The sequence below is a fragment of the Carcharodon carcharias genome, chromosome 19 (genome assembly GCF_017639515.1).
Source record: "Carcharodon carcharias isolate sCarCar2 chromosome 19, sCarCar2.pri, whole genome shotgun sequence".
Lineage (NCBI taxonomy): Eukaryota > Metazoa > Chordata > Chondrichthyes > Lamniformes > Lamnidae > Carcharodon > Carcharodon carcharias.
In genome coordinates, this window is record NC_054485.1 from 71,694,006 (window position 1) to 71,762,319 (window position 68,314).

The following is a 68,314-nucleotide window of genomic DNA, read 5'->3' on the forward strand; positions in this document are numbered from 1 at the left end:
GTGGGGGAGAGGGACCTAGTCTCGCAGGGGTGTGGGGGAGAGGTACTTAGACTCGGGGGGTGGGGTTTTGGTAAGGGGGGAGAGGGACTGAGTCTCGGAGGGGTGGAGTGGTGGGGCGAGGGGGAGAGGGACTTAGTCTCGGGTGGGGGAGGGGGACTTAGTCTTGGGGGGGTTCGGTTGGGGGGAGGGGGTGGAGAGGGACTTTGTCTCGGGGGGTGTGGGGTGGGGGGGAGGGTGGGGCGAGGGACTTAGTCTCGGTGGGGTGGGGTAGGGGGTAAGTGGGGTAGAGGGACAGTCTCGGGGGGTGGGGTGGGGGGAGAGGGGAGAAGGATTTAGTCTCGGGGGTGTGGGGGAGAGGGACTTAGTCTCAGGCGGGTTGGGGTGAGGGTGAGGGGGGAGAGGGACTTAGTCTCGGGGGGGGTAGCATGGAGGGAAGGTGGGGTGAGGGACTTAGACTCGGGGGGTTGGGGGGGAGGGGGTGAGAGGGACTTAGTCTTCGGGAGGAGGGGGTGTGGGGGGTAGAGGGACATTCTCGGTGGGGTGGGATGGGGGGGAGGAGGGGTAGAGGGACTTAGTCTCGAGGGGGGTGGGGGGGATGGGAGAGGGACTTAGTCTCGGGAGGGTGGGGTTTTGGGGAGTGGGGGAGAGGGACTTAGTCTCGGGGGGTGGGGTTTTGGGGAGGGGGAGAGGGACTTAGTCTCGGAAGGGTGTGGGTGGGAGGGACTTAGTCTCGGAGGGATTGGGTTGGGGGGAGGGGGCTGGAGATGGACTTTTTCTCGGGGGGTTGGGTTTTGGGGAGGGGGAGAGGGACTTTGTCTCGGGGGGTGGGGTTTTGGGAAGGGGGGGAGAGGGACTTTGTCTCGGGGGGTTGGGTTTTGGGAAGGGGGAGAGAGACTTTGTCTCGGGGGGTTGGGTTTTGGGAAGGGGGGAGAGGGACTATGTCTCGGGGTGTTGGGTTTTGGGAAGGGGGGGAGAGGGACTTTGTCTCGGGGGTTGGGTTTTGGGAAGGGGGAGAGAGACTTTGTCTCGGGGGGTTGGGTTTTGGGAAGGGGGGAGAGGGACTGAGTGTCGGAGGGGTGGGGTGGTGGGGCGGGGGGGGGAGAGGGACTTAGTCTCGGGTGGGGTGGGGTGGGGGGGAGGGTGGAGGAGGGGGACTTAGTCTCGGGAGGGTTCAGTTGGGGTGAGGGGGGGAGAGGGACTTAGTCTCGGTGGGGTGGTGTGCGGGGAATGGGGGAGAGTGACTTAGTCTCGGGGGGGTGGGGTGGAGGGGGGGAGAGGGACTTAGTCTCGGCGGAGAGTGGTGAGGGGGAGGGGGGATTGGGACAGTCTCGGGGGGGTGGGGTGAGGGGGAGGTGGGGAGAGGGACTTAGTCTCGGGGGGTGTGGGGGAGAAAGACTTAGTCTCGGGGGGTTGGGTTTTGGGAAGGGGAGAGAGGGACTGAGTCTCGGATGGGTGGGGTGCTGGGGTGGGGGGGAGAGGGAGTTAGTCTCGGGTGGGCTGGGGTGGGATGGAGGGTGGGGGAGGGGGACTTAGTCTCGGGGGGGTTCGGTTGGGGGGAGGGGGGGCGAGGGACTTAGTTTCGGTGGGGTGGGTTGGGGGGAGTGCGGGAGAGGGACAGTCTCGGGGGGCGTGGGGGAGGGAGAGTGACTTAGTCTCGGGGGGGTGGTGGGGGGGAGGCGGGGTAGAGGGCCTTAGACTCACGGGGGGTTGTGGGGGTGAGGGGGGGAGAAGGACCATCTCGGAGGGGTGGGGTTGGGGGGAGGGGCGGAGAGGGACTTAGTCTCGGTGGGGTGGGGTAGGGAGTAAGTGGGGGAGAGGGACAGTCTCGGGGGGGTGGGGTGGGAGGGAGTGGGGCAGAGGGATAGTCTCGGGGGGGTGTGGTGGGGGGGCGAGGGGGGAGAGGGACTTAGTCTCGGAGGGGTGGGGTGGGGGGGAGAGGGGAGAAGGATTTAGTCTCGGGGGTGTGGGGGAGAGGGACTTAGTCTCGGGGGGGTAGCATGGGGGGGAGGTGGGGTGAGGGACTTAGACTCGGGGGGTTGGGGGGAGGGGGTGAGAGGGACTTAGTCTCCGGGAGGAGGGGGTGTGGGGGGTAGAGGGACATTCTCGGTGGGGTGGGATGGGGGGGAGGAGCGGTAGAGGGACTTAGTCTTGAGGGGGGTGGGGGGGTGGGAGAGGGACTTAGTCTCGGGAGGGTGGGGTTTTGGGGAGGGGGGGAGAGGGACTTAGTCTCGGGAGGGTGGGGTTTTGGGGAGGGGGGGAGAGGGACTTAGTCTCGGGGGGGGTGGGGTTTTGGGGAGGGGGAGAGGGACTTAGTCTCGGAAGGGTGTGGGTGAGAGGGACTTAGTCTCGGGGGGATTGGGTTGGGGGAAGGGGGCTGGAGATGGACTTTTTCTCGGGGTGTGGGGTTTTGGGGAGGGGGAGAGGGACTTTGTCTCGGGGGGTGGGGTTTTGGGGAGGGGTGGAGAGGGACTTTGTCTCGGGGGGTGGGGTTTTAGGGAGGGGGGAGAGGGACTTTGTCTCGTGGGGGTGGGGTTTTGGGGGGGGAGAGGGACTTTCTCTCGGTGGGGTGGGGTTTTGGGGAGGGGGGGGAGAGGGACTTAGTCCCGGGGGGAGGGGAGGGGGGCGGAGAGGGTCTTAGACTCGGGGGGGTGGGGTGTTGTGGGGGGGGAGGGGGGGAGAGGGAATTAGTCCCGGAGAGGTGGGGTGGGAGGGAGGTGGGGGGGGAGGTGAGGGACATAGTCTCAGGCGGGTGGGGTGGGGGGGAGATGGACTTAGTCTTGGGGGGGTGGGGTTTTGGGGAGGGGGAAAGAGGGACTTATTCTCGGGGGGGTGGGGTGGGGGGGTGGGGGGAGGGCGGAGAGGGTCTTCGTCTCAGGGAGATGGGGTAGGAGGGGTGGGTGGGTGAGAGGGACTTAGTCTCGGGGAGGTTGGGTTGGGGGGAGGGGGGTGGAGAGGGACTTTGTCTCGGTGGGAGGGGAGGGGGGTGGAGAGGGACTTAGACTCGGGCGGGTGTGTGGTGGGGGGGAGTGGGGGAGAGGGACTTAGTCTCGGGGGGGTTGTGGGTGGGAGGGGGTGAGAGGGACTTGGTCCCGGGGGGGTGGCGTGGGGGGGAGTGGGGTAGAGGGACAGTCTCAGGGGGGTGGGGTGGGGGGGAAAGGGGGGGGAGAGGGACTTAGTATCGGGGGGGTGGGTGGGGGGGGAGGTGGGGTAGAGGGACTTAGTCTCAGGGGGGTGGGGTTTTGGGAAGTGGGGAGAGGGACTTAGTCTCGGGGGGGTGGGGTTTTGGGAAGGGGGGAGAGGGACTTAGTCTCGGGGGGTGTGGTGGGGGGAGGGGGGAGAGGGACTTAGTCTCGGGGGGGCATTGTGGGGGGGATGGGGGTAGAAGGACTTAGTCTCAGGGGGGTTGTGGGGTTGAGGGGGGGAGAAGCACTTAGTCTCGGGGAACGTTGTGGGGGGGAGGCGAGGTAGAGGGCCTTAGACCCACGGGGGGTTGTGTGGGTGAGGGGGGGAGAAGGACCGTCTCGGGGGGGGTGGGGTTGGGGGGAGGGGCGGAGAGGGACTTAGTCTCGGTGGGGTGGGGTGGGCGGGAGGGGGGGAGAGGGACTTAGTCTCGGGGGTGGGGTGGGGGGGAGAGGGACTTAGTCTCGGGGGGGGTAGCATGGGGGGGAGGTGGGGTGAGGAACTTAGACTCGGGGGGTTGGGGGGAAGGGGGTGAGAGGGACTTAGTCTCGGGGAGGAGGGGGTGTGGGGGGTAGAGGGACATTCTCGGTGGGGTGGGATGGGGGGGAGGAGGGGTAGAGGGACTTAGTCTCGAGGGGGGGTGGGGGGGATGGGAGAGGGACTTAGTCTCGGGAGTGTGGGGTTTTGGGGAGGGGTGGAGAGGGACTTAGTCTCGGGGGGGTGGGGTTTTGGGGAGGGGGAGAGGGACTTAGTCTCGGAAGGGTGTGGGTGAGAGGGACTTAGTCTCGGGGGGATTGGGTTGGGGGGAGGGGGCTGGAGATGGACTTTTTCTCGGGGGGGTGGGGTTTTGGGGAGGGGGAGAGGGATTTTGTCTCGGTGGGTGGGGTTTTGGGGAGGGGTGGAGAGGGACTTTGTCTCGGGGGGTGGGGATTTAGGGAGGGGGAGAGGGACTTTGTCTCGAGGGGGTGGGGTTTTGGGGAGGTGGGGAGAGGGACTTTCTCTCGGTGGGGTGGGGTTTTGGGGAGGGGGGGGGGAGAGGGACTTAGTCCCGGGGGGAGGGGATGGGGCTGGAGAGGGACTTAGACTCGGGGGGTGGGGTGTGGTGGGGAGGGGGGGAGAGGGAATTAGTCCCGGAGAGGTGGGGTGGGAGGGAGGTGGGGGGGGTGAGGGACATAGTCTCGGGCGGGTGGGGTGGGGGGAGAGGGACTTAGTCTCGGGGGGTGGGGTTTTGGGGAGGGGGAAAGAGGGACTTAGTCTCGGGGGGGTGGGGTGGGGGGGGAGGGGGGAAGGCGGAGAGGGTCTTAGTCTCAGGGGGGTGGGGTAGGAGGGGTGGGTGGGTGAGAGGGACTTAGTCTCTGGGAGGTTGGGTTGGGGGGAGGGGGCTGGAGAGGGACTTTGTCTCGGCGGGAGGGGAGGGGGGTGGAGAGGGACTTAGACTCAGCGGGGGTGTGGTGGGGGGGAGTGGGGGAGAGGGACTTAGTCTCGGGGGGGTTGTGGGTGGGAGGGGGGAGAGGGACTTGGTCCCGGGGGGCTGGGGTGGGGGGGAGTGGGGTAGAGGGACAGTCTCGGGGGGTGGGGTGGGGGGGAGAGGGACTTAGTCTCAGGGGGGTGGGGGGGGGGGAGGTGGGGTAGAGGGACTTAGTCTCAGGGGGGTGGGGTGGGGGCGAGAGGGGGGGAGAGGGACTTAGTATCGGGGGGGTGGGTGGGGGGGAGGTGGGGTAGAGGGACTTAGTCTCAGGGCGGTGGGGTTTTGGGAAGTGGGGAGAGGGACTTAGTCTCGGGAGGTGGGGTTTTGGGAAGGGGGGAGAGGGACTTAGTCTCGGGGGGTGTGGTGGGGGGAGGGGGGAGGAGGACTTAGTCTCAGGGGGGTTGTGGGGTTGAGGGGGGGAGAAGCACTTAGTCTCGGGGAACGTTGTGGGGGGGAGGCGAGGTAGAGGGCCTTAGACTCACGGGGGGTTGTGTGGGTGAGGGGGGGAGAAGGACCGTCTCGGGGGGGGTGGGGGTGGGGGGAGGGGGTAGAGGGACTCAGTCTCGGTGGGGTGGGGTGGGCGGGAGGGGGGGAGAGGGACTTAGTCTCGGGGGTGGGGTGGGGGGGAGAGGGACAGTCTCGCGGGGGGTAGCATGGGGGGGAGGTGGGGTGAGGAACTTAGACTCGGGGGGTTGGGGGGGAGGGGCTGAGAGGGACTTAGTCTCGGGGAGGAGGGGGTGTGGGGGGTAGAGGGACATTCTCGGTGGGGTGGGATTGGGGGGAGGAGGGATAGAGGGACTTAGTCTCGAGGGGGGTAGGGGGGGGTGGGAGAGGGACTTAGTCTCGGGAGGGTGGGGTTTTGGGGAGGGGGGGAGAGGGACTTAGTCTCGGGGGGGTGGGGTTTTGGGGAGGGGGAGAGGGACTTAGTCTCGGAAGGGTGTGGGTGAGAGGGACTTAGTCTTGGGGGGATTGGGTTGGGGGGAGGGGGCTGGAGATGGACTTTTTCTCAGGGGGGTGGGGTTTTGGGGAGGGGGGGAGAGGGACTTTCTCTCGGTGGGGTGGGGTTTTGGGGAGGGGGGGGGAGAGGGACTTAGTCCCGGGGGGAGGGGAGGGGGGTGGAGAGGGACTTAGACTCGGGGGGTGGGGTGTTGTGGAGGGGAGGGGGGGAGAGGGAATTAGTCCCGGAGAGGTGGGGTGGGAGGGAGGTGGGGGGGGTGAGGGACATAGTCTCGGGCGGGTGGGGTGGGGGGAGAGGGACTTAGTCTCGGGGGGTGGTGTTTTGGGGAGGGGGAAAGAGGGACTTAGTCTCGGGGGGGTGGGGTGGGGGGGAGGGGGGAGGGCGGAGAGGGTCTTAGTCTCAGGGGGGTGGGGTAGGAGGGTTGGGTGGGTGAGAGGGACTTAGTCTCGGGGAGGTTGGGTTGGGGGGAGGGGGGTGGAGAGGGACTTTGTCTCGGCGGGAGGGGAGGGGGGTGGAGAGGGACTTAGACTCAGCGGGGGTGTGGTGGGGGGGAGTGGGGGAGAGGGACTTAGTCTCGGGGGTGTTGTGGGTGGGAGGGGGGAGAGGGACTTGGTCCCGGGGGGCTGGGGTGGGGGGGAGTGGGGTAGAGGGACAGTCTCGGGGGGTGGGGTGGGGGGGAGAGGGACTTAGTCTCAGGGGGGTGGGGGGGGGGGGAGGTGGGGTAGAGGGACTTAGTCTCAGGGGGGTGGGGTGGGGGCGAGAGGGGGGGAGAGGGACTTAGTATCGGGGGGGTGGGTGGGGGGGAGGTGGGGTAGAGGGACTTAGTCTCGGGAGGTGGGGTTTTGGGAAGGGGGGAGAGGGACTTAGTCTCGGGGGGTGGGGTTTTGGGGAGGGGGAGAGGGACTTAGTCTCGGAAGGGTGTGGGTGAGAGGGACTTAGTCTCGGGGGGATTGGGTTGGGGGGAGGGGGCTGGAGATGGACTTTTTCTCAGGGGGGTGGGGTTTTGGGGAGGTGGGGAGAGGGACTTTCTCTCGGTGGGGTGGGGTTTTGGGGAGGGGGGGGGAGAGGGACTTAGTCCCGGGGGGAGGGGAGGGGGGTGGAGAGGGACTTAGACTCGGGGGGTGGGGTGTGGTGGGGAGGGGGGGAGAGGGAATTAGTCCCGGAGAGGTGGGGTGGGAGGGAGGTGGGGGGGGTGAGGGACATAGTCTCGGGCGGGTGGGGTGGGGGGGAGAGGGACTTAGTCTCGGGGGGTGGGGTTTTGGGGAGGGGGAAAGAGGGACTTAGTCTCGGGCGGGTGGGGTGGGGGGGAGGGGGGAGGGCGGAGAGGGACTTAGTCTCGGGTGGGGTGGGGTGGGGGGGAGGGTGGGAGAGGGGGACTTAGTCTTGGGGGGGTTCGGTTGGGGGGACGGGGGTGGAGAGGGACTTTGTCTCGGGGGTGTGGGGTCGGGGGGAGGGTGGGTTGAGGGACTTAGTCTCTGTGGGGTAGTGTAGGGGGTAAGTGGGGGAGAGGGACAGTCTCAGGGAGGTGGCGTGGGGGGAAGAGGGGAGAAGGATTTAGTCTCGGGGGTGTGGGGGCGAGGGACTTAGTCTCAGGCGGGGTGGGGTGAAGGTGAGGGGGGAGAGGGACTTAGTCTCGGGGGGGTAGGGTGGGGGGGAGGTGGGGTGAGGGACTTAGACCTGGGGGGTGGGGGGGAGGGGGTGAGAGGGACTTAGTCTCGGGGAGGAGGGGGTGTGGGGGGTAGAGGTACATTCTCGGTGGGGTGGGATGGGGGGAGGGGGGGTAGGGGGACTTAGTCTCGAGGGGGGTGGGGGGTGGGAGAGGGACTTAGTCTCGGGGGGCTGGGGTGAGGGGGAGAGGGACATAGTCTCGGGGGGTGGGGTTTTGGGGAGAGGGGAGAGGGACTTAGTCTCGGGAGGGTGTGGGTGAGAGGGACTTAATCTCGGGGGGGTTGGGTTGGGGGGAGTGGGCTGGAGAGGGACTTTTTCTCAGGGTGTGGGGTTTTGGGAGGGGGGAGAGGGACTTTGTCTTGGGGGGGTGGGGTTTTGGGGAGGGGGGGAGAGGGACTTTGTCTCGGGGGCGTGGGGTTTTAGGGAGGGGGGGAGTGGGACTTTGTCTCGGGGGGGTGGGGTTTTGGGGAGGTGGGGAGAGGGACTTAGTATCGGGGGGGTGGGGTTTTGGGAAGGGGTGAGAGAGACTTAGTCTCGGGAGGTGGGGTTTTGGGAAGGGGTGAGAGAGACTTAGTCTCGGGGGGGTGGGGTTTTGGGAAGGGGGAGAGGGACTTAGTCTCGGGGGGGTGTGGTGGGCGGGAGGGGGGGAGAGGGACTTAGTCTCGGGGGGCATTGTTGGGGGGAGGGGGGTGAGAAGAACTTAGTCTCGGGTGTGGGGTTGGGGGAAGGGGGAGAGGGACTTAGTCTCGGTGGGGTGGGGTGGGGTGGAGTGGGGGAGAGGGAAAGTCTCGAGGGGGGTGGAGTGGGGCGGAGGGGGGGAGAGGGTCCTAGTCTCGGGGGGGTGGTGGTGGGGAGGCGGGGTAGAGGGACTTAGACTCGTGGGGGGTTGTGGGGTTGAGTGGGGGAGAAGCACTTAGTCTCGGGGGACGTTGTGGGGGGGAGGGGGGAGAGGGACTTAGTCTCGGGGGGCGTTGTGGGGGGGAGGGGGGAGAAGGACTTAGTCTCGGTGTGGGTGTGGTGGGGGGGAGAGGGACTTAGTCTCGGGGGAGTAGGGTATTTGTCTCGGGGGTGTGGGGTGGGGGGGAGGGTTTGGTTAGGGACTTAGTCTCGGTGGGGTGGGGTGGGGGGAGTGGGGGAGAGGGACAGTCTCGGGGGGGTGGGTTGGGGGGAAGTGGGACTTAGTCTCAGGGGGCTGGGGGGGGCGGGAGGGGGGTAGAAGGACTTAGGCTCGAGGGGGTGTGGGGGAGAGGGACTTAGTCTCAGGCGGGGTGGGGTGGGGGGGAGGGGGGGCGAGGGACTTAGTCTCGCGGGAGCTGGGGTAGGGGGGAGGGGGTGAGAAGGACTTAGTCTCAGGCGGGGTGGGGTGGGTTGAGGGGGGAGAGGGACTTAGTCTCGCGGGGGCTGGAGTGAGGGGGAGGGAGGGAGAGGGACTTTGTCTCGCGGGGGCTGGGGTGGGGGGGAGGGTGGGAGAGGGACTTTGTCTCGGTGGGGTAGGGTTTTGGGGAGGAGGGTGGAGAGGGAATTTGTCTTGGGGGTGTGGGGTGGGGGGGAGGGTGTGGTTAGGGACAGTCTCGGTGGGGTGGGGTGGGGGGAGTGGGGGAGTGGGACTTAGTCTCGGTGGGGTGGGGTGGGGGGAGTGGGGGAGTGGGACTTAGTCTCGGTGGGGTGGGTTGTGTGGGAGTGGGACTTAGTCTCGCGGGGCTTGGGTGGGGGGGAGGGGGGGAGAGGGACTTAGTCTCGCGGGGCTTGGGTGGGGGGGAGGGGGGGAGAGGGACTTTGTCTCGCGGGGGCTGGGGTGGGGGGGAGGGGGGAGAGGGACTTTGTCTCGCGGGGGCTGGGGTGGGGGCGAGGGGGGGAGAGGGACTTTGTCTCGCGGGGGCTGGGGTGGGGGGGAGGGGGGGAGAGGGACTTTGTCTCGCGGGGGCTGGGGTGGGGGCGAGGGGGGGAGAGGGACTTAGTCTCGCGGGGCTTGGGTGGGGGGGAGGGGGGAGAGGGACTTTGTCTCGCGGGGGCTGGGGTGGGGGCGAGGGGGGGAGAGGGACTTAGTCTCGCGGGGCTTGGGTGGGGGGGAGGGGGGAGAGGGACTTTGTCTCGCGGCGGCTGGGGTGGGGGGGAGGGGGGAGAGGGACTTTGTCTCGCGGGGGCTCGGGTGGGGGGGAGGGGGTGAGAGGGACTTAGTCTCGAGGGGGTGTGGGGGAGGGGGACTTAGTCTCGGGGGGGTTCGGTGGGAGGGAGGGGGTGGAGAGGGACTTAGTCTCGGTGGGGTGGGGTAGGGGGTAAGTGGGGGAGAGGGACAGTCTCGGGGGGGTGTGGTAGAGGGGAGGGGAGAGAGGGACTTAGTCTCGCGGGGGCTGGGGTGGGGGGGAGGGTGTGGTTAGGGACTTTGTCTCGGTGGGGTGGGGTAGGGGGTAAGTGGGGGAGAGGGACAGTCTCGGGGGGGTGGGGTGGGGGGAGAGGGGAGAAGAATTTAGTCTCGGGGGGGTGTGGGGGAGGGGGACTTAGTCTCGGGGGGGTTCGGTGGGAGGGAGGGGGGTGGAGAGCGACTTAGTGTCGGTGGGGTGGGGTAGGGGGTAAGTGGGGGAGAGGGACAGTCTCAGGGGACTGGGGTGGCGGGGAGGGGGGAGAGGGACTTTGTCTCGCGGGGGCTGGGGTGGGGGAGAGGGGGGTGGAGAGGGACTTTGTCTCGGTGGGGTGGGGTAGGGGGTAAGTGGGGGAGAGGGACAGTCTCGGGGGGGTGGGGTAGGGGCGAGAGGGGAGAAGGATTTAGTCTCGGGGGGCTGTGGGGAAGGGGTCTTAGTCTCGGGGAGTTCGGCGGGAGGGAGGGGTGTGTAGAGGGACTTAGTCTCGGTGGGGTTGGGTAGGGGGTAAGTGGGGGAGAGGGACAGTCTCGGGGGGGTGGGGTGGGGGGGAGAGGGGAGAAGGATTTAGTCTCGGGGGGATGTGGGGGAGAGGGACTTAGTCTCAGGCGGGATGGGGTGAGGGTGAGGGGGGAGAGGTTCTTAGTCTCGGGGGGGGTTAGGGTGTGGGGGAGGTGAGGTGAGGGACTTAGACTCGGGGGGTTGGGGGGAAGGGGGTGAGAGGGACTTAGTCTTCGGGAGGAGGGGGTGTGGGGGGTAGAGGGACATTCTCGGTGGGGTGGGATGGGGGGGAGGAGGGGTAGAGGGACTTAGTCTCGAGGGGGGTGGGGGGGATGGGAGAGGGAGTTAGTCTAGGGGAGGGTGGGGTGTGGGGATTGAGGGACATTCTCGGTGGGTTGGGATGGGGGGAGGGGGGTTAGAGGGACTTAGTCTCAGGCGGGGTGGGGTTTTGGGGAGATGGGGGAGAGGGACTTAGTCCCGGGGCGAGGGGAGGTGGGTGTAGAGGGACTTAGTCTTGGGGTGGGTGGTGCGGGGATGGGGGGGGAGAGGGACTTAGTCTCGTAGGGGGTGTGGTGGGGGGGAGGGTGGGAGAGGGACATAGTCTCGGGGGAGTTGTGGGGAGGAAGGAAGGAAAGGGACTTAGTCTCGGGGGGGTGCCGTGGGGGGGCGGGGGCGGAGAGGGACTTAGTCCCGGGCAGGTGGGGTGGGGGGCAGTTGGTGGGGGGGAGAGGGACATAGTCTCGGGGGGGTGTGGTAGGGGGGAGGGGGGAGAGGGACTTAGTCTCGGGGGGGTGGTGGCGGGGAGGGGGTGAGAGGGACTTAATCTTGGTGGGGTGGGGTGGGGGGATGGGGGGGATAGGGACTTAATCTCGGTGGGGTGGGGGGGAGTGGAGGAGAGAGACAGTCTCGGGGGGGTGAGGGGAGAGGGGGGGAGAGGGACAGTCTCGGAGGGGTGGGGTGGGGGGAAGGTGGGGAGAGGGACTTAGTCTCAGGGGGTGGGGGGGAGGGGTGTGAGAGGGACTTAGTCTCGGGGGGTTGGGTGGGGGGGAGAGGGGGGGGAGAGTGACTTAGTCTCGGGGGGTTGGGGTGGGGGGAAGGGGGGGAGAGGGACTTAGTTTCGGGAGGTGGGTTGTGGGGGGGAGAGGGACAATCTCGGGGGGGTGGTGGGGGGGAGGGGGTGTGAGCGGGACTTAGTCTCCGGGGGTTGGGTTTGGGGGAGGGGAGTGGAGAGGGACTTTGTCTCGGGGGGGTGGGGTGGGGGGAAGGTGGGGAGAGGGACTTAGTCTCCGGGGGGGTGAGGTGGGGGGGAATGGGGGAGAGCGACAGTCTCGGGCGGTGGGGTGGGGGAGGGGGGGTGGAGAGGGACTTTGCCTTGGGGGTGTGGGGTGGGGGGGAGGGTGGGGTGAGGGACTTAGTGGGGTGGGGTGGGGTGGAGTAGGGGAGAGGCACAGTCTCGGGGGGGTGGGGGGGGGTGAGAGAGGGACTTATTCCCGGGGGTTGGGGTTTTGGGGAGCGGGGGAGAGGGACTTAGTCTCGGGGGGGTGGGGTGGGGGAGGGTGGGGGAGAGGGACTTAGTCTCGGGGGGGTTGGGTTGGAGGGAGGGGGGTGGAGAGGGACTTTGTCTCGGGGAGTGTGGGGTGGGGGGGAGTGTGGGGTGAGAGGGACTTAGTCTCGGGGTGGGTGGGGTTGGGGTGGAGGGGGGGAGAGGGACTCAGCTTCGGGGGGCTGTTTTGGGGAGGGGGGGGAGAGGGACTTAGTCCCGGGGGGAGGGGAGGGGTGTGGAGAGGGACTTAGACTCGGGGGGGGTGTAGTGGGGGGGAGGGAGGGAGAGGGACTTAATCTCAGGGGGGGTTGTGGTGGGGACGGGGGGGAGAGGGACAGTCTCGGGGGGGTGGGTTGGGGGGGGGCGACGGGGGAGAGGGACTTAGTCCCGGGGGGGTGGGGTGGGTGGGAGGTGGGGGGGGAGAGGTACTTAGTCTCGGGGGGGGGGTGTGTGGTGGGGGGAGGGGTGGAGAGGGACTTGGTCTCGGGGGGGTGGTGGCGGGGAGGTGGGGGAGAGGGACTTAGTCTCCGGGGGGGTGGTGGGGGGAAGGGGGGGCGAGGGACTTAGTCTCGGGGGGTTTGTGTGGGGGAGGGGGGGAGAACGTCTTAGTCACGGAGGGGTGGAGTTGGGGGGAGGGTTGGAGAGGGACTTAGTCTCGGTGGGGTGCGGTGGGTGGGAGTGGGGGAGAGGGACAGTCTCGGGGGTGTGGGCTGGGGAGGAGAGGGGGGCGAGAGGGACTTAGTCTCGGTGGGGTGGGGTGGGGGGGAGTGGGGGAGAGGGACAGTCTCGGGGGTGTGGGCTGGGGAGGAGAGGGGGGCGAGAGGGACTTAGTCTCGGAGGGGTGGGGTGGGGGGGAGGTGGGGGAGAGGGACTTAATCTCGGTGGGGCGGGGTGGGGGGGAGTGGAGGAGAGGGACTGTCTCGGGGGGTGAGGTGGGGGGAAGGTGGGGGAGAGGGACAGTCTCAGGGGGTTGGGGTTGGGGGGAGAGGGACTTAGTCTCGGGGAGGTGGTGGGGGGGAGGGGGTGTTAGAGGGACTTAGTCTCGGGGGGTTGGGTTGGGGGGAGGGTGGGGTGAGGGACAGTCTCAGTGGGGTGGGGTGGGGTGGGGTGGGGTGGAGTGGGTGAGAGGGACAGCCTCAGGGGGGTGGGGGGGGTGAGAGAGGGACTTAGTCTCGGGGGGTGGGGTGGGGGGGAGAGGGAGAGGGACATGGTCTCAGGGGTGTGGGGTTTTGGGGAGGAGGGAGAGGGACAGTCTCGGGGGGGGTTGGGTTGGGGGGAGGGGGGTGGAGAGGGACTTTGTCTCGGGGCTGTGGGGTGGGGGGGAGGGTGGGGTGAGGGACTTAGTCTCGGTGGGGTGGGGTGGGGGGGGAGTGGGGGAGAGCGACAGTCTCGGGCGGTGGGTGGGGGGGAGAGGTGGGGAGTGTGACTTAGTCTCGGGGGGGTGGGGTGGGGGGGAGTGGGGGAGAGCGACAGTCTCGAGCGGTGGGTGGGGGGGAGAGGGGGGGAGTGTGACTTAGTCTCGGGGGTTGTGGGGGAGAGGGACTTAGTTTCAGGGGGGTGGGGGGGAGGGGTGTGAGAGGGACTTAGTCTCGGGGTGGGTGGGGTGTGTGGGGGAGAGGGACAGTCTCGGGGAGGTGGGGTGGCGGGGAGGGGGGGAGAGAGTCTTAGTCTCGGGCGGGGGTGGTGGGGGGGAGGGGGTGTTAGCGGGACTTAGTCTCGGGGGTGTGGGTTGGGGGGGGTGGGTGGGGTGAGGGACTTAGTCTCAGTGGGGTGGGGTGGCGTGGGGGAGAGGGACAGTCTCGGGGGGGGTGAGAGAGGGACTTAGTCTCGGGGGGGTGGGGTGGGGGGGAGAGGGACATGGTCTCAGGGGTGTGGGGTTTTGGGGAGGGGGGAGAGGGACTTAGTCTCGGGGGGGTGAGGTGGGGGGAGGGTGGGGGAGAGGGACTTAGTCTCGGGGGGGGATTGGGTTGGAGGGAGGGGGGTGGAGAGGGACTTTGTCTCGGGGAGTGTGGGGTGGGGGGGAGTGTGGGGTGAGAGGGACTTAGTCTCGGGGTGGGTGGGGTGGGGGTGGAGGGGGGGAGAGGGTCTTAGCTTCAGGGGGGGATTTTGGGGAGGGGGGGGGGAGAGGGACTTAGTCCCGGGGGGAGGGGAGGGGGGTGGAGAGGGACTTAGACTCGGGGGGGGGGGTGTGGTGGGGGGGAGGGAGGGAGAGGGACTTAATCTCAGGGGGGGTTGTGGTGGGGAGGGGGGAGAGGGACTTAGTCCCGGGGGGGTGGGGTGGGTGGGAGGTGGGGGGGGGAGGGACTTAGTCTCCGGGGCGGGGTGTGGTGGGGGGAAGGAGGGGGGCGAGGGACTTAGTCTCGGGGGGGTGGGGTAAGGGGGAGGAGTGGAGAGGGACTTAGTCTCGGTGGAGTGGGGTGGGTGGGAGTGGGGGAGAGGGACAGTTTCGAGGGGTGTGGGCTGGGGGGGAGAGGGGGTGAGAGGGACTTAGTCTCTGGGGCGTGTGGGGGAGAGGGACTTAGTCTCGGGTGGGGTGGGGTGGGGTGAGGGTGAGGGGAGGGAGAGGGACTTAGTCTCGGGTGGGGTGGGGTGAGGGTGAGGGGAGGGAGAGGGACTTAGTCTCGGGGGGGTAGTGTTGGGGGAGGGGGGGAAAGGGACTTAGTCTCGTGGGGGTGGGGTGGAGGGGGTGAGATGGACTTAGTCTCGGTGGGGTGGGGTGAGGGTGAGGGGAGGGAGAGGGACTTAGTCTCGGGGGGGTAGTGTTGGGGGAGGGGGGGAAAGGGACTTAGTCTCGGTGGGGTGGGGTTGTGGGGGGTAGAGGGACAGTCTTGGGGGGTGGGATGGGTGGCATGGGGGGTAGAGGGACTTAGTCCCGGGGGTAGGGGAGGGGGGTGGAGAGGGACTTAGACTCGGGGGGGGGGGTGTGGTGGGGGGGAGGGAGGGAGAGGGACTTAATCTCAGGGGGGGTTGTGGTGGGGAGGGGGGAGAGGGACTTGGTCCCGGGGGGGTGGGGTGGGTGGGAGGTGGGGGGGGGAGGGACTTAGTCTCGGGGTGGGGGGTGTGGTGGGAGGGAGGGGTGGAGAGGTACTTAGTTTCAGGGGGGTTGGTGGCGGGGAGGGGGGGGAGAGGGAATTAGGATCGGGGGGCGTGGGGGGAAGGGGGGGCGAGGGACTTAGTCTCGGGGGGGTTGTGAGGGGGAGGGTGGGGAGAAGGACTTGGTCTCGGGGGGGGTGGGGTGGGGGGGAGGGGGGTAGAGGGACTTAGTCTCGTGGAGGGTTGTGGGGGTGAGGGGGGGAGAAGGACTTAGTCTCTCGGGGGGTGGGGTTGGGGGGAGGGGCGGAGAGGGACTTAGTCTCGATGGGGTGGGGTGGGGAGGAGTGGGGCAGAGGGACAGTCTCAGGGGGGTGGGGTAAGGGGGGGAGAGGGGGGGAGGGGGACTTAGTCTCAGTGGGGTGGTGGGGGGTAGGTGGGGAAGACGGACTTAGTCTCGGGGGGTGTGGTGGAGAGAGCCTTAGTCTCGGGGGGGAGGGGTTTTGGGAAGGCGGGGAGAGGGACTTAGTCTCGGGGGGGTGGGGTGGTGGGGCGGGGGGGAGAGGGACTTAGTCTCAGGTGGGGTGGGTTGGGAGGGAGGGTGAGGGAGGGGGACTTAGTCTCGGGTGGTTCGGTTGGGGGGAGGGGGGTGGAGAGGGACATTGTCTCGGGGGTGTGGGGTGTGGGGTGGGGGGGAGAGTGGGGTGAGGGACTTAGTCTTGGTGGGGCGGGGTGGGGGGGAAGTGGGGGAGAGGGACAGTCTCGGAGGGGTGGGGTGGGGTGAGAAGTGGGGAGAGGGACAGTCTCGGAGGGGTGGGGTGGGGTGAGAAGTGGGGAGAGGGACAGTCTCGGGGGGTGGGGTGGGGGGGAAGTGGGGGAGAGGGACAGTCTCGGAGGGGTGGGGTGGGGTGAGAAGTGGGGAGAGGGACAGTCTCGGAGGGGTGGGGTGGGGTGAGAAGTGGGGAGAGGGACAGTCTCGGGGGGTGGGGTGGGGGGGAAGTGGGGGAGAGGGACAGTCTCGGAGGGGTGGGGTGGGGTGAGAAGTGGGGAGAGGGACAGTCTCGGGGGGTGGGGTGGGGGGGAGGGGGGAGAGGGACTTAGTCTCAGGCGGGGTGGGGTGAGGGTGAGGGGGTAGAGGGACTTAGTCTCGGGGAGGGTGGGGTGTGGGGGGTAGAGGGACAGTCTCGGGGGGTGGGGTTTTGGGGAGGGGGGAGAGGGACTTAGTCCCGGGGGGTTGGGGTGGGTGGGAGGTGGGGGGCGAGATGGACTTAGTCTCGGGAAGGGTGTGGTGGGGGGGAGGGGTGGAGAGGGACTCAGTCTCGGGGTGTGGTGGCGGGGAGGGGGGGAAGAGGGACTTAGTCCCAGGGGGAGTGGGAGGGACAGGGACTTAGTCCCCGGGGGGGGTGGGGTGAGGGGGAGGGGGGCGGAGTGGGAGTTAGTCTCAGGGGGGTGGGGGGGGTGGAGAGGGACTTAGTCTCAGGGAGGGTGGGGTGGGGGGGGGTTGGGGTGGAGGGGGGAGAGAGGGACTTAGTCTCGGGCTGGTGGGGTTTTGGGGAGCAGGGGTGAGAGGCACGTGGTCTCGGGGGGGTGGGGTGAGGGGGCGGGCTGGGGAGAGGGACTTAGTCCCGGTGGGTGGGATGGGGGGGAGGGGGGGTTGGGGGTTGGGAAAGGGACTTAGTCTCGGGGAGGGTGGGGTGGGGGGGGAGAGGGACTTAGTCTCGGGGAGGGTGGGGTGGGGGGGGAGAGGGACTTAGTCTCGGGGGGCTGGGGTGGGGGGGAGGGAGGGGAGAGGGTCTTAGTCTCGGGGTGTTGGGTTAGGGGGAGGGGGGTGGAGAGGGACTTAGTCCCGGTGGGGAGGGGGTGGGAGAGGGACTAAGTCTCGGGGAGGGTGGGGTGAGAGGGTCTTAGTCTCGGGGTGAGTGGGGTGTGGGGGAGGGGGGGAGAGAGGGACTTAGTCTCGGTGGGGGTGGGTTGGGGGGGAAATGGGAGAGGGACTTAGTCTCGGTGGGTTGGGGTTTTTGGGAGGGGGGAGAGGGACTTAGTCTCGGGGGGATGGGTTGGGGGGGAAATGGGAGAGGGACTTAGTCTCGGGGGGTTGTGGGGGGGAGGGTGGGGAGAAGGACTTAGTCTCGGGGGAGTGGGGTTGGGGGAAGGGGGGGAGAGGGACTTAGTCTCGGGGGCTGGGGTGGGGTGGAGGGGGGGAGAGGGACTTAGTCTCGGGGGGGTTGTTGGGGGGAGGGGGGGGAGAAGGACTTACTCTCGGTGGGTTGGGGTTTTGGGGAGGGGGGAGAGGGACTTAGTCTCGGGGGGGGTTGTGTGGGGGAGGGTGGGGAGAAGGACTTAGTCTCGGGGGGGGTGGGGTTGGGGGACGGTGGGGAGAGGGACTTAGTCTCGGTGGGGTGGGGTGGAGGAGAGTGGGGGAGAGGGACAGTGTCGGGGGGGTGGGGTGGGGTGGAGGGGGGGAGAGGGACTTAGTCTCGTGGGGGGTTGTGGGGGTGAGGGTGGAAGAAGGACTTAGTCTCGGGGGGGTGGGGTTGGGGGGAGGGGCGGAGAGGGACAGTCTCGGTGGGGTGGGGTTGGGGGGAGGGGCGGAGAGGGACTTAGTCTCGGTGGGGTGGGGTGGGGGGGAGTGGGGCAGAGGGACAGTCTCGGGGGGGTGGGGGTGGTAGAGGGGGCGAGAGGGACTTAGTCTCGGGTGGGTTCGGTTGGGGGAAGGGGGGTGGAGAGGGACTTTGTCTCGGGGATGTGGGGTCGGGGGGGGAGGGTGGGGTGAGGGACTTAGTCTCGGTGGGACGGGGGTGGGGGGGGAAGTGGGGGAGAGGGACAGTCTCGGGGGGGTGGGTTGGTGTGAGATGGGGGGAGAGGGACTTAGTCTCAGGCGGGGTGAGGTGAGGGTGAGGGGGGGAGACGGACTAAGTCTCGGGGGGTGAGGGTGGGGGAGAGGGACTTAGTCTCGGGGGGGTTAGGTTGGGGGGAGGGGGGTGGAGAGGGTCTTTGTCTCGGGGGTGTGGAGAGGGGGGGAGGGTGGGGCGAGGGACAGTCTCGGGGGGGTGCGGTGGGGGGGAGAGGGGGTGAGAGGGTCTTAGTCTCAGGCGGGGTGGGGTTCTGGGTCGGGGTGGGAGAGGGACTTAGTCCCAGGGGGAGGGGAGGGGGGTGGAGAGGGACTTAGTCTCGGGGGGGGTGGTTGGGGAAGGTGGGGGAGAGGGACTTAGTCTCGGGGGGGGTGTGGTGGGGGGGAGGGGGGAGAGGGACTTAATCTCGGTGGGGTGGGGTGGGGGCGAGTCAGGGAGAGGGACAGTCTCGTGGGGGGTGGGGTGGGGGGTAGGGGTGTGAGAGGGACTTAGTCTCGGGGGGAGTGGGGTGTGGGGGGGAGAGGAACAGTCTTGGGGGGTGGGATGCAGGGGAGGAGGGGTGAGAGGCATGTGGTCTCGGGGGGATGGGGTGAGGGGGCGGGCTGGGGAGAGGGACTTAGTCCCGGTGGGTGGGATGGGGGGGAGGGGGGTTAGAGGGACAAAGTCTCGGGGGGGGTTGGGGGTTGGGAGAGGGACTTAGTCTCGGGGGGATGGGGTGGGGGGGAGGGAGGGGAGAGGCTCTTAGTCTCGGGGTGTTGGGTTAGGGGGAGGGGGGTGGAGAGGGACTTAGTCCCGGTGGGGAGGGGGTGGGAGAGGGACTAAGTCTAGGGGAGGGTGGGGTGAGAGGGACTTAGTCTCGGGGTGAGTGGGGTGTGGGGGAGGGGGGGAGAGGGACTTAGTCTCGGGGGGGTGGGGTGTGGGGGAGAGGGTGGGAGAGGGACTTAGTCTCGGGGGGGGGTGGGGTGGGGGGGAGGGTGGGGGAGAGGGACTTAGTCTCGGGGGGGTTGGGTTGGGGGAGGGGGGTGGAGAGGGACTTTGTCTCGGGGGTGTGGGGTGGAGGGGAGGATGGGGAAAGGGACTTAGTCTCAGTGGGGTGGGGTGGGGGGGAGTGGGGGAGAGTGACAGTCTCGGGGGGTGGGGTGGGGGGGAGAGGGGCGGAGAGGGACTTAGTCTCAGGGGGGTGGGGGGGAGGTGGGAGAGGGACTTAGTCTCGGGGGGATGTGGGGGAGAGGGACTTATTCTCACGCGGGGTGGGGTGAGGGTGAGGGGGGGAGAGGGACTTATTCTCACGCGGGGTGGGGTGAGGGTGAGGGGGGGAGAGGGACTTAGTCTCGGGTGGCTGGGGTTTTGGGTAGGGGGGAGAGGGACAGTCTTGGGGGGGGTTGTGGGGGGAGGGTGGGGAGAAGGACTTAGTCTCGGGGGGGGTGGGGTTGGGGGGAGGGGGGAGAGGGACTTAGTCTCGGTGGGGTGGGGTGGGGGAGAGTGGGGGAGAGGGACAGTCTCGGGGGGGTGGGGTGGAAGGGGGGAGAGGGACTTAGTCTCGGGCGTTGTGGTGGGGGGGGAGAGGGACTTAGTCTCGTGGGGGGTTGTGGGGGTGAGGGGGGGAGAAGGACTTAGTCTCGGGGGGGTGGGGTTGGGGGGAGGGGCGGAGAGGGACTTAGTCTCGGTGGGGTGGGGTGGGGGGGAGTGGGGCAGAGGGACAGTCTCGGGGGGGTGGGGGGGTAGAGGGGGTGAGAGGGACTTAGCTCGGGTAGGTTCGGTTGGGGGAAGGGGGGTGGAGAGGGACTTTGTCTCGGGGGTGTGGGGTGGGGGTGGAGGGTGGGGTGAGGGACTTAGTCTCGGTGGGGCGGGGTGGGGGGGAAGTGGGGGAGAGGGACAGTCTCGGGGGGTGGGTTGGTGTGAGATGGGGGGAGAGGGACAGTCTCAGGGGGGTGTGGGGGAGAGGGACTTAGTCTCAGGCGGGGTGAGGTGAGGTTGAGGGGGGAGAGTGACTTAGTCTCGGGGGGTTAGGGTGGGGGGGTAGAGGGACTTAGTCTCGGGGAGGGTGGGGTGTGGGGGGTAGAGGGACAGTCTCGGGGGTTGGGGTGGGGGTGAGGGTAGGGTGAGGGACTTAGTCTCGGTGGGGTGGGGTGGCGGAGAGTGGGGGAGAGGGACAGTCTCGGGGGGTGGGGTGGGGAGGAGAGGGGGTGAGAGGGACTTAGTCTCGGGGGGTTGGGGTGGAGGGATGCGCAGAGAAACTTAATCTCGGGGAGGGTGGGGTGAGGGGGAGGGTGGGGTGAGAGGTACTTAGTCTTGGGGTGGGTGGAGTGGGGGGGGAGGGGGGGAGAGGGACTTAGTCTCGGGGGGCTTGGTGGGGCAAGGGGGGGGTGAGAGGGACTTAGTCTTGGAGGGGGTGTGGTGGGGGGGAGGGGGTAGAGGGACTTAGTCTCGGCGGGGTGGTGGGGTTGGGGGGGCGAGGGACTTTGACTTTGGGGGGGTGTGGTGGGGGGGCAGGGTGGGGAGAGGGACTTTGTCTCGGGGGGTGGTGGTGGGGAGGGGGAGGAGAGGGATTTAGTCTCAGGGGGAGGTGGGGTTGGGGGGAGGCGGGGAGAGGGACTTAGTCCCGGGTGGAGGAGAGGGGGGAGTGAGGGACTTAGTCCCGGCGGGGAGGGTGGGGGGAGAAGGACTTAGTCTCTGGGGGGTGGGGTGGGGGGGGCGCAGAGAGACTTAATCTCGGGGAGGGTGGGGTGAGGGGGAGGGTGGGGTGAGAGGGACTCAGTCTCGGGGTGGGTGGGTGCGGGGGAGGGGGGGAGAGGAACTTAGTCTCGGGGGGGTGGGGTGCAGGGGAGGGGGGGAGAGTCTCGGGGGGGCGTGGGGTGGGGGGGATGGTGGGGTAGAGGGACTTTGTCTCGGGGAGGGTGCGGTGAGAGGGACTTACTCTTGGGGTGGGTGGAGGTGGGGAGAGAGACTTAGTCTGGGGGGGTTGTGGGGGGGAGGGGCGGAGAAGGACTTAGTCTCGGGGGGGTGGGTTTGGGGGGAGGGGGGAAGAGGGACTTAGTCTCGGGGGGGAGTGGGGGAGAGGGACTTAGTCTTGGGCGGGGTGGGGTGAGGGTGAGGGGGGGGAGAGGGACCTAGTCTCTGTGGGGTAGGGGGGGAGGTGGGGAGAGGGACTTAGTCTCGGGGGGGTTGGGATGGGGGGAAGGGGGTGGAGAGGGACTTTGTCTCAGGGAGTGTGGGGTGGGGGGGAGGGTGGGGTGAGAGGGACTTAGTCTCGGGGTGGGTGGGGTGGGGGTGGAGGGGGGGAGAGGGACTTAGCTTCGGGGGGGATTTTGGGGAGGGGGGGGAGAGGGACTTAGTCTTGGGGGTTAGGGTTTTGGGGCGGGGGTGGGCGAGGGACTTAGTCCCGGGGGGAGGGGAGGGTGGTGGAGAGGGACTTAGTCCCGGGTGGTGGGGTGGGGGGGTGGGGGTGGGAGAGGGACTTAGTCACGGCGGGGTGGGGGGGGTGCGCAGAGAGACTTAGTCTCAGGTTGGGTGGGGTGGGGGGAAGGGTGGGGTGAGAGAGACTTAGTCTCGGGGGGCTGGGGTTTTGGGGAGCAGAGGGGAGAGGGACTTAGTCTCGGTGGGGTGGGGTGGGGGGGAATGGGGGAGAGGGACAGTCTCAGGGGGGTGGGGTGGGGGGGGCGGGGGGGGAGAGGGACTTAGTTCCGGGGTGGGTGTGGTGGGGGGGAGGGGGCAGAGGGACTTAGTCTCGGGGGGGGTGGTGGGGGGGAGGTGGGAGAGGGCTTAGTCTCGGAGGGGAGTTGTGGGGGGGAGGTGGGGGAGAAGGACTTAGTCTCGGGGAGGTGTGGGGGTTGGGGGGAGGGGGGGAGAGGGAATTAGTCTCGGTGGGGTGGAGTTGGGGGGAGTGGGACAGTCTCGGGGGGGTGGGGTGGGGTGCAGAGGGGGGAGAGGGACTTAGTCTCGGGGGGGTAGGGTGGGGGGGAGGGTGAGGGAGAGGGACTTAGTCTCGGGGGGAGGTGGGGTTGGGGGAGGGGGGGAGAGGGTCTTAGTCCCGGGGGGAGGGGAGGGGGGTGTGAGGGACTTAGTCCCGGGGGGGAGGGTGGGGGGAGAAGGACTTAGTCTCTGGGGGGTGCGGTGGGGGGAGCGCAGAGAGACTTAATCTCGGAGAGGGTGGGGTGAGGGGGAGGGTGGGGTGAGAGGGACTCAGTCTCGGGGTGGGTGGGGTGCAGGGGAGGGGGGGAAGAGGAACTTAGTCTCAGGGGGGTGGGGTGCGGGGGAGGGGGGGAGAGTCTCGGGGGGGCGTGGGGTGGGGGAGAGGGACTTTGTCTCGGGGAGGGTGCGGTGAGAGGGACTTACTCTTGGGGTGGGTGGAGGGGGGGAGAGAGATTCTCGGGGGGGGGTTGTGGGGTGGAGGGGGGGAGAAGGACATAGTCTCGGGGGGGTGGGTTTGGGGGGAGGGGGAAGAGGGACTTAGTCTCGGGGGGAGTGGGGGAGAGGGACTTAGTCTCGGGGGGATAGGGGCGAGGGGGGGAGAGGGACTTAGTCTCGGGGGGGTGGGGTGTGGGGGGTAGAGGGACAGTCTCGGGGGGGTGGGATTGTGGGGAGGGGCGGTAGAGGGACAGTCTCGGGGGGGGTTGGGAGTTGGGAGAGGGACTTAGTCTCGGAGAGGGTGGAGTGAGAGGGACTTAGTCTCGGAGAGGGTGGAGTGAGAGGGACTTAGTCTCAGGGGGGTGGGGTTTTGGGGAAGGGGGGGAGAGGGACATAGTCTCGGGGGGGTTGGGTTGGGGGGAGGGGGGTGGAGACGGACTTTGTCTCGGGGAGTGTGGGGTTGGGGGGAGGGTGGGGTGAGAGGGACTTAGTCTCGGGGTGGGTGGGGTGGGGGGGAGAGGGACTTAGTCTCGGGGGGGTGGGGTTTTGGGGAAGGGGGGGAGAGGGACTTAGTCTCGGGGGGGTTGGGTTGGGGGAGGGGGGTGGAGAGGGACTTTGTCTCGGGGAGTGTGGGGTGGGGGGGAGGGTGGGGTGAGAGGGAATTAGTCTCAGGTTGGGTGGGGTGGGGGTGGAGGGGGGGAGAGGGACTTAGTCTTGGGGGTTGGGGTTGGGGGCGGGGGTGGGCGAGGGACTTAGTCCCGGGGGCAGGGGAGGGTGGTGGAGAGGGACTTAGTCCCGGGTGGTGGGGTCGGGGGGAGGGGGTGGGAGAGAGACTTAGTCTCGGGGGGCTGGGGTTTTGGGGAGAGGGACTTAGTCTCAGGGGGGTGGGGTGGGGGGCGGGGGGGAGAGGGACTTAGTCTCGGGGGGGTGGTGGGGGGGGAGGTGGGAGAGGGCTTAGTCTGGGGGGTGGTTGTGGGGGGGAGGTGGGGGAGAAGGACTTAGTCTCAAGGGGGGGTGGGGTTGGGGGGAGTGGGGGAGAGGGACAGTCTCGGGGGGGTGGGGTGGGGGGGAGAGGGACTTAGTTCCGGGGGGGTGTGGTGGATGGGAGGTGGGTCGGGAGAGGGACTTAGTCTCGGGGGGGGGGGGGTGTGGTGGGGGGGAGGGGGCAGAGGGACTTAGTGCGGGGGGGTGGTGGGGGGAGGTGGAGAGGGCTCTAGTCTCGGAGGGGATGTTGTTGGGGGGTAGTTCGGGGACGAAGGACTTAGTCTCGGGGGGTGTGGGGTTGGCAGAAGGGGTGGAGAGGGACTTAGTCTCGGGTGGGGGGTGTGGTTGTGGAAGTGAGGGAGTCAGTCTCGGGGGGGTGGGGGGGAGGCGGGTGAGAGGACTTAGTCTCGGGGGGGCGGTGTGGGGGGGCTGGGGGAGAGGGACTTAGTCTCGGGGGGGTGGGGTTTTGGGGTGGGGGGAGAGGGACTTAGTCTCGGGGTGGGTGGGGTGGGGGGGAGGGGGGGAGAGGGACTTAGTCTCGGGGTGTGTGAGGTTGGGGGGAGGGGGGAGAGGGACGTAGTCTCGGGGTGGGTGGGGGAGAAGGGGTGGAGAGGGACTTAGTCTCGGGTGGGGGGTGTGGTTGTGGAGTGAGGGAGTCAGTCTCGGGAGGGTGGGGGGGAGGGGGAGAGAGACTTAGTCTCGGGGGGGGTGGGGGTGGGGGGGCTGGGGGGAGAGGGACTTAGTCTCGGGGGGGTGTGGTGGGGGGAGGGGGTGAAGAGGGACTTAGTCTCGGGGGGGTCGGGGGTGGTGGGGGGAGGGGGGAGAGGGACTTAGTCTCGGGGGGTTGGGGGGGAGGGGGTGAGGGAGGAGAGGGACTTAGTCTCGGCGGTGTGGGGGGCAGGGGGGGGAAGGGACAGTCTCAGGGGGAATGGGGGTGAGGTGGGGAGAGGGACTTAGTCTTGGGAGGGGTGGGGGGAGGGTGGGGTGAGGGACTTAGTCTCGGGGGGTCTGTTGTGGGGAGAGGGGGTGAGGGACAGTCTCAGGGGGGTGGGGGGGAGAGGGACTTTGTCTCGATGTGGGTGGGGTGGGTAAGGGAGGGGGGGAGAGGGACTTTGTCTCGATGTGGGTGGGGTGGGTAAGGGAGGGGGGGAGAGGGACTTAGTCCAGGGGGAGGGGAGGGACTTAGTCCCGGGGGGGTGGGGTGTGGGGGAGGTGGGGGAGTGGAAGAGGGCCTTAGTCTCGGGGGGGTGGGGTGGGGGGGGCGGGGAGAGGGACTTAGTCTCGGGGGGGTGGGGTGGGGGGGAAGGGTGGGAGAAGGACTTAGTCTCAGGGGGGTGGGATTGGGGGGAGGGGGTGAGAGGGACTTAGTCTCGGTGGGGTGGGGTGCGGGGGAGTGGGGGAGAGGGACAGTCTCGGGGGGGTGGGGTGGGGGGAGAGGGGGGGAGAGGGACTTAGTCTCGAGGGGGTGGGGTGGGGGGGGAGAGGAACTTAGTCTCGGGGGGGTGTAGGGGCGAGGGACTTAGTCTCGGGCGGGGTGGGGTGAGCGTGATGGGGGGGAGAGGGACTTAGTCTCGGGGGGGTGGGGTGGGGGGGGTAGTGGGGGGAGGTGAGGGTCAGTGACAGTCCTGGAAACAATGGCTTGATGTTCAGTGGTGGGGTCATGATCCAGGGAGAGGTAGGAGGAAGTGTCTGCGAATTGATGCTCAGCCCCCACTGACCTCGACCTTGCCCCAGTCACAGAGTCAATCTCTGAGTCACAGTCATTCCCCCCGTCACCCAGTCAATCTTTTCACCCCTCTCCTTAGATCACACTCTTGTGCCTCTCTCTCCTGTGCATGTGCTGATCTCACCACTACACGTCATCATTGTTGTCAAACACATCCAAGGCTACACATCCCACACTGATGTTGTCAGTTTGAAAGTCTCCGAGGATGAAGAATGCTATTCTCACACTAGAAATCTCTGTCAATGCTTTACTGGGAGAACTGAGACAGCAGCTGCAAAAAGTGAGGTTTTATTCAGATGGGACAATGACAAGTTTAAGTCCCCACCTGATCTGCTGCTCAAAGTCGCCTCCGTTTCACAGTCAGTTTGCCAAACTTCATGAAATTCGTGGTACTCCAGAAATATTTGGATTGGCTGTGAGAGACGTCAATCAGAGAGCTCACCCACTCTGCCCATTCTCTCCTCTTCCTCTTCCACAACAGGTTCACTTCCTGTAGGGACTGAAAACCAAGTGAGGAGATGGTGAGTGAAGGAACAGAATTTATAATAATTACATCACATAATATCTACACTAATGTTCAGGCAGTCTGACTGTCCTGTGGGGAATCAGGTGTGGAAATGCCCCTTATGCTGTGTGAGAAGATCCAGCTGAGAGAGCTGTTTATTGGGTGCTTTGTGCTGAACTGTTTGACTGGAGCTGTGTGTTGGATATTGAGTGTGTTTATTGGAAGCATTTCCCTTCTGATTTACAGGCTGAGTTTTGTTGATGGGTCATTACTGAATATGAGAAGGTGAGGTGTAATTATCTGGCAGGTGCAGAGTGTCTGAGGATTCTTATTGATTTCCTATTGTTGAGTTGTGTGTGTGTGTGTTGGGAGCTGGTTATTATCATGTGGACTGTGAATGGTTAGTTCTGTCTGTGTGTTGGGATCTGCGTGTTTCCTGTCTTTTCAAATCGCTCCAAGACCTCCTACCACCTTATCTCTGTAACGTCCTCAGAAAAGAAAAACAATACTTGCATTTATATAGGGCCTTTCACGACCGCCAAATTTCCCAAAGCTCTTTACAGCCAATGAAGTACATTTGAAGTGTGGTCACTGTTGTAATGTAGAAAACATGGCAGCACACTCCCAAACTTTGTTAACACCCTTGCAAAGCACCTTGGGACATTGAATAATGTTAAAGATGCTATATAAATGCAAGTTGTTTATTGTTGTTGTGTAACAAGTCAGAAAGTGAGCAGGCATTCAGTAGCAGCAATGTGATTCCCATCCTGGTTCACTATCCACTGACTCTCGCTGTGAAGCAGTCTCCCAGTGAGGGGGCAGACACACTGTAAAGGGAGATAGGGTTATAACTGGCAGCAGAGCAGGGTAGGAATGGCTGTACACTAGTTCAAACTCAGTGTGTCAAGGAGCACTGAAGGATGCACCTTCAGGCTGCAGCCCCCTCCCTGCATGGAGGGGTTGGGGTTGAGGATAGTTCCTGATCTCAGCCCAGATAGAGAGGAGGCGGTGGGCAGAGAGGCAAGTTGCAGGGAGGGAGCCATTGCTGCTCCTGACATGTTTATCTACTAGTTTGATGATAATCATGGAATGAGGCCTGTGCCGGTCTGTGAGATTGTGGTGGAATACAATGCTGCTGCTGCTGATGGCTCACTGCACCTCGTGGATACTCAGTTTTGGGATCTGTTCTTAGTCTACTTCTCTAGTGATGATTAACATGGTGAAGTACTCATTCATCATTTGGGATGGGAGTGGAAGTTTTTCTTGAACTTGTTTGACCTGAAGCCGTGAGACTCCATGGAGACAATATTGAGACTTCCCCACCTGCCAGTGGGATGGGACATACCCAGGGATGGTGATGGAGGGGTCTGGGATGTTTCCAGATTGATACGATTCAGTGAGTATCACTGCTACTTGACCAGTCTGTGGGGCAGCTCTCCTCACTTGAGTACTTGTCCTCAGACCTTGGTAAGAGAGACTTTACAGATTTCACTGGGCTGAGATCACCTTAACCTTATTCTGACACAATGCCAGGATTGTCCAGATCTATCTGATCTTCCTCTTATTATTGGACTTTGTAGTGATTGTTTATCATTGTTTGCTCGGCCACTTCAGAGGACAGTTCAGATTCAACCATGTTGTGTGGACCGAAATCACATGAAAACCAGTCCAGGCAGTTGTAGCAGATTCCCTGTAATTGGGTTTTTAGGATAACCTGAAAGTTTACATGGGTTTTTTTTTTTAAATTTTGAATTTTATTTCTCAAGTTCAGAGCACAGCACAGAGTAGCTGAGGCTTTTTTTATTGGTTCATGGTTGTGGGCATCACTGGCTCGGCCAGCATTTATTGCCCATCCCTAATTGGCCTTCTACAGAGCTCATTTTAAAAGTCAACCACATTGCAATATGTGTGGAGTCACATGTAGGCCAGAGCAAGTAAGAACGGCAGATTTCCTCCCATAAAGGGTATTAATGAACCAGATGGGTTTTTACAACAATCAACAGTGGTTTCATGGTCGTCATCACACTTTTAATTCCAGATTTTTATTGAATTCAAATTCCACCAGGTGCTGTGGTGGGATTCGAACCCGGATCCCCAAAATATTACCCGGGGCATCTGGATTACAAGTCCAGCGACAATACAACTACACCTCTTACTATGCCTCCAACTGTCTTAGCATCAATACCTTTCAGGGGAAACTAGATAAGCACCACGAAGGGGAAAGGATGATTGGCTGAGATGAAGAGGGGTGAGTGGTGGCTGGTATGAAGCATAAAGATCAGCATGGACCAACTGGGCCAAATGGCCTGTTTCTGCACTGTAATTCTATGTATGTAACTTTCTGTGTTTGGATTTGAACTCTCAATCTCTGGATTGTTAATCCAGCACCAGAGCAATTCGGCTGTCATACTTGGAGACACATTTACTGAAATATCTTGTCATGCTTTGTTTAAAGATTTTATGTGAAAGCCTCAGCCTTTGACAAAAGCCTGGGCTTGGACTTGATAGTTTTTCTCAGTGCTGTGGCTGATAGCTGAATTTGGGATGTACAGTCTGAGTGACTGCAGTGTATCTAATTTCCCAGGATAAACCAGAACTGTTCAATCTATGGATAGACGTTTATAGAACAAAAGGAGGACAATCGGCCCATCCTGTCTGCACTGGTCAACAAAGATCTGACTACACTAATCCCATTTTCCAGCGCTTGGCCCATTACCCTGGAGGCTATGACAATGCAAGTAAATATCTAAATATTTCAATCAGCTATGCTGAAGAAATATTTTCTTTAGGTCTAGGACTTCCTGCCCAGTGTGTTTTCTTCAAATAGTCTCGGAAAACAAGGAGAGAAATTTCAAAATCTCCATTGAATTAACATTTCTCCTGAGTGTTTTTTATATTGAACGCCTACTTTAAGGATGAAACTGGTCTTCACCAGCACGACTCAAGCTTACAATGAATTGAGAGCCTGTTTTACACTCCGCCCGACTATCTTTTCCATTGTCCTCATGATGCCTGGGAAGATGAGGGGCTGGGCAGAGGAAAGAAAGTAGCCATGTTGTCTGCTCCTGGTCACTATCTAGTGTCCCTGCTGGAAACAGGGTGTGTGACAGTCAAGTGAGGAAAAGGAATCTGATCCCCCACACAGGGGAATAGCAGACTGGCACTCACTGTGGAACAGTCTCTAATTGAGGAGTTAGACCCTTCAGCAAAGGAGGAGAGGGAGTTGGAGTAAATCATATTTTCTTTTCCTGTTTTACAGAAGGATTGCACCGTACTACACCAGAGAATACAGAGAGGATAGACACCACAGATAGATCCTGACCATCACCCAAGGAAGAATTGCATAACTGTGGGAAGACATCCAGTCCCTTCACAGCATTGCTCAACACAGAGAAGGTTGGGCAGTCAAACCATCATCTGGAAATCGGTCGGGTCAGGGGAGCTTTGACATATCATCAGATCTGAAACTGGTCAGTGGTGTGGAGTCTTCCATCAGAACCAACCTTTCCAAAGGTTCAGTTGTGGATGATCGGTCAGGGTGAGGCTGGGAAGAAGTGTAAGGAGGCTCCAAGTGTGATGAGAGCTTCAATCATTCATTGAGCTTCATGAACCACTGACCCATCCCTACAGGTGAGAGGCTGTTCAAGCGTAAGCTGCGAGAGGAGGGCTCTGGCGACTCACATGATCTGCTGACACAGAAGGTAGAACTGTTATGACCACTGTAAACACAAGGGCAGATACATGGAAGAGAAACCCTTCAAGTCTGAGGTTTGAGCTAAAGCTTTTTTGGCATCTTCGAGCCTCCTGAGATACTAGAAGAATCACACCGGGGACAAACCCTTCAGGTGTGATGTTTGTGAGATGTCTTTTACACAGTCGTGTATTCGCACAGAGGAGAAACTGTTTACATGCGAAGTGTATGACAAATCATTCTCAGGGTCATCGTCCCTCCACCTTCATCAACACATTCAGACCAGGGAGAAACCGTTCATGTGTGAGGTGTGCAAGAAATCAGTCCTTGAGACATCGACCCTCCACAAACATCAATGCATTCACACCGGAGAGAAACCATTCACATGCAGGTTACGCAACAAATCGTTCCCGAGTTCATCGCAATTCCTCATGCACCTGGACGTACATACTGGGGAGAAACCACTCGTGTGACATGTGCAACAAATCATTCTTACACTCATCATCCCTCCATCAGCACCAACACATTCACACAGGGGAGAAACTGTTCACGTGTGAGATGTGCGACAAATCATTCTCCAAATCGTGGAACCTCCACACACACCAACACATTCACACAGGGGTGAAACCATTCACGTGTGAGATGTGCGACAAATCATTCTCCAAATCATGGAACCTCCACGCACACCAACGCATTCACACAGGGGAGAAACCGTTCACTTGCAAGGCATGCAACAAATCATTTTCACAGTTAATGACCCTCCATGTACAACAACGCATTCACACTGGGGAAAAACCATTCAAATGTGAGGTGTGCGACAAATCATTCTCCAAGTCATCGGCTGTCCATGCACATCAATGTATTTACATAGGGGAGAAACCATTCAAATGCAGGTTATACAACAAGTCATTCTCGAATTCATTGCAATTCCTCACACACCAACACAAACATACTGGGGAGAAACCATTCACGTGCGACGTGTGCAACAAATCATTCTTAAACTCATCATCCCTCCACACACATCAACGCATTCACACAGGGGAGAAACTATTTACATGCAAGGTGTGCAACAAATCATTCTCACAGATAGCGACCCTCTGCATACACCAACGTATTCACACAGGAGAGAAACCATTCACCTGCCAGGTGCATGACAAATCTTTCACACAGTCATCGCATTCACAAAGGGGAGAAACCGTTCATATGCAAGGAGTTTGATAAATCATTCTTGTAGTTAGAGACCCTCCACAATCGCCAGTGCATTTACACGGGAGAAACCATTCACATGAGGTGTACGACAAATCATTCTCACCATTAAAGAGCCTCTTGGTCCAGTGGAGGATTGACACAGGAGAAAACCTTCAGATATGAGGTGTGTGACAAGGCTTTCACACAGTCAGTGGATTTTCTGGTCCATCAATGCACTCACACAGGGGAGAAACCCTATCAGTGTGAACTGTTATGCCTGCACACCTCCTGGAACATCAGCAAACCGACATAGGATTCACCTCCTGAGACACCAGAAGATCCACACGAGACACTCGTTAGGTGTGAGGTATGTGACCAAGCCTTCATACAGTCAGCAAACCTCAGCATACACCGGCCTATTCTCATAAATGAGTAACCCACCAATTGTGATAAAGCTTTCTTGATAACTTTGACCCCCCAGGGCACCAGCAGAAACTCTTTAGGTGCAATATTTGTGACCAGGCTTGTGCCCACTCCTCCGATCTCCTGAAGCACCAGAGGATCCACACTAGTGAGAAACCATTCAGGTATGAGGTTTGTGACAAAGTTTTCATAGTCAGCGTATCTCCTGGTCGATCAACACACTCTCACAGGGGAGAAACCCTATTGGTGTGAGTTCTGTAGTAAAGCCTTCATACAGTTGTTGGTCCTTGTGGAACATCAGTGAACCCACATGGGAGACAAATGCTTCCAATGTGATGTGTGCCAGGATTGTTTCACCTACACCTCTCTCACCATACACCAACGTCTCCACACAGACTTAGAGCCGGGTCACCTGCTTCCATTACACTGAGAGTTGTCTGTGTTGTTTACCCTCCAGTGCTCATACAGGGGAGCTGTTGTTCCAAAACACTGTCTGTCTCAGCAGTGTCTGTCTCAAACCTCTCCCACTATAAGTCTGATTGTTTTGAGAAGGCCAATTTAAACTTTGAACAGATCACTAAACATCGCCATCAATATGCATAGAAGCTCCTGTTTATGCACAGATGTCACTGTGTCTCTGGGAGGATTTCCTCAGCCATAGGAAGTAGGTGATTCAGGAGAATGTGTGTCAGGATTTTCCCTGCTATGGACAAAAGGTCAATAGTTTCCACAGTGTGATTTATCACCCTTTTTGAAGATAGTTACAATTGTCACATTCCTGAATTTGGATAGGGCTATTTTTCCTCCCAAATCCGAAGGATGAGTTTATGGAGTCTTGATGTGAGCAGAAGTCCACCAGCTTTGAAGACCTCAGCTGGAATACCATCGGGGCCACCGGCTTTGTTGTTTTTCATCTGTTTGATTGTTTGTTGCAGCTCTCCCATGGATGGGGACTCACCCATGGATTCTACCACAGGCACTGGGGGATAGACTGGAAGGTATCAGCTGTCACTGTGGATTCATGGTTGAGGAGTTGTTCAAAATGTTCTTTCCAGCATTAACAGATGTCATTGTCATCCTTAAGAAGAGAAACACCATCCTGTGAATAAAGGGGATTTTGTCCATTTGATCTCGGTCTACAGGTGGTCCTGGTGATTTCATAAAAAGAATTGTATGTCATGATGATCAGATTGTTGTATCTCTGGAGCTTTCTCTTCCCACCACATGTCCTTTATCTTCCAGATTTGTCATTTGGTGTCAGTCTTGAGCTGTTGAAATGCTGCCTTCTGGAGTTGCGACTTTGGGTGCTCTGCCAGGCAATGAAGGCTGATCGCTTTTGCTCCAGCAGGTCACATATTTGAGCATCATGTTCGTCGAGCCAGTGCTGGTGACGACGATGCTCGAACCCAATGGTCTGGGCACAGGAGTTTAGTACTTTATTTTCACAGAATCGCAGTGCAGAAGAGGCCCTTCGGCCCGTTGAGTCTGCACCGACACATGAGAAACACCTGACCTACCTACCTAATCCCATTTACCAGCACTTGGCCCATAGCCTTGTTAATGTTATGACGTGCCAAGTGCTCATCCAGGTACTTTTTAAAGGATGTGAGGCAACCCGCCTCCACCACCCTCCCAGGCAGTGTATTCCAGACCGTCACCACCTTCTGGGTAAAAAAGTTTTTCCTTACATCCCCCCTAAACCTCCTGCCCCTCACCTTAAACTTATGTCCCCTTGTGACTGACCCTTCAACGAAGGGGACCAGCTGCTCCCTATCCATCCTGTCCACGCCCCTCATAATCTTGTACACCTCGATCAGGTCGCCCCTGCTTCAACGAAAACAGCCCAAGACTATCCAACCTCTCTTCATAACTTAAATGTTTCATCCCAGGCAACATCCTTGTGAATCTCCTCTGCACCCCCTCCAGTGCAATCACATCCTTCCTATAATGTGGTGACCAGAACTGCACACAGTACTCCAGCTGTGGCCTCACCAAGGTTCTATACAACTCCAACATGACCTCCATACTTCTGTAATCTATGCCTCGATTAATAAAGGCAAGTGTCCCATATGCCTTTTTCACCACCCCACTAACATGCCCCTCCGCCTTCAGAGATCAATGGACACACACGCCAAGGTCCGTTTGTTCCTCAGAACTTCCTTGTGTCATGCCGTTCATTGAATACTTCCTTGTCAAATTACTCCTTCCAAAGTGTATCGTCTGCCACTTATCTGCCCATTTGACCACCCCATCTATATCTTCCTGTAGCCCAAGACACTCAACCTCACTGTTAACCACCTGGCCAATCTTTGTGTCATCCGCAAACTTACTAATCCAACCCACCACATAGTCATCTATGTCGTTTATATAAATGACAAATAATAGGGGACCGAGCACAGGTCCCTGTGGTACGCCACTGGACACTGGCTTCCAGTCACTAAAGCATCCTTCTGTCATCACCCTCTGCCTCCTACAACTAAGCCAATTTTGAATCCACCTTATCAATTTACTCTGTATCCTATGTGCATTTGCCTTCTTTATAAGTCTCCCATGTGGGACCTTGTCAAAGGCTTTGCTGAAATCCATATAAACTACATCAACTACACTCCCCTCATCTACACACCTGGTCACCTCCTCAAAAAATTCAATCAAATTTGTTAGGCATGACCTCCCTCTGAAAAAGCCATGCTGACTATCCCTGATCAAACCCTGCCCCTCCAAGTAGAGATAGATATTCTCCTTCAGAACTTTCTCCAATAGTTTCCCTACCACTGATGTGAGACTCACTGGCCTGTAGTTCCCTTAAATAGCGGAACCACATTAGCTGTTCTCCAGTCCTCTGGCACCTCCCCCGTGGCCAGAGAGGAATTAAAAATTTTGATCCCACTATTTGGGAATTGAGTTGGATGTGTGAAGATTTTCCAGATTGGTCGTGAGCTGCACCCGCAATTCCTCCCTTTGGTCGGGCTGTTTTAGGGCTGAGACATTGATCTCCCCCTTGGACTTTTGGGCCTTATGATGTCTTGGTGCTGGGTGGATGTTCATCATCGATCGAACAAGTCGATGATCTGTCCAGCAGGCATCAGTCCCCCACATGGATCGAGTGATACCGACATCACGTAGAACTCTGACTTGGCTTTAAGCCTTCCCGAGGAATCTCCGACATGGTCTTTGTTTCCAGACAAATCCAAGAAGAAAATTGGGAACAACACCAGGAACTCTTCATTACATTCATCGATGTGACCAAAGCATTTAACTCATTAATCATGAGGCTCTGTGGATTGTGTTGCAACAATGTGGATGTCCAAGAAACTTCATCACAATCCTGCAATCGCTTCATGATGATATGACTGCAACTGTCTTGAGTGGGAGATCTGAAACAGAAGTCTTCAAAATCCAGTCTGGTATCAAGCAAGGCTGTGTGATAGCCCCCATTCTATTTACAATCAACCTGACAGTGACTATTCACTGTATCAAAGATCAACTGCCCTCTGGTGTCAGTATTGAATATCATCTAGATGGGAAACTCATTTACCTCGGTCACCCCCTTGCCCAAAACTAATCTGACCACCATAGACACACACAATCTACAGTTTTCAGATGACTGTAGTGTCATTGTCCAGTCTGTAACAGATTTACAAACCACTCTCGATCTCTTTAATTGTGTATGTGTTTGTATGATGGACATGAGCTCCATCCTGTGCCACTAAAGTTCGGTGTCATTTCTGACGATCAGAATTGGGAATCAGACCCTGCTTTAGTTGGTGATGTGAATTATAGACAGATCGTATTCAGGTGATGTGCATTTGACTAATACCATGGGTAATGTTTGTACTCTCCTGTCTGGGAGGAATACTATCTTGAGCAAGGCTTGGCCTAAATAGCCAAGTGGTTCTGGTACTGGGTTTGTAACCCCAAGATCAAGAGTTCAAATCTCACAATGGCAAACGATGAAACAATGTAATTTCATCTGAAAAACAGATGGAAACGGGTTTGTACTCGAAAGAGTTACTATCTTGAGCATGGTGAGGGAGTGGGGATGAGTTTCTACAAACCTGAGTTGCCTCAACCCATCCTATCTTGATGTAATAATGGTGATATGTTCACCTTACACTCTTCCAAGATTCATTTCATGTTCTGGGAAAGATCTTGAGTCATTTTCAAATGCTTTGTTAATTTGATGGATTCAAAGTTTGGTGTGAGCTGAATATTGTGTTGTTTGTCTGCTGTTTTATCAATCTTCTGTGTAGATTTATAACTCACAATAAATTCATTTGTTTAGTTAGCTTCACTCAAACTCTTCAATTTGTCAGCATGTGTGTTCCTATTCACTGAAACATCAGGAGCCTACAGTAAGAGTCCTGTACACAATATATGTCACTGTGGGCTGATATACTTTCTCCATCAATGGGTTTAAAATTTACAGTTCACAGGAAGCATAATGTTTCCCTAAGAAAGAAAGGTTGATATTTCATCTTCCGTGAATTCAGGGCATCCAAAAGTACTTTACAGCCAATGAAGTGCTTTTTGAAGTGTACTCATTGTCGTGATGTAGGAAACCTGGCAGTCAATTTGTGCACAGCAAGCGTCCAGAAACAGCAATATGATAATGACAAGATAATCTGCTTTTGTGACATTGATGACATTGTGACATTGGGCAGTATCCATATTAGCCAGGACATCAGAGACAAATCACCTGCTCTTCAACAATGAATTTACTGTCACTGAGAGGGCTGCGAGGCCTTGGTTTAACTCATTCTAAAGATGGTACCTTTGACAGTGCAGTACTCCCTGCACTGGAGTGTCAGCCTCAGTGCTCAAGTCTCTGGAGTGAGACTTGAACACACAACCTTCTGACTCAGAGACAAGACTGCTAATGAAGCCATGACTGACAATAACATATTATTTCTGTTGCGTTAGATTCAGTTTCCAAGGGATTGTCATCAATCAGTACAGCTGATTAACCATTCTGCTTTCATTCACTCATGAAAGTTCTTTTGTTTAGGCATAGCTCTAACAGTCTGTCAGGAACAATTAGGTTTTTGAACCTGTTTTTAAATCCTTCCATAGCCTCGTTCCTCCCTATCTCTGTAATCTCTTCCACCCCTCAGTACTGCACTGGAGTGTCAGTCATGATTTTTTTGTACTCAAGACCTGGAGTGGGACTTGAACCCACAACCCTCTGACACAGAGAACAAGCTTTTGGGTTCAAGTCCAACTCCAGATGGATTATTCCATGAACATGGATTAAATTTGTTGTCAGGGCCACACGAATAATTCCTCAGGCTCTGGGCTCCCTGTACAAACCCCACCCACCATTTATTGAAATACAAACAATGAGTGGAGAAGTTATCCTGTAGTTGTTTAGACACTGCATTTATCATGAAGCCAATCAGATCACAATATAAATAAAATTGCTTCCTTTGGTCACATACAACTGAATTTAAAAAATTGATTCAGCAAAACTCCTTGACAAATATGCAACAACCACAAGTGCACAGATTGTGACCAAGGGTTCATGCTAATTTATGTCCATTTTATTGGCATAACCTAGCTGAAATTGACCATATTAGGAATTTCAAATGCAAGTTAAATAAAGTGTGATTTGAACTTTCATGATCTTTAAAGCTGATTTATGAAACATCACCCAGGAAGCTGGTGCCAACCACAGAAATGACCTCAGCCCCAGATGGGAATAATGAGAGTGGTGAGTTTCTGCTGAATGCACCTGTTTGAGTGTTCAGGCACCAACAGTCTTGGGCTGGGACATCCCGGGAGAGGTGAATGGACCGGGACATCCTAGGAGAGGTGAACGGATCGGGACATCCCGGGAGAGATGAATGGACCGGGACATCCCAGGAGAGGTGAACGGATCGGGACATCCTGGGAGAGGTGGATGGACCGGGACATCCTGGGAGAGGAACCAGATGAGGTGAATGTTGAGCCTCAGAAATTGGAGCTGCGAGGAGCTGATCCTCCATAGGAGGCAACCCTTGGACAGGGCAGGTCTGACAGATACCATCATGGGGCATCTACTCACACAATGAGCGCCACCTCTATCCCTAAGTCACGGAGTCACTCTCCTGGTAACAGAGTCACTCCCTGAGCACTGAATCCCACCACTGCATGTCATCGCTGCCTTAGATGCTGTGGGTCTTCCTCTTCTGATCTGCTGTCAAACACATTCGAGGCAACACATCCCACACTGATGTTGTCAGTTTGGAAGCCTCCGAAAATGAATATTGCTATTCCCACACTAGAAATCTCTGTCAAATGTTTACCAGGTGAACTGAGACAGCAGCTGCAATAAGTGTGGTTTTATTCAGATGGGACAATGACAAGTTAAATCCTCACCTGATCTGCTGCTCAAAGTTGCCTCTGTTTCACTGGTCAGTTTCCCAAACTTCAGGAAACTCATGTTGTTCCAGAAATATTTGGATTGGCTGTGAGAGACGTCAATCAGAGAGCCCACCCACTTTGCCCAATCTCTCCTCTTCCTCTTCCACAGCTGGTTCACTTCCTGTAGGGACTGAAAACCAAGTGAGGAGATGGTGAGTGAAGGAACAGAATTTATAATAATTACATCACATAATATCCACACTAATGTTCAGGCAGTCTGACTATCCTGTGGGGAATCAGGTGTGGAAATGTCCCTTATGCTGTGTGAGAAGATCCAGCTGAGAGAGCTGTTTACTGGGTGCTTTGTGCTGAACTGTTTGACTGGAGCTGTGTGTTGGATATTGAGTGTGTTTATTGGAAGCTTTTCCCTTCTGATTTACAGGCTGAGTTTTGTTGATGGGTCATTACTGAATATGAGAAGGTGAGGTGTAATTATCTGGGAGGTGCAGAGTGTCTGAGGATTGTTACTGATTTCCTATGTTGAGTTGTGTGTGTGTGTGTTGGGAAGCGGTTATTATCTTGATGCAGTTCCTCTGAAGGGGTGTTGCCCAGTCGGAGCGGCAGTACTGAGAGCTGCCTTCTTGGAAGCTTCTTTAAAGCTTTTACATGAAGGCCTCAGCCTTTTCCAAAAGCCTAGGCTTGGATTTGATAGTTTTGCCCAGTGCTCTAGCTGGTAGCAAAATTTAGGATGTCCAGAATAAACCAGAACCCTTCAATCAGCTACACTGAAGCAATATTTTCCTTAGCTTTTAGCACTTCCTGCCCGGTGTCTTTCCTTCAAATAATTTTGGAAAACAAGGGGAGAAATTTCAAATCTCCACTGAATGAACATAGCTGACAGGCACCCTCTGTGGAACGGTCTCTAACTGAGGAGTCAGCCCCTTCAGCAAATGAGGAGAGGGAGATGGAGGAAATCATGTTTCCTTTTCCTGTTTTACAGAAGGATTGCACCATACTACACCAGAGAATACAAAGAGGATAGACACTGCAGATAGACCCTGACCATCACTCAAGGAAAACTGCACAACTGTGGAAAGACATCCAGTCCCTTCACAGCATTGCTCAACACAGAGAAGGTTGGGCAGCGAAACCATCATCTGGAAATCGTTTAGATCAAGGGAGCTTTGACATATCATCAGATCTGAAACTGGTCAGTGGTGTGGAACCTTCCATCAGAACCAACCTTTCTGAAGGTTTGGCTGTGGGTGATTGGTCAGGGTGAGGCTGGGAAGAAGTGTGAGTGGGCTCCAAGTTTGGTGAGAGATTCAATCATTCATTGAGCCTCATGAATCACTGACTCATTCATATAGGTGAGGCTGTTCAAGTGTGTGGTGTGTGAGGAAGGCTCCACACATAAGATCTTCTAACAGACAAGGTGCATCTGTCGTTCCACCTGTAACACAAGAGAAGCTACATGGAAGAGAAAAAATTCAAGTGTGAGGTGTGCGACAAATCATTCTCACACTCATCTTACTTCCGCGTACACCAACGCATTCACACAGGAGAGAAACCATTCACGTGTGAGGTGTGTGACAAATCATTTGTGCAGTCATCGTACCTTCGCAGACACCAACGCATTCACACCGGGGAGAAGCCGTTCACATGTGAGGTGTGTAACAAGAGCTTTGCAGAATTCTCGAGCCTGTTGTATCACCGGCGCATTCACACAGGGGAAAAACCATTCACATGCAAGGTGTGCAACAAATCATTTTCTGTGTCATCAAACCTCCGTGCACACCAACGCATTCACACAGGGGAGAAACCATTCCATTGTGAGGTGTGTAACAGAGGCTTTTCAGAATTATCGAGCCTTGTGAATCACCGGCGCATTCACACAGGGGAGAAGCCATTCACATGTGAGGTATGTGACAAATCATTCTCAACGTCATCGAACTTTCTTGCACACCAACGAATTCACACAGGTGAGAAGCCATTCAAGTGTGAGATTTGTGATAAAGCTTTCGTAAAGTCTTCGAACCTCCAGATACACCAAAGGATTCACACAGGCGAGAGACCTTTCAGCTGCGAGGTTTGTGAGAAAGCTTTTACCTGCTCCTCCGATCTCCTGATGCACCAGATGATTCACACAGGGGAGAAACTCTTCAAGTGTGAGGTGTGTGACCAAGCCTTCTTGAAGTCAGGGAACCTCCGTGTACACCAACGCATGCACACTGGGGAGAAACCGTTCAAATGTGAGGTGTGTAACAGGGGCTTTGCACAATCATCAGCTCTGGTGGGTCACTCTCGCATTCACACTGGTGAGCGGCCATTCATCTGTGAGATGTGTAACAGATCGTTCGCAAGGTCATCGACTCTCCGCGCACACCAACGCATTCACACAGGGGAGAAACCATTCACATGTGATGTGTGTGACAAATCCTTCTCCAGGTCATCACAGCTCTTGCTCCACCAGAGGATTCACACAGGGGAAAAACCATTCAAGTGTGAGGTGTGTGACAAGGCCTTCACACTCTCATCAACACTCGGGAATCATCGACGCATTCACACTGGGGAGAAGCCATTTAAGTGTGAGGTGTGTGACAAATCCTTCTTAAAGTCAACAGACCTCCGTGTACACCAACGCATACACACAGGAGAGAAACCTTTCAGGTGTGATATTTGTGACAAGACTTTCACCCACTCCTCCGATCTCCCAAAACACCAGCGGATCCACACTGGTGAGAAACCATTCAGGTGTGAGGTGTGTTATAAATCATTCACTCACTCATCGACCCTCCGCACACACCAACACATTCATATAAGCGAATAGATGTTCATGTCCAAGGAGTGCCACAAATCCTTCATGAGATCATCGAACCTCCTGCTCCATCAAATGTGAGGTTTACAATTAAGCTTTTGTGTCGTTTTTGACCCTCCTGGGACACCAGAGGATTCAGGTGCGATGTTTATGACAAGGTTTTCATACAGTCAGCATATCTCCAGTCCATCAACACAGTTACACATGGAGAAACCGTATCGGTGTGAGTTCTGTAATAAAAACTTCATACAGTTGTCGGACCTCCTAGAACATCAGCAAAGACATGGGGAAGACAAACTCTTCCAGTGTGATGTGTGCCTACTCCTCTCACCATACACCAATGTCTCCACACGGACTTGGAGCCGGGTCACCTGCTTCTATTGCACTGAGATTTGTCTGTGTTGTTTACCCTCTAGTGCCCACACGGGGAGCTGTCGTTCCAAAGCACTGTCTGGCTCAGCAGTGTCTGTCTCGAACCTCTCCCGCCATCAGTCCAATCGTTTCAAGAAGACCAATTTAAACTTTGACCAGATCACCAAACATCATCTAAAGAAGACCAATGTATCCACACTGGGGAGATGCTGTTCAATTGTGAAGTTTTTAATGAGGGATTTGCAAAATTACCAGGCCTGGTGAGATACCAATACATTCACATTGGGGAGAAACCATTCATGTGCGAGGTGTGGGACAAATCATTCTCAGAGTCATCGATCTTCAAGTAAACTCTACCAGCCTGAATACAAACAAAATCAGACATCCTCTTCAAACCTCAATGTCCATGTGTCCCGCAGGGATGGAATCAGATTGGTTGCCATGGTGATTTGAAGTATTAATCAGATACCCATAGGGAGTTTAGAACAACAGCAATTCTGATTGGTCATTCCCACTGTTTAATCCATCACCCACAAGATTTCAGTCGAAGATTGTGTTTCCTCAACATTAATAATTCACCTTTTTTGGGCAAATTTGCTGTAATTTTAAGGGAGGTTCCAATCTAGCAAGACCTTGTAATTGACAGCTGAATGGGCCAATGGCCCTCTTCTCCCAAACACAAAGAGTGAGTGAGAAAACCCCAGTAACCAGGAAGTAAAGTCAGGATCAACGAACTTAGGAACAGCTTCGGTTGAAAGTCAGCCTACACATCAGGACATGGTGAGAATGTGTCTTTATTATTTTACACAATCTGATCAGTTTAGGAAATTGACTGGGCTGATTGTGAATTCTGTTCATTTGTGTATTTTCTATGAAATAAACTACATTGTTTCGATTGAAGTTGGACCTCATCTCAATGAGAGAATTTGCAATTCACAGTTCATAAAGGCACGTGACAGTTCATATCAGTGTGTGATACGACAACAGCAGATGTACACAGCAGATGTGTGCGCGTGGGTGTGTCTGTGCATGTGTGTGAGAGCTTGTGTGTGTGTGTGTGTGAGCATGTTTATGTGCATGGGTTTGAGCGTGTGTGTTTGCACGTGTGTCTGCGCATGTATGTGCGCATGTGTGTGTGTGTGTGTGTATGTACGTGTGTGTGCATGTGGGTGTGTGAATGCACGTGTATGTATGTGTGCCTATGTGTGTGTTATGAACCCTGGGTCACGCACTCATTTACCGAGCAGCCAGTAAAGCTGTGATTTGGGTCATTGGGTTAGGAGTTGAACCAGAGATAACATTTAGCACAAAGCCAGAAAATGATGATACCCGTCCATCTGAGACTCAACTAAGTGTCTAGTGGGCACGATTCTGGAGCACTGCCAAATCTGTGGAACCAAAATGTGCAGATATAATGCCAATCTGTTACACTCAACATGTCCTCAAAGCCATGATATCCCACTATAAGCAGTGCAACGACTCTGTCTTCCCAGAATACATACTCAATCCCTGGACCAACATCATCTAAGGCAAGCAATGGGAATTCAACCCCAGCCCAGAGAGCCAGTCTGTTCAGTAGTGGAGAGGAGATCATGAGGAGAATGGTAAGAGGAGACATCCTCAAGGTCACCAGGCTCATTGACACTGCTCCTTCCATCTCCATAATTGTCACTGTCTTTAATTTTAAGTCAGATTTTTCGTGTTTTTTCCTCTGAGATTTTGCCCTCCATTTCTTTGTGTTGGTGTCTCACTTCCTTCATCCTCCGTGAACTCCTGCCCCCTTCTGCACCTCCATATCTGTACACAGGATCTGTAATATCGGGCATTCTGCTGAGAGAGCTGAAATCATGAACATAAGGAATAGCAGCAGAAGGAGACAATTCAGCCACTCAAAACTGTCCCGCCATTCAATACATCATGGGGCTGATCACCTGCATCAACTCCACTTTCCTGCCAGCTTCCCATATCCCTTGATTCCCTGAGAGACAAAAGGACCTGTCCCGACCGTGAATAAATTTAATGACTGATCATCCACAGCCTAGGATAGAGAATTCCAAAGATTCACAACTCTCTGAGAGAAGACATTACTCCCCAAGGAAACAGCCCATTAGTTTTAGCTGAGACTCAGGATTCCTGAAGACACGGACTGGACATTAACCCTGTGAAATATTCCATTACTTCAGGAAGCTTTTCACTCCTGACTGTTCCCAGCGAGGATGCATTGAGGTGGGTCTTTTTATAAATTATTTATAAATAAACAGCCCACTCCCCATCGCCCCCCCCCTCCCCTCTCCCAGTTAGAACCCTCCTATTTCAGTAGAAAAAAAAAGAATTGGGATCTCTGCACCATTATTGGTGGATTAGGAGGAGAGAGGACAAGATGGTGGAGGATCCAGTGCAGGAAAAGCGGCTCCAACTGTGACTGAGTGGAAGAATGTGAGAGTTAGGGAGAGGGACTGTGAGGAATGTGAGAGCGAGGGATAGAGAGAGACAGGGAGAGATGGAATATAAGAGAGAAATGCACGAAGGAAGGAGAGGTGGAGATTGAGAGGAGAAGGAGGTCACTCAAGGTGTGTGAGGGAGAGAGAAAGGGGTGGTATGGACAACAGGCAACACCTTCTGAACTGCTGTCAAACACATCAGTGTCTACACATCCTACACTGATGATGTCAGTTTGAAAGCCCCCGAGGATGAAGAATGCTATTCCCACACTAGAAATCTCTGTCAAACGTTTGCTGAGGGAACTAAGAAAGCAGCTATCATAAGTGAGGTTTTATTCAGATAGGACAATGATAAGTTTAAATCCCCACCTGATCTGCTGCTCAAAGTCACCTCCGTTTCACTGGTCAGTTTCCCACGCTTCAGGAAACTCCTGGAAAAACTCAGCAGGTCTGGCAGCATTGGTGGAGAAGAAAAGAGTTGACGTTTCGAGTCCTCTGTGGAAGGGTCATGAGGACTCGAAACGTCAACTCTTTTCTTCTCCACCGATGCTGCCAGACCTGCTGAGTTTTTCCAGGTAATTCTGTTTTTGTTTTGGATTTCCAGCATCCGCAGTTTTTGTTTTTATCAGGAAACTCCAGTTGCTCCAGAAATATTTGGATTGGCTGTGAGAGACGTCAATCAGAGCCCACCCACTCTGCTTATTCTCTCCTCTTCCTCTTCCACAACTGCTTCACTTCCTGTAGTGACTGAAAACCAAGTGAGAAGACAGTGAGTGAAGGAGCAGAATTTATAATTACATCACATAATATCCACACTAATGTTCAGGCAGTCTGACTATCCTGTGGGGAATTAAGTGTGGAAATGCCCCTTATGCTGTGTGAGAAGATCCAGCTGAGAGAGCTGTTTACTGGGTGCTTTGTGCTAAACTGGCTGGAGCTGAGTGTTGGATATTGAGTGTGTTTATTGGAAGCATTTCCCTTCTGATTTACAGGCTGAGTTTTGTTTGTGGGTCATTACTGAATATGAGAAGATGAGGTGTAATTATCTGGGAGGTGCAGAACGTCTGAGGATTCGTACTGATTTCCTATTGTTGAGTTCTTTGTGTGTGTGTGTTAGGAACTGGTTATTATCCTGTAGATGGTGAATGGTCAGTTGTGTGTGTGTTGGGATCTGGATGTTTCCAGTCGTTTCAAATCTCTCCAAGACCTTGCACCGCCCTATCTCTGAAACCTCCTCAAAAAAGAAAAACAATACTTGCATTTATAGAAAGCCTTTCTCAATACCAAATGCCCCGAAGCTCTTTATAGCCAATGAAGTACTTTTGAAGTGTGATCACTGTTGTATTGTAGGGAACGTGGCAGCCAATGTGCGCACAGCAAGCTCCCACAAACAGCAATGTGATAATGACCAGATAATCTGTTTTTATACTGGTGTTGATTGAAGGATTAATATTGGTCAGGACACCAGGGATAACACCCCTGTTCTTCAAAATAGTGACATGGGATCTTTTAGGTCGTGAGCTCCCTCCCCCATCCCCACCCCCTTTCTGTTTCCCCCTTCCCCTTTTTTTTCCAATAAATTATAAAGATTTTCCTTTTCCCACCTATTTCCATTATAAAAAAATAAAAAAAAACCCACTAGAGCTATACCTTGAGTGCCCTACCATCCATTCTTAATTAGCACATTCGTTTAGATAATATCACCAACTTTAACTTTAACACCTATGTGTTCTATTGTACTGTTGTCGTTGACATCTTTTGATGATCTGCTTCTATCACTGCTTGTTTGTCCCTACAACCACACCCCCCCCTCCACCTCTCTGTCTCTCTATCTCTCCGCCCCCCACACACACACCTTAAACCAGCTTATATTTCAACTCTTTCTTGGACTCAAAGCCAAGTTCTGTCGAAGGGTCATGAGGACTCGAAACGTCAACTCTTTTCTTCTCCGCCGATGCTGCCAGACCTGCTGAGTTTTTCCAGGTAATTCTGTTTTTGTTTGGGATCTTTTACACCCACCTTAGAGAGAGCAGAAGGATCTCATCTGAAAGACAGCACCTCTGACAGTGCAGCACTGCCACACTCCTTTTTCACCGCACTATTCTATGATTCTATGAAGGGTTCTCCGTTCCTATCCCTGGCTCTTACTGTCATTTCCCTATGTTGGTCAGGAATAGGGACACTATGCTTAGGAAGAGGTACCAGCTCCACTCACAGGAGAGACCAATGTTTCCTGCCTCAGTTCATATGTTGAAACCCTCATCCATACCTTTGTAAGCTCTAGACTGAACTATTCCAGTGCTCTCACATATTGTATTGTAAACTTGAGCTCCTCCAAAATTCTGCTGTCCATGTCGTAAATACACCAAGACCCATTCCCCAATCACCCCTGTGCTCTCTGATCTACATTGGCTCTTGGTCAAGCACCATCTCAGTTTTAAAATTCGCACCCTTGTTTTCAAATCCATCCATGGTCTTTCCCCTCCCTATCTCTCCAATCTCTATAGCAATTTGGCTGCCGTACCTGGAGACACATTTATTGAAATGTTTTTTAATGCCTTCTTTAAAAATTTTACCTGAAGGCCTCGGCCTTTCCCAAAGGCTTGGTCTTGGATTTGATAGTTTTGCCCAGTGCTGTGGCTGATAACTAAATTTGGGACATGCAGTCTGAGCAAGTGCAGTGTATCTAATTTCCCCAGGATAAAGCAGAACCCTTCAATCGGCTACACTGAAGCAATATTTTCCTTAGCTTCTAGCACTTCCTGCCCAGTGTGTTTTCTTCAAATAATTTTGGAAAAGAGGTGCATAAATTTCAAAATTTCCATTGAATTAACTTTTCTCCTGAGTGTTTTTTATATTAAACACATACTCTAAGGATAAAACTGGTCTTTGCCAGCACGACTGAAGTTCATTGTGAATTGATAGCCCGTTTTACACTCCACCCGACTGTCTTTTCCATTGTCCTCACGGTGTCTGGGAAGATGGGGACTGAGCAGAGGAAAGAAAGTAGCCACAGTGTCTGCTCCTGGTCACTATCCAGTGTCCCTGCTGGAAACAGAGGATGTGTGACAGTCAAGTGAGAAAAAAGAAAGGACTTGCATCCGATCCACGACACAGGGAAATAACAGACTGACACTCACTGTGGAACAGTCTCTAACTGAGGAGTCAGCCCCTTCAGCAAAGGAAGAGAAGGAGTTGGAGTGAATCGCATTTCCTTTTCCTGTTTTGCAGAAAAATTGCACTGTACTACACCAGATAATACAGAAAGGATTAACACCCCAGATAGGTCCTGACCATCACCCAAGGACCAACTGCACAACTGTGGGAAGATATCCAGTCCCTTCACAGCATTGCTCAACACAGAGAAGTTTGGGCAGTGAAACCATCATCTGGAAATCGGGTGGGTCAGGGGAGTTTTGACATATCATCAGATCTGAAACTGGTCAATGGTGTGGAAACTTCCATCAGAACCAACCTTTCCGAAGGTTCAGCTGTGGGCGATCGGTCAAGGTGAATCTGGGAAGAAGTGTGAATGGGAGGTGAGAGCTTCAATCATTCATCGATCCTCATGAACCAGATTCATTCCTACAGGTGAGACGCTGTTCAAGTGTGAGGTGTGTGAGGAGGCCTCCACAGGCTCAAAAGATCTCCTAACACAGAAGTTGCAGCTGTAACAACTACTGTTAAGGGCAGTGACATGAAAGAGAAACCATTCAAGTCAGGTTTGTGATAAAGCTTTTGTGACATCTTCGAGCCTCCTGAGACACCAGAATATTCACACAGGAGAAAAGCCATTCACGCGTGAGGTGTGCAACAAATCATCCTCAGATTCATCGACCCTCCGCAGACATCAACGCATTCACACAGAGGAGAGACCATTCAAGTATGAGTTATGTGAGAAAGCCTTCACTCAATTATTGAAGCTCCTGATCTATCAGAGGATCCACACAGGGCAGAAACCATTCACATGTGAAGTGTGTGACAAATTATTCTCGGATTCATCGAGCCTCCAAGTACACCAACGTCATCACAGAGAGGAGAACTGCCCGAGTGTGAGGTGTGTGACAAATCCTTCACGAGGTTTCTGAAGCTCCTGGTCCATCAGGCAGACCATTGAGTGGATAAACCATTGAAGTGTTTGGTTTGTGATAATTCATTCCTACAGTCATCTTTACTCCTGCTCCATCAGAGGATCCACACAAGGGAGTGTGAGGTTTCCAATAAGCTTCCTTGACGCATTCAATGTGGGATATTGGTGTGAGAACTGTCAGAAATCCTTCACACCATTGCTGGACCTGACCTCATTACACCCCCGATCTAAACATAGATAGAAGAGCTGACCTCAGGAGGTGAGGTAAGAGTGACTGTCCTTGACATCAAGGCAGCATTTGCCCAAGTGTGGCATCAAGGAGCCCTGGAAAAAGTGGGATTCAATGAGAATCGGGGGAAAAACTCTCTGCTGGTTGGAGTCATACTGAGCACAAAGGAAGATGGTTGTGGTTATTGCAAGTCAGTCATCTCAGCCCCGAACATCACTGCAGGAGCTCCTCAGGGTCGTGGTACTAGGACCAACCATCTTCAGTTGCTTCAATGACCTTCCTTCCATCATAAGGTCAGAAGTGCAGATGTTCGCTGATGATTGCATAATGTTCAGCACCATTCGTGACTCCTCAGATACTGAAGCAGCCCATGTCCAAATGCAGCAAGACTGGAATGATATCCAGACTTGGGCTGGGTAATGGCAAGTAATATTCATGTCACACAAGTGCCAGGCAATGACCATCTCCAACAAGAAAGAATCTAACCATCGCCCCTTGACATTCAATGGCATTACCATCACTGAATCGCCCACTATCAACATCCTGGGGATAACCATTGACCAGAGGATTAACTGGACTAGTCATATAAATATTGTGGCTACAAGAGCAGGTCAGAGGCTGGGAATTCTGCGGTGAATAATTCACATTCTGACTCCCCAAAGTCTGTCCACCATCTTCAAGGCACAAGTCAGAAGTGTGATGGAGTACTCTCCACTTACCTGGATAAGTGCAGCTCCAACAGCACTCAAGAAGCTCAACACCATCCATGCCAAAACAGCCTGCTTGATCAGCACCACATCCAGCATCTCCAACAGCCATTCTCTCCACCACTGATGCACAGTGGCAGCAGCGTCTATAATCTACAAGATGCACTGCAGAAACTCACCACCTGCACCTTCCAAACCCACGACCACCTAGAAGGACACGGGCAGCAGACACATGAGAACACCACCACTTGCATGTTCCCCTCCAAGTCACTCACTATCCTGACTTGAAAGTATATTGCTGTCCTTCACTGTTGCTGGGTCAGAATCCTGGAACTTCCTCCTTATCAGTACTGTGGGTGTACCGACACCACATGGACTGCAGCAGTTCAAGAAGGCATCTCACCACCACCTTCTCAAGGGCAATTAGGGATGGGCAATAAAAATGCTGGCATGGTCAGCGATGCACATGTCGCTGAAAGAATAAAAAGAGGATTTGAGGGCAATAGACGTTTTACATACCTCATGGAATATTGTCTAAAATTTAAATTGCTGGAAATATGAACAACATGAGTTTTCTGAAGCTTGGGAAACTGACCAGTGAAACGGAGGTGACTTTGAGCAGCAGATCAGGTGGGGATTTAAACTTGTCATTGTCCCATCTGAATAAAACTTCACGTATTGCAGCTGCTGTCTCAGTTCCTCCTGGTAAACGTTTAACAGAGATTTCTAGTGTGGGAATAGCATTCTTCATCCTCGGAGGCTTTCAAACTGATATCATCAGTGTGGGGGTGAGCAGGGGGTGAGTGCAGGAGCTGTTCTCTCTGACAATAGGAAGAGCCACCCAACATTCAACCTAGTTTCTGACGAAAGGTCAGAGCTGAAACGTTAACTCTGTTTCTCTCCACAGATACTGCCTAACCTGCTGAGTATTTCTAGAATTTTTTGTTTTTATTGTTTTTAAAGCACAGAAACAGACCATTCAGCCCATCTGCTTTCTCCCAGAGCTTGTGTCCAATGAGTGGGACTGTTATCGCTTGGCCCACTTTTGCCTCTTCAGTTGTAACCAGAGAATCTCCTGCAATGATTAATCTTCCCACCCCCATCGCTCTGGAGTCCGACCAACGGTCTATCCTCAGTCCCCACCTATTTCTCATCCACACGCTGCCCCTGTGTAAAACCATCTGATGACCTGATGTCAGATTCACAGAGGGTCTCTTACAATCTGTCCCATTTTACCTCGAGTCAGAAAGAAATGCCCCTCACCACCAGACAAAACAGAAATCTAGTAGTAAAGGAATGGCAAGCAGACAGCTTCAAGAGGGAGAGAAATGATTTGAGGACCGGGCCATGGAGCGGAGCACCTTAGATCTACAATCTTAACTGGGGCAGGGTCTAAATGGAGGACAGGCCCTTCAGCACCAGTAAGGGAGATGGAGTCAAAACTGGGAGAGTCAAACTTTTATTCTTTTACTCCACAGTCTGGAGAAAACAGTCTCTCACCAGTCACAGAAAACCAATATAGTCCCATGTTATCCATTTAACCAAGTGGATGGAGGGTGAAGGGGGTTAAACGGCTGCGATCCTGGTTCCCGCCGCCCGGGGCTGGGATTTACAGGTGCGCACCTCCAATTCCAGCCCCGCCCAAGTGACACTCGCGCTTTCTCAGATTCGAGCTCCCGAACGCTGGACTCCAACTGCCGCTGCGCGAGTCGGAACTACATCTCCCATCAGGCACCGCGGGCCATATCTCCGCCCCCTCAACAACACCCCCCCCCCCCCCCCCCCCCCCGCTCCTCAATGCGCAGGAGCACGGTGACGTACAACACGGGTAATATAATTCCGATAAAAGCAAACAACTGTGGATGCTGGAAATCCAAAATAAAAATAAAAAATACCTGGAAACACTCAGCAGGTCTGGCAGCATCTGCAGAGAGGAACGCAGTTAACGTTTCGAGTCCGAGTGACCCTGCAACAGAATCTTCAACGGTCATACGGACTCGAAACGTTAACTGCGTTCCTCTCTGCAGATACTGCCAGACCTGCTGAGTGTTTCCAGGTATTTTTATTTTTGTTTTAATATAATTCCGACAACGGTCAGTGCGTCAGGAAAGTCCCACTCCCTCCTCTCGGACTGGCCCAACAGTGCTTAATATCTACATTTTGAGGAGATTTCACGGTGATTCTGTCTCTGATTCACAGCGACTCCTCGAAACTTTAAAACAAAAACAGAATTACCTGGAAAAACTCAGCAGGTCTGGCAGCAACAGCGGAGAAGAAAAGAGCTGACGTTTCGAGTCCTCATGACCCTTCGACAGAACTGATCTTTCTTTACAAGGAGAGGAAAACATAAGCTGGTTTAAGGTTGGGGTGGAGGGGGGTGGGGGGGGTGGTGGTGTAGTGAGAGAAGTGGAGTGGGGGGTACTTACCTGGCAGGGGAGATACCTTAATCGCGTTTCTGCCAGGGAAAGAGCAATGGCTATAACCAGTCAAACCCCTTGCCATGGCGTACCTAACACCATCCGAGTCATGGTGAAGGGTAGCGAGCAAGGAACAGGAATGGATAGGACCTTCTTCACGAAGAGGATCTTATTCAAGCTGTGTGGTTTTGAGGCTGCAGATATCTACTGCCTACAGGATTTCCCCAGCGTTGGTTTCTTTGATGTGACCTTCAAGCAAGTGGCAGCTTGTGTCAAACTCCTGAAGGTGTTTGAGGAAAAGAAAGACCTGCCAGAAATGAAGATCCTGACGGCGGAGCCGCTCTTTGTTCTACCGTTGCATTGTGAACGGGTTGCGACGGTTCATCTGTACAATCCCTACGTCCCTGTCGCTGACGTGCTCACCTTCCTTACCAGGTACTTCGATAAGGTTGGGAGCTGTACTGAAGTTAAAGATAATTTGGGGATCTGGACATGTAAATGCCAGGTTAAGTTAACACTCAAGACCAACGGTAAGGGAGCCGTTTTCCACCCCCCTTCCAGATTCACTATCGGGGGAAGCCGTGGTTACCTTGTCTACGCTGGGCAACCCAAACTTTGTCGCTCATGCGGCAAGTCTGGTCATGTGGCGGCCAATTGCAGTGCTGTCCTCTGCAAGAACTGCAAAAAGGAAGGGCACCAGACAAAAGATTGTAAACAGGCTAAGTGCTGCAACCTGTGTGGCGAGGCATGTCACATCTACAAGACCTGCCCCAAATGTTGCCGTACCTATGCACAGGCAGCTAAAGACAACGAGGGGGAAGCAGAAGAAATGCCTCATGTCACACCAACCACCAAGGCCCCCAGGGAAAACATCGGGACAAAGGAGGACACAGAGAGAGACAAGGTGGAGGAAAAAATTGAGGCAGCAGACAGCCAGTCAACAGCACTGCCCTCTGAACCTCCCACTCCTCAGGAGAGCGAATCAACGGAGGAGGAGGAGGCAGCAGTGGGAAAGCAGCAGGGGGAGTGGCAGCTGGTGAAGAGAGCCAAAAGGAAGAAGGGGCTAAAAAGAAACCAAGCTGCTTCCCAGACAAGAGTCAAGAGGCGTCTCCTATCCGACACGGATAACAAGAGCAGCAGCTCTTTGAACGAAGAAGGGCCAGGGCGGCGCCAACAGAAGAAGCGGCAAAACGCTAGGGAGTTGGAGGACGAGTCACCCAAGCTCCAGAACATTGGTGACAATGAGGAGACCAGCGCACCCCAACTTGGCTCACAACCCAAAGAGGCCAGTGCACCACAACCCCAGGAATCTGGGAGCAGTGAGGCGCTCAGTGGACCCCAGCTCCAGGAAGCCAGGAGCAGTAACACCCCAGAGGGGGAGAGGATTGGAGAAGCTTCTCCAACAGAGGACATTTCAAACCCCGCTCTCTGCACGGACCCCCAGATGCCACCCGAGCAGAACATCTCCAATGGGGAGGTTCAGGACGCTTTCCTCAGCCCATCCCAAGTGAAGCAATTTGAGCACACCACGGGCATGAAGGAACTCTCAGAGACAACAGGTTTGGTAAGTGACTAACTGCTTTAAAATGGGTGTAAAGATTGTATCCATAAATGTGCGTAGCATTAAATCTACTACGCGATGTGTTGCGACCTTGGACTACCTTGCCAAGGTCAAAGCTGACCTGCTGTTTCTACAGGAGTGTGCGATACCGCACCTCAGCTCCTACAGGCAATGGTCACGATGGTGGTCCCATGGGCCATCGATCTGGTCGGGAGGAAACGACTCTCGTTCCTCCGGCCTGGGGATTCTGCTGCAGGGAGGCAGCTTCACCGTCTCCCAGGTTAAGGAGGTGGTGGGCGGGCGCCTCCTCGTAGCAGACGTAATGTATAGGAATGCTCCACTCCAGTTAATTAACGTCTACGCCCCGTCACAAGGGGCTGAGCGGCTGGAGGTTTTTCAGCAGCTCCCACAGCTGGTGGGCGGTGACTTCAACTGCATCATCGATGCGGCTGGACGATCCGGCAGGGCCGACAGCAGATTGGACGCTACATCCAGATCCCTGATGGAAACAGTAAAGGATGCCAAGCTGCACGACGTCTTCAGCAACCCTGCAGATGGAGCGCAGCGCAGATACACCTGGTCGCGGCCTGATGGGTCCGTCTGTTCCAGGATAGACTTCCTGTTTGTGTCCCGCGCATTTGCAGTCAGATCCACCGACGTCAAGCCGGTGTTCTTCTCTGACCACTGCCTCCTACTGGCTGACTGCCACTTAGAGAGGGACCAGAGGGTTGGCAGGGGGGTATGGAAGCTAAACGTGCAACTGCTGACCCCAGAGAACATTGAGGAGCTCAAGAGGGATTACAAAGGTTGGAGAACCATGAAACCCCACTTTGAGTCACTAACACACTGGTGGGAAGCGATCAAGGGAAACATCAAGAGGTTTTCTGTCCTCAAAGGCACCCAGAAAGCTGGAAAGGAACAGAGGGAAATGTCCCGACTCCAGAAAAACATGCAGAATCTGCTCCGGCTGCAGTCGATGTCAAGGAGGAACTCCAAGAGGTGAAGAGCTAGCAAGCCTCACTCTTTGCCTCGGAGGCCTCCAAGATCATCTTCCGTTCCAGAGTCCGCGCTGTAGAGCAGGATGAGACGTGCTCACGTTTCTTCTTCCAAAAGGTACACAGAGAGAGCTCTGTGATCAGCAGCCTGAAGGAAGAAGACGGCTCAGTTAAGTCATTGCAATCTGACATTTTGAGGATTAGCAAATCCTTCTATGCCGGATTGTATGACGTAAAGCCCACAGACAGCACGGCCTCCCAGTCCTTCCTGTCCTCTATCACGGAGGTCTTAGATGACAGTACACAGGAGAGTCTGGACAAAGCGCTAACTCCTGACGAACTGACTGAGGCCCTTGCGTCCTTCGAGAAGAGTAAAACTCCCGGAAGCGACGGCTTGCCGGCGGAGTTGTATTCGGCTCTGTGGGACTGGATCGGCCCAGACCTGCTAGAAGTGTACGAGAGTATGCTCCTGGCCGGCAGTATGTCAGAATCCATGAGGAAAGGCTTTATCACCCTCATCTACAAGCACAAGGGGGAAAGGGAGGAAATTAGAAATTGGCGACCCATTTCACTGTTGAATGTGGACTATAAAATTCTGTCCAAGGTCATCGCCAATCGGGTCAAATCCGCTCTGGAATTGGTGATCCACCCTGACCAGACCTGCACTGTGCCGGGTAGGAAGATCTCTGACAGCCTCATGCTGCTCAGGGATATGATTGCCTATGTGCAGGACAGGGGTGTGGATACCTGCCTCATCAGCCTGGATCAGGAGAAGGACTTTGACAGAATATCGCACACCTATATGGTGGATGTGCTCTCCAAAATGGGGTTTGGGGAGGGAATTCGCAATTGGATCCAACTGCTCTACACTAACATCAGTAGTGCAGTCTCAATCAATGGGTGGGAATCAGATAGCTTTCCTATTAAATCTGGAGTCAGGCAGGGCTGCCCTCTCTCGCCTGTTCTTTTCGTGTGTTGCATAGAACCCTTTGCTGAGTCCATCAGGAACGATCCGGGCATAAGAGGAGTGACGATCCCATGTAGTGGAGGCACTCAGATCAAAGTCTCCCTGTACATGGACGATGTCGCCATCTTCTGCTCTGATCCGCTGTCGGTGCACAGACTCATCCACATCTGCGACCGTTTCGAACTGGCCTCGGGAGCCAAGGTAAATCGTGGGAAGAGCGAGGCCATGTTCTTTGGGAACTGGGCTGACCGATCCTTTGTCCCCTTCACTGTCAGGGCTGATGGCCTGAAGGTGCTGGGGATATGGTTCGGAGGGACCAGGGCACGCGTTAGAAACTGGAAGGAGCGAGTGTCTATGGTGAAAAGGAAACTGGGCATGTGGGAGCGATGCTCCCTCTCCATTGCAGGTAAGAACCTGGTCATCAGGTGTGAGGCACTCTCGCTGTTGCTGTACGTGGTGCAGGTCTGGCCCATTCCACACTCACTCCTGTGTGGTGGCGATCACCCGAGCCATCTTCCGCTTTATCTGGAGGTCGAAAATGGATCGTGTCCGCAGGGACACGATGTACAAGCCTCTAGATAAAGGGGGAAAAAACGTGCCCAACATCGCCCTCATACTGATGGCCACCTTTGTGTGCGGTTGCATCAAGCGGTGCGTAGACCCTCAGTATGCAAACACCAAGTGTCACTACATGCTGAGGTTCTACCTGTCCCCGGTGTTGCGAAGGATGGGTCTGGCCACGATGCCGCGGAACGCTCCATGTAGTTGGACTGTGCCGTACCACCTGTCCCTCGTGGGAAAATTTATGCAGAGAAACACCTTCGACCACAAGTCCGTCAGGCAGTGGTCGGCACGTAACATCTTAAAGGCCCTGAGGGAAAAGGAGAGGGTGGATCCTGTGGGATGGTTGCCTGAGCAGACTGACAAAGTAATTTGGCAGAATGCCTCATCACCAGAACTTTCCAACAAACACCAAGATGTAGCTTGGCTGGTGGTGAGAAAGGCCCTCCCTGTAAGATCCTTCCTACACGCCAGGAGTCTCACCCCCTCTGCACGTTGCCCTCGAGGAGGCTGTGGTGGGGAAGAGACCGTCGTTCACCTCCTTGTAGATTGTGTCTTTGCAAAGAAGGTCTGGAGAGGGATGCATTGGTTGCTGTCGAGGTTCATCCCGAGCAGTTCTGTGACAGAGGACTCTGTGCTCTATGGGCTGTTCCCAGGGACACACACCGAGACAAACATCAACTGCAGCTGGAGGATCATCAACTCGGTGAAAGACGCTGTTTGGTCTGTCCAAAACTTGTTGGTTTTCCAGCGCAAAGAGTTGTCCCCGACCGAGTGTAGCAGACTAGCACTTTCCAAGGTCCAGGACTACGTGCTGAGGGACACAGTTAAGCTTGGGGCAGCCACCGCAAAGGCGCAATGGGGAAGGGTCGCTGCCTAAGACCTTTCTGCCACAGTGCACTGGGGGGCTGGGAACTGTAAAGAGCCCCTCAGTCTGTACAGATTAAAATGTATGTCTGCCAATGATTGAAATATTCATTGTTTTTTTCTGATACACCTTGTGTTTCAGTTTGTAAAAGTTGAACCTGTTTGTATTTTTGCAATGGTGATTTAAAATGTTCGAAATGTTTTTGAAGATTTATGAATGAAGTATATTTTTGCAAAAAAAAAAGTGGAGGGGGGGTGTGGTTGTAGGGACAAGCAAGCAGTGATAGGCGCAGATAATCAAAAGATGTCACAGACAAAAGAACAAAAGAACACAGAGGTGTCGAAGTTGGTGATATTATCTAAACAAATGTGCTAATTAAGAATGGATGGTAGGGCACTCAAGGTACAGCTCTAGTGTGGGTGGGGGGGCACATAAAAGATTTAAAAATAATGGGAAAAGAAAAATCTATATAAATTATTGGAGAAAAAAAAAACAAAAGGAAGGGGGAAGAAACAGAAAAGGGGTGGGGCTGGAGGAGGGAGTTCAGGATTTAAAGTTGTTGAATTCAATATTCAGTCCGGAAGGCTGTAAAGTCTCTCCAATGTCGAGGAAACCGCATTGGGAGCAACGAATACAGTAGACTAAGTTGGGGGAAATGCAAGTTGCTTCACTTGAAAGGAGTGTTTGGGCCCTTGGACGGTGAGGAGAGCGGAAGTGAAGGGGCAGGTGTTACATCTTTTACGTGGGCATGGGGAGGTGCCATAGGTAGGGATTGAGGAGTAGGGGCTGATGGAGGAGTGGACCAGGGTGTCCCGGAGGGAACGATCCCTACAGAATGCCAACGGGGAGGTGAAGGGAAGATGTGTTTGGTGGTGGCACCATGCTGGAGTTGGCGGAAATGGCGGAGGATGATCCTTTGAAAGCGGAGGCTGGTGGGGTGATAAGTGAGGACAAGGGCAACCCTATCATGTTTCTGGGAGGGAGGAGAAGGCGTGAGGGAGGATGCGCGGGAGATGGGCCGGCCACGGTTGAGGGCCCTGTCAACGACCGTGGGTGGAAAACGACAGGGCCCTCAACCGTGTCCGGCCCATCTCCCACGCATCCGCCCTCACGCCTTCTCCTCCCTCCCAGAAACACGATAGGGTCCCCCTTGTCCTCACTTATCACCCCACCAGCCTCCGCATTCAAAGGATCATCCTCCGCCAACTCCAGCATGATGCCACCACCAAACACATCTTCCCTTCACCTCCCTGTCGGCATTCTGTAGGGATTGTTCCCTCCGGGACACCCTGGTCCACTCCTCCATCACCCCCTACTCCTCAACCCCCACCTATGGCACCTCCCCATGCCCACGCAAAAGATGTAACACCTGCCCCTTCACTTCCTCTCTCCTCACCGTCCAAGGGCCCAAACACTCCTTTCAAGTGAAGCAGCATTTCACTTGCATTTCCCCCAACTTAGTCTACGGTATTCGTTGCTCCCAATGCGGTCTCCTCTACATTGGAGAGACCAAACGTAAACTGGGCGACCGCTTTGCAGAACACCTGCGGTCTGTCCGCAAGAATGACCCAAACCTTCCTGTGGCTTGCCATTTTAACACTCTACCCTGCTCTTTTGCCCACATGTCTGTCCTTGGCCTGCTGCATTGTTCCAGTGAAGCCCAACACAAACTGGAGGAACAGCACCTCATCTTCCAACTAGGCACTTCACAGCCTTCCGGACTGAATATTGAATTCAACAACTTTAGGTCCTGAGCTCCCTCCTCCATCGCCACCCCCTTTCTGTTTCTTCCCCCTTCTTTTTGTTTTTGTTTTTTTTCTCCAATAACTTATAGAGATTTTTCTTTTCCCACCTATTTCCATTATTTTTAAATCTTTTATGCTCCCCCACCCCCACTAGAGCTATACCTGGAGTGCCCTACCATCCATTCTTAATTAGCACATTCGTTTAGATAATATCACCAACTTCAACACCTCTGTGTTCTTTTGTTCTTTTGTCTGTGACATCTTTTAATTATCTGCTCCTATCCTAACACCCCCCCCTCCACTTCCCCCCCCCCCCACCGCCCCCCGCCGCCCCCCCCCCCCCCCCCCCCCACCCCCCACCACTTCCGCCCCCCCGCCCCCCCCACCAAACAACCTTAAACCAGCTTATATTTCCCTCTCCTTGTAAAGAAAGATCAGTTCTGTTGAAGGGTCATGAGGACTCGAAATGTCAACTCTTTTCTTCTCCGCCTATGCTGCCAGACCTGCTGAGTTTTTCCAGGCAATTCTGTTTCTGTTTTGGATTTCCAGCATCCAGTTTTTTTGTTTTTACCTTGAAACTTTAACCCTGTTTCTTTCCATAGACGTTGCTGGATCAGCTGACTTTTTCCAGCATTTCTGTTTCTGTCTCTGATTGGTTGTGGGAGACATCAATCACAGCCCACCCACTCCGCCCATTCTGGTAATAAACAGAGGGAAAGAGTCCCACTGAAGTTCAGAATCTCCCAGCCCGAGAGGCTCATGAAAAGATGCAAAAACAAAAATACCTAGAAAAACTCAGTAGGTCTGACAGCTTCTGCGGAGAGGAATATAGTTGATGTTTCGGGTCTGAATAACACTTCATCAGAGCTAAGGAAATAGAGAAATGAGGTGAAATATAAGCTGGTTTAAGGGGGTCTGGGACAGGTAGAGCTGGACAGAGGGCCAGTGGAGATAACCAAAAGATGTCATAGACAAAACGACAAAGAGGTGTTGAAGGTGGTGATATTATCTAAGGAAGGTGCTAATGGGGACATTAAGGGTAGCAAGCAGGACAAGCTAGTGGCAGATGGCCCTAGTGGGGGTGGGGTGGGGGGATCAAAATAGGCTAAAAGGTGGAGATAAAACAATGGATGGAAATGAATTTAAAAATAATGGAAATAGGTGGGAAAAGAAAAATATACATCTAAAAAAGTATATAATTATTAGAAAAAAGCGGGATCGGAAAGTGGGTGGGGATGGAGAGGAGAGTTCATGATCTGAAATTGTTGAACTCAACGTTAAGTCCAGAAAGCTGTAAGTTGCCTAGTCGGAAGATGAGGTGCTGTTCCTCCAGTTTGCGTTGAGCTTCACTGGAACAATGCAGCAAGCCAAGGATGGACATGTGGACATGAGAGTAGGGTGGAGTGTTGAAATGGAAAGCAACAGGGAGGTCTGGGTAATGCTTGCAGACAGACCGAAGGTGTTCCGCAAAGTGGTCACCCAGTCTGCTTTTGGTCTCTCCAAGGCAGAGGAGATCGCATTGGGAGCAGCGAATGTAGTAGACTAAATTGAGGGAAGTGCAAGTGAAGCGCTGCTTCATTTGAAAGGAGTGGTTGGGCCCTTGGACGGTGAGGAGTGGAGAAGTAAAGGGGCAGTTGTTGCACCTTCCGCGGTTGCATGGGAAGGTGCAGTGGGAGGAGGTTCAGGTGTAGGGGGTGATGGAGGAGTGGACCAGGGTGTCCCAGAGGGAACGGTCCCTATGGAACGCCGACGGGTGGTGAGGGGAAGATGTGTTTGGTGGTGGCATCATGCTGGAGGATATGGAAAGGATATGGCGGATATGGCGGAGGATGATCCTTTGAATGTGAAGGCTGGTGGGGTGATAAGTGAGGACAAGGGGGACCCTATCATGGTTCTGGGAGGGAGAGGAAGGTGTGAGGGTGGATGCGCGGGAGAAGGGCCGGACACGGTTCAGGGCCCTGTCAACCACCGTGGGTGGAAAACCTCAGTTAAGGAAGAAGGAAGACATGTCAGAAGAACTGTTTTGGAAAGTGGCATCATCAGATCAGATGTGACAGAGGCAAAGGAACTGAGAGAATGGGATGGAGTCCTTGAAGCGGGGTGTGAGGAGCTACAGTCAAGGTAGCTAAGGGAGTCGGTAGGCTTGTCATGAAAGATAAACCGACAAGAAAATCCAGTCTGGGTTTTGTCTAGTCTGTTGTCCAAAAGTGAAACATAGGTGCCCATTCTCTCCTTTTCCTGCTTCAATTCCTGTAGGGTCTGAAAACCAATTGAGGAGACAGTGAGTGAAGGAACAGAATTTATAACAGTTGCATCACATAATATCCACACTAATGTTCAGGCAGCCTGACTATCCTGTGGGGAACCAGGTGTAGAAATGCCCCTTATGCTGTGTGAGAAGATCCAGCTGAGAGAGCTGTTTACTCGGTGCTTTGTGCTGAACTGTTTGTTGGATATTGAGTGTGTTTATTGGAAGCATTTCCTTTATGATTTACAGGCTGATGGGTCATTACTGAATATGAGAAGGTGAGGTGTAATTATCTGGGAGGTGCAGAGCGTCTGAGGATTCTTACTGATTTCCTATTGTTGAGTTCTGTATGTGTGTGTTGGGAGCTGGTTATTATCCTGTGGAGTGTGAATGATCAGTTCTGTCTGTGTGTTGAGATCTGGATGTTTCTTATCTTTTCAAATCCCTCCAAGACCTTGCATTCTACTATCTCTGTAACCTCCTCAGAAAAGAAAAAGCAGAAAGACTTGCATTTATATAGAGCCTTTCACAACCACCAGATGTCCCAAAGCAACGGCGCAGTGGTATTGACACTGGACGAGTGATCCAGAGACCCAGGGTAATGCTCTGGGGACCCGGCAGATGGTGGAATTTGAATTCAATAAAAATCTGGAATTAAAAGTTTAATGATGACTATGGAACCATTGTCGACTGTTGTAAAAACCCGTCCTTTATGGAAGGAAATCTGTTGTCCTTACCTAGTCTGGCCTAAGTGTGACTCCAGACCCACAGCAATGTAGTTGAATCTTAAATGCCCTCTGAAACGGCCTAGTAAGCCACTCAGTTGTATCAAACTGCTTTAAAGTCACAAAAAAAGAAATGAAACCGGACGGACCACCCGGCATCAACCTAGGCACCAGAAATGACAACGGCAATCTGAGCCCTGTCAACCCTGCAAAGTCCTCCTTACTAACATCTTGGGGCTAGTGCCAAAATTGGGAGAGCTCACAGACGAGTCAAGCATGACATAGTCATCCACACGGAATCATACCTTACTGATAATGTCCCAGGCACCAGCATTACCATTCCTGGGTATGTCCCGTCCCACTGACAGGATAGACCCACCAGAGATGGTGGCACAGTGGTATATGGTCGGGAGGGAGTTGCCTTGGGAGTCCTCAACATCGACTCCGGCCCCCATGAAGTCTCATGGCATCAGGTCAAACATGGGCAAGGAAACCTCCTTCCGATTACCACGTACCACCCTCCCTCAGCTGATGAATCAGTGCTCCTCTATGTTAACCACCACTTGGAGGAAGCACTGCAGGTGGCAAGGGCGCAGAATGTATCCCATGTACAGAATGTACTGCTTCAATGTCCATCACCAAGAGTGGCTCAGTAGCACCACTACTGACTGAGCTGGCTGAGTCCTAAATGAAATAGCTGCTAGACTGGGTCTGCAGCAGGTGGTGAGGCAACCAACAAGTGGGAAAAACATACTTTTGATGTCATCCTCACCAACCTGCCTGCTGCAGATGCATCTGTCCATGACAGTATCGGTAGGAGTGACCACCACACAGTTATTGTGGAGACGAAGTCCCGCCTTCACATTGAGGATACCCTCCATCATGTTGTGTGGCACTACCACTGTGCTAAATGGGATAGATTTCGAACAGACCTAGGAACTCAAAGACTCGGTATCCATGGGGCGCTGTGGGCCATCAGCAGCAGAATTGTACTCAAACACAATCTGTGACCTCATACCCGGCATAGCCCCCACTTTACCATTACCATCAAGCCAGGGGATCAACCCTGGTTCAATGAAAAGTGTAGGAGGACATGCCAGGAGCAGCACCAGGCATATCCAAAAATGAGTTGTCAAACTGGTAAAGCTACAACACAGGACTACTTGCATGCCAAAAAGCATAAGCAGAAAGTAATGGACAGAGCTAAGCGATCCCACAGCCAACAGATCAGATCTAAGCTCTGCAGTCCTGCCACATCCAGTCGTGAATGGTGGTGGACAATTAGACAACTCACTGGAGGAGGAGGCTCCACAAATATCCCCATCCTGAATGATGGAGGAGCCCAGCACATCAGTACAAAAGATAAGGCTGAAGCATTTGCAACAATCTTCAGCCAGAAGTGCCGAGTGGATGATCCATATTGGTCTGCTCCGGAGGTCCCCAGCATCACAGATGCCAGTCTTCAGCCAATTCGATTCACTCCACGTGATATCAAGAAACAGCTGAAGGCACTGGATATTGCAAAGGCTGTGGGCCTTGACAATATACCAGCAGTAATACTGAAAACTTGTGCTCTAGAACTTGCCGCGCCTCTAGCTAAGCTGTTCCAGTACAGCTACAATACAGGCATCTACCTGGATATGTGGAAAATTGCCCAGGTATGTCCTGTGCACAAAAAGCAGAAGAAATACAACCAGGCCAATTACTGCCCCATTGGTCTACTATCGATCGTCAGTTACGTAATGGAAGGGGTCATCAACAGTGCTGTCAAGTGGCACTTGCTTAGCAATAATCTGCTCACTGATGCCCAGTTTGGGTTCCGTCAGGGCCACTCAGCTCCTGACCTCATTACAGCCTTGGTTCAAACATGGACAAAAGAGTTGAACTCCAGAGGCAAGGTGAGAGTGACTGCCCTTAATATCAAGGCAGTATTTGACAGAGTGCAGCAGCAAGGAGCCCTAGCAAAACTGGGGTCAATGGGAATCGGGGAAAAGTCTCGGCTGGTTGGAGTCATACCTAGCACAAAGGAGGATGGTTGTGGTTGGTGGAGGTAAGTCCACTCAGCTCCAGGGCATCATTGCAAGAGTTCTTTAGGGTAATGACCTCGGCCCAACCATCTTCAGCTGTTTCATCAATGACCTTCCTTCCATCACAAGGTCAGAAGTAGGGATGTTCGCTGATAAGTGCATGATGTTCAGCACCATTCGCGACTTCTCAGATACTGAAGCAATCCATGTCCAAATGCAGCAAGACCTGGACAATATCCAGGCTTGGGCTGACAAGTGGCAAGTAACATTCGCGTCACAGAAGTGTCAGGCAATGACCATCTCCAATAAGAGAGAATCCAACCAATTTCCCTTGATGTTCAATGGCATTACCATCACTGAATCCTCCACTATCAACGTCCTTAGATTACTATTGATCAGAAACTGAACTGGACTAGCCAAACAAAACAAAAACAGAATTACCTGGAAAAACTCAGCAGGTCTGGCAGCATCGGCGGAGAAGAAAAGAGTTGACGTTTCGAGTCCTCATGACCCCTCAACAGAACTGAGTGAATATTAGGAGAGGGGTGAAACATAAACAAAAACAGAATTACCTGGAAAAACTCAGCAGGTCTGGCAGCATCGGCGGAGAAGAAAAGAGTTGACGTTTCGAGTCCTCATGACCCTTCGACAGAACTTGAGTTCGAGTCCAGGAAAGAGCTGAAATATAAGCTGGTTTAAGGTGTGTGTGTGGGGGGCGGAGAGATAGAGAGACAGAGAGGTGGAGGGGGTTGGTGTGGTTGTAGGGACAAACAAGCAGTGATAGAAGCAGATCATCAAAAGATGTCAACGACAATAGTACAATAGAACACATAGGTGTTAAAGTTAAAGTTGGTGATATTATCTAAACGAATGTGCTAATTAAGAATGGATGGTAGGGCACTCAAGGTATAGCTCTAGTGGGTTTTTTTTAATAATGGAAATAGGTGGGAAAAGGAAAATCTTTATAATACATAAGCTGGTTTAAGGTGTGGCGGTGGCGGGGGGGGTGGCGGGTTGGTGTGGTTGTAGGGACAAGCAAGCAGTGATAGGAGCAGATAATCAAAAGATGTCACAGACAAAGGAACAAAGAGGTGTTGAAGTTGGTGATATTATCTAAACGAATGTGCTAATTAAGAATGGATGGCAGCACACTCAAGGTACAGATCTACTGGGGGTGGGGTGGAAAGACTAGCAGGGCATACAAGATTTAAAAATAATGGAAATAGGTGGGAAAAGAAAAATCTATATAAATTATTGGAAAAAACAAAAGGAAGGGGGAAGAAACCGTACCTATACCATATGGACTGCAGTGGTTCAAGAAGGCAGCTCACCACCGCCTTCTCAAGGGCAACTAGGGGTGGACAATAAATGTTGGCCCAGCCAGCGAAGCCCACATCCCGAGAATGAATTTTAAAAAATGTGATGACTGTTGCACACCAGGAAGCCTGACAGCCAGTATGTGCACAGCAAGCTCCCACTCTTGCAAAGCAGCTTGGGACATTAAACTATATAAAATGTGCTATATAATTGCAAGTTGGTGTTGTCTATTGTTGTGTGAAAAGTCAGGAATTGACCAGGCATTCAGTAGGAGCAGTGTGATTCCCCTCATGGTTCACTATACTACTGACCCTCACTGTGAAGCTGTCTCCCAGTGAGGGGGCAGACTCATTGTAAAGGGAGATTGGGTTATAACCTATAACTGGCAGCAGAGCAGGGTAGGAATTGCTGCACAATAGTTCAAACTCAGTGTGTCCAGGAGCACTGAAAGATGCACCTTCAGACTGCAGTTCCCTCCCTGCATGGATGGGATGGGGGGTGGGGTTGAGGGTAGATCCCGATCTCAGCCCAGATAGAGAGGAGGCAATGAGTAGAGAGGCAAGTGGCAGAGAGGGAGCCAATGCTGCTCCTGACATGTCTATCCACTGGTTTGATGATGATCATGGAATGAGTGCTGTTCTGGGCTGTGAGATTGTGGTGGAATACAATCCTCCTGCTGCTGATGGCTCATTGCACCTCATGGATACCCAGTTTTGTGATCTGTCCTTAGTCTACTTCCCTGGTAATGATTAACATGGTGAAGTACTCATTCATCAGAAAGTTCTATTGAAGGGTCACAAGGACTCGAAACGTCAACTCTTTTCTTCTCCATCGATGCTGCCAGACCTGCTGAGTTTTTCCAGGTAATTCTGTTTTTGTTTAAGAGAGACTTTACAGATTTCACTGCGCTGAGATCACCTTAATCTTATTCTGACACAATGCCAGGATTGTCCAGATCTATCTGATTTTCCTCATATTATTGGACTGTGTAGTGATTGTTTATCATTGTTTGCTCAGCCACTTCAGAAGACAATTCAGAGTCAACCATGTTGTGTGGGACTGGAGTCACATAGAGACCAGACCAGGCAGTTGTAGCAGGTTCCCTTCCCTGAATGAAAATATTTGGATGCTTAGGACAACCTGAAAATGTTCATGTTTTTATTTTGAATCTGTTCTGCAAATTTCAAAATGTATTAAATCCAGTTTCACAACATGGAGTGGTTGAGGGGAATAGTGGAGATGCCTTTAAGGGGAAACTGGATAAGCACATGAGGGAGAAAGGAACAGAAGGATAAGCTGATAGGATGAGATGAAGAGGGTGAGAGAGGCTCGTGTGAAACATAAACTCCAGCATAGACCAATTGGGCTGAATGGCCTGTTTCTGCACTGTAATTCTATGTACGTAACTTTCCGTGGTTGGATTTGAACTCACAATCTCTGGATTGTTAATCCAGCACCATAGGAATTCAGCTGCTGTATCTGGAGACACATTTATTGAAAAGTCTTGTTATGCTTTGTTTAAAGATTTTACCTGAAGGCCTCGGCCTTTCCCAAAAGCCTGAGCTTGGATTTGATAGTTTTGCCCAGTGCTGTGGCTGATAGCTGAATTTGGGATGTGCAGTCTGAGCGAGTGCAGTGTATCTAATTTCCCAGGATAAACTAGAATCCTTCAATCAGCTACACTGAAGCAATATTTTCCTTAGCTTCTAGCACTTCCTGTCCAGTGTGTTTTCCTCAAATAATTTTCTTCAAAATGATTACAAGGGGAGAAATTTTAAAATCTCCATTGAATTAACATTTCTTCTGAATGTTTTTTATATTAAACACATACTCTAAGGGTAAAACTGGTCTTCCAGCATGAGTTTGTAGTAAATTGATAGCCCATCTTACACTCTGCCCGACTGTCTTTTCCATTGCTCTCTCAGCACCTGTGAAAATGGGGGTTGTTGGGGGCTGGGTGGAGGAAAGAAAGTAGTCACCTTGTCTGCTCCTGGTCACTATCCAGTGTCCCTGCTGGAAACAGAGGGTGTGTGACAGTCAAATGAGGGAAAAGAAAGGACTTGCATCTGATCCCCCACATAGGGGAATAGCAGCCTGGCACTCACTGTGGAACAATCTCGAACTGAGGAGTCAGCTCCTTCAGCAATAGAGGAGAGAGAATTGGAGGAAATCATGTTTCCTTTTCCTGTTTTACAGAAGGATTGCACCGTACTACACCAGGGAATACAGAGAGGATAGACACCACAGATGGATCGTGACCATTACCCAAGGAACAACTGCACAACTGTGGGAAGACATCCAGTCCCTTTGCAGCATTGCTCAAAATGAAGAAGATTAGGCCTGATGAACCACTGACATTCCTACAAGTGAGAGGCTGTTCAAGTGTGAGGAGGGCTCCTCAGGCTTGTAAGATCTCCTAAAACATCTTTTGCAACCAAAGTTAACACAAGAACAGCTACATGGGAGAAAAACCCTTCAAGAGTGAGATGTGTGAAAAGAGTTTCATGGCATTGACGAGTCTCCTGAGACATCAGAGGATTCACAGGGGAGAAACCATTCACATGTGAGGTGTGTGACAAATCATTCTCTGACTTATCGACATTCTGTAGACACCAATGCATTCACACAGGGGAGAAACCATTCACATGTGATGTGTGTGACAAATCATTCTCTGACTTATCGACCTTCCGTAGACACCAACGCATTCACACAGGGGAGAAACCATTCAGTTGCGAGGTGCGTGACAAATCACTTATGCAGTCATCCCTTGCAATACCAGCATATTCACACTGGGGAGAGGTTGTTCAAGTGTGAGCTGTGTGATAAAGCCTTCATAAATTTCTCAAGCTTCTGGTCCATCAGACACGCCATACAGGGGCTAAGCCATTCCCGTGTGAGGTGTACAACAAATTGTTATTAGATTCAGCAGTGCTCTATGTACACCAACGTATTCACACCGGAGAGAAACCGTTCACGTGTGAGGTGTGTGTCAAATCATTCTCGCAGTCATTGAACCTCCACACACATCAATGCATTCACACAGGGAAGAAACCCTTCATATGTGAGGTTTGTGATAAATCATTCTCAGAGCTTTCAAAACTCCTCCACCATCAGAGAATTCAGACAGGGGAGAAACCATTTACCTGCGAGGTGTGCGACAAATCATTTTCACAGTCATCGCACCTCCGTGTACACCAACGCATTCACACGGGGGAGAAACCATTCACATGAGAGGTGTGCGACAAATGTTTCTCGAGGTCATCAAACCTCCTGCTCCATCACAAGATCCACACAGGGGAGAAACTCTTCAATCGTGTGGCTTGCGATAAAGCTTTCAGGATGTCTTTGAGCCTCCTGAGACATCAGAGGGTTCATACAAATGAGAAACCGTTCATGTGTGAGATGTGTGACAAATCCTTCTCAAGGTCTTCCCAACTCCTGCTCCATCAGAGGATCCATAAAGGTGTTTAAAGCTTCAGGTGTGAGGTCTGTGAAAAAGTTTCCCTTATATCTTCAACCTTCCTGGGTCACCAAAGGTTTCATACAGGAGAGTAACTCTTCAGGTACAATGCTTGTGCCAAGCCTTTCACCCACTTCTCCGATCTTCTGACACTCCAGTGGATCCAAGTTAGTGAGAAACCATTCAGGTGTGATGTGTGTGACAAGGCTTTCACACAGTCAGTGTATCTCCTGAATGGTCAACACACTCACACGGGGGAGAAGCCCTATCGGTGTGAGTTCTGTAATAAAGCCTTCACACAGTTGTCAGGCCTCCTGGAACATCAGTGAACCCACATGGGAGATAAACCCTTCCAGTGTGACATGTGTAGGTAGCCCTGGAGTAGTTAGAATTTAGTCCAACTTGACAATTTTTATACTATATTCCTTTAGTAACCAGAAGGTCAAGGAAGCCATTTTAACACTAACATGTGGCAGAGGAAGCCATTTTGTATCCCATATTAACTATTGAACAAATTACTGTATTCAGTCATAGCCAGTCATGAAACAGATGTTTGTACCTTCATTCAGTTATAATTTATGAATTGGTGTAATCAAAAATCATGTCAGAAAGACTGCATTTACATTTACTGTATAATCAATCTATATGTGTCTGTGTAAGAAAGTGCAGTTTCAGGCGAAACTGCTCATACAAGGGAATCTTGTTGAAATCCTGATAAGGTCCCTTGGACAGCACATCATGGCTTTGTAGAGTCTGTCCGAATGAATAGACAGTTGTTCAAAATCAAAAAAAGGAACATTGTATTTCTGTCTGAGATACTGAGGTCAGATGGCTTCTGGTGGAAAGATGTAAATAAGAGGCAATCAAGTTTACCAAGCAACAGGTAGTGCCACTCATAGAATAATAATAGCCTGGCTCTGAAATGGGGTGATGGTCATCCAGGGATTAAAAAGAGGGGTTCCATGAGGTTTTGTTGTGAGTCAGATTGTGGAGGCTCCAGAGTGTGAACCACCTGTCAATGTCCACAAGTGGGTTTGAGATTGAGACCAGAGAACTAAGAGGGTGAATGTGACTTATACTTGAACAGACTGTGCAACCGGCTGAAGCTGAAATCATTCTCCTCACTTTGGTAACGACATTGTTTCTTTCATAAACTTTCCAAAATTTGCTATCCAAAGCTTCTTAGTTTGCCAGTTGGTTAAGTCCCCATATGAACAAAAGTAGAAATCACACTCCACATTTATACAATTAAACAAAATTAGAAATCACTTACAGTGAGAATTTTAAATTGGAGGCACAGCAGGACTGGGAACCAGTGAAGGTCAGTGAGCACTGGAGTGATAGATGTGTGAGTTAGGACAGAGACCGCAGAGTTTTAGCTGACCTGAAGTTTATGGAGGGTGGAAGATGGGAAGCTGGACAGGAGAGCATTGGAATGGTCTGGTCTAGTCTAGAAGCAACAACAGCATGGATGAGGATTACAACAGCAGATGGATTAATGTGGGGGTGGGAGTGTTGTAAATGGGCGATGTTACGGGGGGCAGTGGGCGATATTTGTGATGGAGAGGGTATGAGGTCGGAAACTCAGCTGGAGGTTGAAAAGGAAGACACTGACCAATTGTTGTTGGAGATGAGAGTGGAGAGGGCAGTGGAGAGGAATTTAAGGAATGCAGGAACTGGAGTAATCCCTTGAGCCTGTTACACCATTCAATCAGATCATGGCTGATCATATCTTAATTCTACCTACCTGCCTGGGCTCTGTAAACCTTAATCCCCTTGCCTAACAATAAACCTATCAATCTCAGTTTTGAAATTTTCAATTGACCCCACAGACTGAACAGATTTTTGTGGGGAGAGAGTTCCAGATTTCCAGTCCCCTTTTTATGAAGAAGTGTTTGCTGACATCACCCCCAAACAGTCCAGCTTGAATTTTAATGCTCTGCCCCCTTGTTCTGGTCTTTCCCACCAGAGGAATAGTTTCTCTCTAACTACTCTATCAACTTGTT

The 68,314-nt window shown here is 54.3% G+C and overlaps 2 protein-coding genes across 3 annotated transcripts; both read left to right on the forward strand.

Annotated features, from left to right (window-relative positions):
- Positions 1-25,088: 25,088 nt before the first annotated feature.
- LOC121291968 (zinc finger protein 239-like) lies at positions 25,089-31,967 on the forward strand. Of its 2 annotated transcripts, XM_041213669.1 has the most exons (3): positions 25,089-25,135; positions 27,185-27,367; positions 28,379-31,967. In XM_041213669.1, exon 3 carries the CDS (start codon positions 28,970-28,972, stop codon positions 30,026-30,028), a length of 1,059 nt encoding a protein of 352 aa, XP_041069603.1. In that variant the 5' UTR covers positions 25,089-25,135; positions 27,185-27,367; positions 28,379-28,969; the 3' UTR covers positions 30,029-31,967. The 2 variants fall into 2 exon arrangements, with proteins under 2 accessions (XP_041069603.1, XP_041069602.1); XM_041213668.1 differs by lacking the exon at positions 27,185-27,367 and having other exon boundaries at positions 25,100-25,135.
- A 4,968-nt stretch (positions 31,968-36,935) lies between these two features.
- Positions 36,936-40,850, forward strand: LOC121291965 (zinc finger protein 271-like). The gene is made up of 2 exons (XM_041213666.1): positions 36,936-36,972; positions 37,761-40,850. The coding sequence occupies exon 2, from the start codon at positions 38,235-38,237 to the stop codon at positions 39,588-39,590; it is 1,356 nt and encodes a 451-aa protein (XP_041069600.1). The 5' UTR covers positions 36,936-36,972; positions 37,761-38,234; the 3' UTR covers positions 39,591-40,850.
- Positions 40,851-68,314: the final 27,464 nt, after the last annotated feature.

What these genes read in the sequence shown, in the direction of transcription:
- LOC121291968 (XM_041213669.1), top strand. Translation starts at nt 28,970, where the DNA reads ATGTTTGTGAGATGTCTTTTACACAGTCGTGTATTCGCACAGAGGAGA.
- LOC121291965 (XM_041213666.1), top strand. Translation starts at nt 38,235, where the DNA reads ATGGAAGAGAAAAAATTCAAGTGTGAGGTGTGCGACAAATCATTCTCA.